This window comes from Oncorhynchus masou, chromosome 5, assembly GCF_036934945.1.
Source record: "Oncorhynchus masou masou isolate Uvic2021 chromosome 5, UVic_Omas_1.1, whole genome shotgun sequence".
In the NCBI taxonomy this organism is placed as follows: domain Eukaryota; kingdom Metazoa; phylum Chordata; class Actinopteri; order Salmoniformes; family Salmonidae; genus Oncorhynchus; species Oncorhynchus masou.
Window position 1 is genome coordinate 75,439,935 of NC_088216.1, and position 72,089 is coordinate 75,512,023.

Sequence of the window (72,089 nt, forward strand, 5' to 3'; positions counted from 1 at the left end):
AGACAGTTCAATGGAAAAAGCCAGATGCTAAGATTATGAGTCCCTCCCTCTCGCAGTAACAACGATCAGCTTGAGAATTACTCCTGTTCCTCAAACTAAACCATTCATATTCAGTCTTATACTAAATTAGGTCAACTAACATCAATGCTTAAATGGCTAGGACAATTTTAACAATTTAATAAGATATACTTTCAGTTCAAACACTAGTATCACAATTGTAATTTGGTTATAACACTAAAAAGCTATTCAGCATCTTATTTAAGAATGGACATGAAAAGCTACACTGAACTATCAGTCTATGCAAAATTTTAAAAAATTGGTAAAAAGACAAGACTGATTTATTTAATCATCAACAACCAGAATATACAAAGCAGTGGTCGAAGCAACCAAATAGCAATCATGAAATATAACTGCACAAGAAGAGACTAAGAACACCAGGGTGGGAATGATATTGATAAAGACCGTTTTAGACACAATTTCTGAGTCACCCAGACATAACATAATAACCTAAAATGAAACCAAAAAAAGAAACAGTATCTTGGGTACAAATGGTATAAACTTGTGTGAAATGCATACAGAACATGACCAAAGCCTTAAGATTTAAGAGGGGGTAATTAACATTGCAGAAGCCAGCCCCCCAAACAGGGTCAAGCGTCTTTTATCATGGAGGCGTTCTTCCATTTGTGCCATCTGTTGTGTTAACAGATCAGCCTGGCAAAGGATTAACTACTAGCAGCAGTAAACAAAAAGGATTAAAAAAGCCTGAATTAATAATGCTAACAATAGTCCATTAGCCCCTGCTTAAAACTTATCTTTGGTCTTCAGTGAGTCTGAGAAGTCACCCTGAACATGTGGAGAAGGTTACAGCTGTCTGTCTCTGAATCAGCTGGTCAGCAGTTAACTATGTAGAGAATGTGCTTAACTCATACGAATACAAAATAACAAAACTGATAAAATAGCACAGGTTGTTTTGTTAAGATTGCTTAAGAAACCAATAAATAACAGTTTATAAAAAGAGAGGAGCGGCCTCTATGTTTTAGGACTCCAGTGCAATGTAATATCTTGGAGACAAACAAAATCTGTAAAGCATACATAAAGCACAAGCTCTACAAGGTGATGTTGAACGTGCCATGTAGACAGCGTTTCAGAGGAGTACATACTCTGCGCACTATGCCTTCACTTCAGCTTCCTTTGATTCACCGTTTTCTGTTTTCTGTTTTTTTGTTTCCAATTGGTCCTGAAAGGGAAAAAATACAAGTTTTAAGTGGGAACTTAGTGACCAGATATACAACAGTCATAAAGATAGTCTCATGGTAAAAGTTAATCTATTATGTTGACTGCGTTTTAAAATCATCTGACAAAAGCATACCTCCTCATCAGCTGGGCGCTTCACAGGGTGGTCAACCTCATCAGCTGGGAGCTTCACCGGGTGGTCAACCTCATCATCAGCTGGGCGCTTCACAGGGTGGTCAACACCCTCATCAGCTGGGCACTTCACAGGGTGGTCAACCTCCTCACCAGCAACTTCTTCTGCATCCTTGGCTGCATCCAGTCCCTCTCCTGCAATCAATTTCATACATGAAGCAAAAACAAGGGCTTCAGACACTTCACAAGTATCAAACAAACATGTTTCTTTTTATCCAGCTGCAAGTCCAAAAAGAAACATGAACTTACCATCCTCTTCTTCCTTCTCACCCACAGGGGTTTCTTCAGAATCGTCTGCACCATTTGTCTTTGTCTCTGCACCATTTGTGTGCTGGAGGGAAGGACACAAAGAATTTGAGTAACTTTGTAATATGTCATATAAATGTGGGTACATTGTATGCAGAATGGCATCTAAGTAATTTAATTTAGAATAGTCTTCAGAAAAAAGTTACAATAATAGCCCAGGAGTCACAGCCAACAAGCTTCAGAGTTAAAACAGGGCACATGCTCCAGTTTATACTTAATTCCCCAGAGAGTAGGGGAAGGGAACGCAACGAGGGCCAATTGCGATCTCTTGAGAAAACATCTGTGCCATCTCACAAACTAAACAAAGAGCTGTGGGATAGCATGCATGGAACAGTAGGGCGGAGTCTGACAACACCTGCATGATGATGGCGCCGAGACAAAAGGCCATGAGGCTCGCGAGGGAATAAGCTTCAACTCACTGTTCCATTGCCGTTGGCTGGTGCGTCCCCGCTGCCATTCTCCTTCTCCTCCACCTCCTCGACAACCTCTTTCTTCTCTTTGAGCTCCTGAAAATATGTTTTCCTTGATTTGCTAGCTCACTGATAGGTACAATTTTTCCATGTCCAAAACGATTTGTCCATGTACTCGTTGGCAATGAAACCAGCCCTTCTCTAGTTCAGATTATGTTTTTAAAAATTATAGTCGGCGTTCTATTCATATCACCGATCTTTACAAGTGGAGTGTGTCCGACCACTGCCAAAGTGCCTACAATGGAAGGCATCGGGAATTTGCGTCGCGGTTCACCACAGACATGATTAGGGCGCACACTCCACTCGCGCTCTGAAAGACTCGAGCCCTTCCCGCCATTGCTCAACCGTGAAGCTCGAGCGCATTCTATTTTCTGAGGGATTGTTTAGCTTACGTTATTTAGCTAGCAAAACTATACATAAACGATACATTTAGCAGCTTAGCTTGCAAATTAAACGGCAAAACCAGCCAGCTAGCTAACATAGCTAGCAAAGTAACAAGCGAATAATGAAGCTATCGAAAAGTTAATCAACTAAATAGCTAGCTAAACGTTTGAGAACAACATACAACATTGCTACCTACTATTTTTCAGTCATTGACAATGACTAACATTAACCTAAGTGATTTGGTTATTACATGGTTATAAAAGCTGAAGTTAGCTAGTTGGTGTTCACACAGGCTAAACTGAAGAGTACGTTAACTAGTAACGTGGGCTAACGTAGTCAAATTAATTAACTCACCTTTGCTGAAATCTCGGTAGTTGTGGTAGTGTCTACTGCGGTATCAGCCATATTTAGTTGAATCTAAGGGTATTAAATGTTTCCGAAATAAATACTGTGTTTGATGCCTCGATGTTTCTGGCAGTGATTTCTGTGAGAGGCTGGGAAGAAGAGAAGAGAATGATGAAAACCAGTTACATCTGTTTGTTAGGCTCGACTGTTAACCATTAGTTAGAATGGAGCTTGTCGATTGAAAACGTGATTGGGCAATCCAAATTTAAGCAACATGTTTTAGCGGTTTTAATTGGACAGATTGTTGTCACTCTTTGGAATGTGTCCCGCCTATCAAGCTCCTCCCAGTGTTCTTTCTCCTAATGGTCAAACATTTAAAGGGTGTACTCCGCTGTGAAGTTACCAGCGTGAAGAATTTTTTTACATGATGTCGATTTATATGTCATTTGTCTTAGTGTTAGAAACATTGTTATTCTCTCTCATTAATTACATGTTGACATTTTAATGGTGTTTCGTGTAAGACATAGCCTATGCCAAGTGCTTCAAGTGGCTTTGATGAATACCGTCCCTTTGTGTGACTGCAAGCATTGCTTAAGTTCAACAACATATTTTCCTAATGAAAAGCCTACTGTTGCCCCTTGATTTTTTTGTTTTGATTTTGACTCATGTCTTTGTATTCGAAGCATGTTGTAGCTCATTTCGCCTATCTAGAAGCATAAAACCCCGTTAAAGCCCCATATCCCCTTTGTCTTCAGTGCGCTCTTTTTCTTCAGAAAGAGAAGTATCAGATTACAGCACAACGATGCTAATGTGAAACCAGTTACTAAGTAAACCACACCTCTTGGCCCCGCTAGACATTTCTATTTTAAACATAAAGGTCCAGAACAAAGTGCCGCATTTTGAATTTGAATAAAATAGCTACATGTGTAAGCCTATAACAAGCACACAGCCAGTAGGCTACCTACACTTATTCACTGTGACTGTGTAATATGTGATATCTGCGCTGTAAATAACTAATGTATATCTCATAGTGATCCATGTACCTAAATATAAACCATTGCAATTATTGGTCCAGAGTAAAGCTTGGGAAACAAGCAGGCAACACTTCTATTAGATGGGGAATTAAAATAAAATAACAAGTGCACACATACAGGTAGATGCTTACCTACTAACACTCCTCAACAATGCAGTACAATAACAATATCAATCATGACAAACAAGTAGTAGTAAAAGATAGAAGAAAAAGAGAGTAATAAAAACTAATTTGAGTAATATGGACATAATAGAATATACAGAATGGTTGGTTTATACTATGGTATGGTTTATACTAGTTAAATATATATATATATATATATATATATATATATATATATATATATATATGATTCAGCTGTGGGACGTTTTTTTGTTGAGCGGATGTTCAAGGGGACGGAACATAATTACAAATAATGCTTTGACTGCAAATTGACTCAAGTAGCCAAAACAGATGTAATGTTTGACAAAAACATAATAATTTCAAACATTGCTTACATTTGTATATGATTGCGTCTCTCTATTATGCGTGGGAATACTTGGGAACAGATTTCTTAAATTTATGTCCAACAATGAACATTTAAAAAATAATTGATTATTGTTTTTTTTTGCTCAGAAAACTTGGGGGGGCAAATAGGCCCTTGGGCTGCCAGTTGTAATACCCTGGTTTACATGTTAGTCATTTAGCAGACGCTCTTATCCAGAGAAAGTGGCGCCAGGTAAAGCTGTCTGTCAGCCTGACAGACATGTCTAATCACCATCCAGTTGTCCATGTTTCATAAGCTTCTCCACAGACTTCCTAAACTACTGCTACCATACTGTCTTTGGCTTCTCCTTCTTTGGAAGGACACACACAATAGTGTCTAATCTCTCTATCTTTTAATTATGGATGACGTGAAAGAAAAAAAGCAAGTTGGTTGGCTGGAGCGAGCGTGACCAACAGCAATCCTGATAGAAAAAGCGCAATGCTCTACAAACTGAGCCACGTGGGACTCAAATTATCAAAATTAATATCAAAATGTATGTTTTATACAAGTAGTAAAGTGAGTAAAGTAAAGTGACTTGGTATAACAGCTTAGTGAAAGCAGTGGAGTGTGCGGTGTGTGTGGTGTGGTGTGGTGTGTGTGTGGTGTGTGGTGTGGTGTGGGGTGGTGTGTGTGTGTGTGGTGTGGTGTGTGTGTGTGTTTGGTGGTGTGTGTGGTGTGTGGTGTGTGTGTGTGTGTGTGTGTGTGTGTGTGTGTGTGTGTGTGTGTGTGTGTGGTGTGTGGTGTGTGTGTGTGTGTGTGTGTGTGTGTGTGTGTGGGGGTGGTGTGTGTGTGTGTGGTGTGGTGTGTGTGTGTTTGGTGGTGTGTGGTGTGGTGTGTTGTGTGTGTGGTGTGTGTGTGTGTGTGTGGGGTGGTGTGGGGTGGTGTGTGTGTGTGTGTGTGTGGTGTGGTGTGTGTGTGTGTGTGTGTGTGTGTGGTGTGGTGTGTGTGTGGTGTGTGTGTGTGGGGGTGGTGTGTGTGGTGTGGTGTGTGAGTGGTGTGGTGTGTGTGTGGTGTGTGTGTGTGGTGTGTGTGGGTGTGTGTGTGTGGTGTGGTGTGGTGTGGTGTGGTGTGTGTGTGTGTGTGTGTTTGGAGAGTCCGTGCAATTAGGCTCTAAGGTGCAGGTGGGTAGACAGCTAGGGTCTAGCTGTTTAATAGTCCGATGGCCTGTTGGTCCGAGACCCGATGCTCCGATTTCGTTTGCCAGATCGTAACAGAGTGAACAGACCATGGTTGGAGTGACTGGAGTCCTTAACGATTCTCTGGGACCTCCTCAGACCCCACCTGTTGTAAATGTCCTGGAGGGCAGGGAGCTCGCCCCTAATGATGTATTGGGCCGTCCGCACCCCCCTCTGTAGCTTCTTTCTCAAGGCCATCAGACTATTAAATTCAGTTAAATAGCCATCACGAGCACATTAGAGGCTCCTGCCTTATATATATATAGACTTGGAATCACTGGCTACTTTAATAATGGAACACTGGTCACTTTAATAATGTGAGTGTTCCGGTTCCGGTTGGAGCGAGCGGTCGCATCTACACTTCGGTCCGCAGGTAGTATAACTTTTCATTACATTTCGTTATAGTACAACGGTTTGATTTGTCTAATCTTAGCAATTTCTTCTTAGCTAGCTACATAGCCGTCTTTGTATCAACGACAATTGCATAATTATCGTATTTCGTCGTCCTAACGTATCTGCCCAGCAGCTAGCTAAGCAGCTAGCTAACATCCACTGTCCACTAGCACTGTAGAAACTATTACACTTAACTGAACGACTCGATTAGCGTAGTGTCAGCTAGCTACATAGTTGTCTTCGCTGTCTTCGTATCCAAGATAATTGTGCAGTTTAGAGTGTGTAGACTTAGAGTGATTATCTTAATTTACCGAGGTTAGCTAGCCAGCTATTTGTCGTCCTTAACGTAGGAAATGCTGCTAGCTAGCTAGCCAACAGCTAGCCAACCTCTACCGAATTGAACTCCAACTACCCGGTCAACATTCCGCGTCGCTCCACAGGTAGTATCACATTTTCATTTCACTTCATTACAGTACAACGGTTTGATTTGTTTGATCGTAGCTAGCCAGCTACATAGCCGTCTTTGTATCTAAGACAATTGTGTAGTCTAGAGCGATTTTCTAGGTTAGCTGGCCAGCTATTGTCGTTCTTTTAACGTAGCTAGCCAGCTAGCCCCCGAATAGCAGCACTGTAGTAACTATTACAGTACAACGGTTTGTTTTGTTTGATCGTAGCTAGCTAGCTACATAGCCGTCTTTGTATCTAAGACAATTGTGTAGCCTAGAGCGATTTTCTAGGTTAGCTGGCCAGCTATTGTCGTTCTTTAACGTAGCTAGCCAGCTAGCCCCCGAATAGCAGCACTGTAGTAACTATTACAGTACAACGGTTTGTTTTGTTTGATCGTAGCTAGCTAGCTACATAGCCGTCTTTGTATCTAAGACAATTGTGTAGCCTAGAGCGATTTTCTAGGTTAGCTAGCCAGCTATTGTCGTTCTTTTTAAGGTAACGTAACGCAATCAACCTGCTAGCTAGCCAGCTAGCCCCGAATAGCAGCACTGTAGAAACTATTACACTCGACGGAACGACTTGATTAGTGTAGTGTCAACATCGCAGCCACTACCAGCTAGCCTACTCCAGCAGTACTGTATCATTTCAATCATTTTAGTCAATAAGATTCTTGCTACGTAAGCTTAACTTTCTGAACATTCGAGACGTGTAGTCCACTTGTCATTCCAATCTCCTTTGCATTAGCGTAGCCTCTTCTGTACCCTGTCAACTATGTGTCTATCTATCCCTGTTCTCTCCTCTCTGCACAGACCATACAAACGCTCCACACCGCGTGGCCGCGGCCACCCTAATCTGGTGGTCCCAGCGCGCACGACCCACGTGGAGTTCCTGGTCTCCCGTAGCCTCTGGAACTGCCGATCTGCGGCCAACAAGGCAGAGTTCATCTCAGCCTATGCCTCCCTCCAGTCCCTCGACTTCCTGGCACTGACGGAAACATGGATCACCACAGATAACACTGCTACTCCTACTGCTCTCTCTTCGTCCGCCCACGTGTTCTCGCACACCCCGAGAGCTTCTGGTCAGCGGGGTGGTGGCACCGGGATCCTCATCTCTCCCAAGTGGTCATTCTCTCTCTCTCCCCTTACCCATCTATCTATCGCCTCCTTTGAATTCCATGCTGTCACAGTTACCAGCCCTTTCAAGCTTAACATCCTTATCATTTATCGCCCTCCAGGTTCCCTCGGAGAGTTCATCAATGAGCTTGATGCCTTGATAAGCTCCTTTCCTGAGGACGGCTCACCTCTCACAGTCCTGGGCGACTTTAACCTCCCCACGTCTACCTTTGACTCATTCCTCTCTGCCTCCTTCTTTCCACTCCTCTCCTCTTTTGACCTCACCCTCTCACCTTCCCCCTACTCACAAGGCAGGCAATACGCTCGACCTCATCTTTACTAGATGCTGTTCTTCCACTAACCTCATTGCAACTCCCCTCCAAGTCTCCGACCACTACCTTGTATCCTTTTCCCTCTCGCTCTCATCCAACACTTCCCACACTGCCCCTACTCGGATGGTATCGCGCCGTCCCAACCTTCGCTCTCTCTCCCCCGCTACTCTCTCCTCTTCCATCCTATCATCTCTTCCCTCTGCTCATACCTTCTCCAACCTTTCTCCTGATTCTGCTTCCTCAACCCTCCTCTCTTCCCTTTCTGCATCCTTTGACTCTCTATGTCCCCTATCCTCCAGGCCGGCTCGGTCCTCCCCTCCCGCTCCGTGGCTCGATGACTCATTGCGAGCTCACAGAACAGAGCTCCGGGCAGCCGAGCGGAAATGGAGGAAAACTCGCCTCCCTGCGGACCTGGCATCCTTTCACTCCCTCCTCTCTACATTTTCCTCCTCTGTCTCTGCTGCTAAAGCCACTTTCTACCACTCTAAATTCCAAGCATCTGCCTCTAACCCTAGGAAGCTCTTTGCCACCTTCTCCTCCCTCCTGAATCCTCCTCCCCCTCCCCCCCCTCCTCCCTCTCTGCAGATGACTTCGTCAACCATTTTGAAAAGAAGGTCGACGACATCCGATCCTCGTTTGCTAAGTCAAACGACACCGCTGGCTCTGCTCACACTGCCCTACCCTGTGCTCTGACCTCTTTCTCCCCTCTCTCTCCAGATGAAATCTCGCTTCTTGTGACGGCCGGCCGCCCAACAACCTGCCCGCTTGACCCTATCCCCTCCTCTCTTCTCCAGACCATTTCCGGGGACCTTCTCCCTTACCTCACCTCGCTCATCAACTCATCCCTGACCGCTGGCTACGTCCCTTCCGTCTTCAAGAGAGCGAGAGTTGCACCCTTCTGAAAAAACCTACACTCGATCCCTCCGATGTCAACAACTACAGACCAGTATCCCTTCTTTCTTTTCTCTCCAAAACTCTTGAACGTGCCGTCCTTGGCCAGCTCTCCCGCTATCTCTCTCAGAATGACCTTCTTGATCCAAATCAGTCAGGTTACAAGACTAGTCATTCAACTGAGACTGCTCTTCTCTGCATCACGGAGGCGCTCCGCACTGCTAAAGCTAACTCTCTCTCCTCTGCTCTCATCCTTCTAGACCTATCGGCTGCCTTCGATACTGTGAACCATCAGATCCTCCTCTCCACCCTCTCGGAGTTGGGCATCTCCGGCGCGGCCCACGCTTGGATTGCGTCCTACCTGACAGGTCGCTCCTACCAGGTGGCGTGGCGAGAATCTGTCTCCTCGCCACGCGCTCACCACTGGTGTCCCCCAGGGCTCTGTTCTAGGCCCTCTCCTATTCTCGCTATACACCAAGTCACTTGGCTCTGTCATAACCTCACATGGTCTCTCCTATCATTGCTATGCAGACGACACACAATTAATCTTCTCCTTTCCCCCTTCTGATGACCAGGTGGTGAATCGCATCTCTGCATGTCTGGCAGACATATCAGTGTGGATGACGGATCACCACCTCAAGCTGAACCTCGGCAAGACGGAGCTGCTCTTCCTCCCGGGGAAGGACTGCCCGTTCCATGATCTCGCCATCACGGTTGACAACTCCATTGTGTCCTCCTCCCAGAGCGCTAAGAACCTTGGCGTGATCCTGGACAACACCCTGTCGTTCTCAACCAACATCATGGCGGTGGCCCGTTCCTGTAGGTTCATGCTCTACAACATCCGCAGAGTACGACCCTGCCTCACACAGGAAGCGGCGCAGGTCCTAATCCAGGCACTTGTCATCTCCGTCTGGATTACTGCAACTCGCTGTTGGCTGGGCTCCCTGCCTGTGCCATTAAACCCCTACAACTCATCCAGAACGCCGCAGCCCGTCTGGTGTTCAACCTTCCCAAGTTCTCTCACGTCACCCCGCTCCTCCGCTCTCTCCACTGGCTTCCAGTTGAAGCTCGCATCCGCTACAAGACCATGGTGCTTGCCTACGGAGATGTGAGGGGAACGGCACCGCAGTACCTCCAGGCTCTGATCAGGCCCTACACCCAAGCAAGGGCACTGCGTTCATCCACCTCTGGCCTGCTCGCCTCCCTACCATTGAGGAAGTACAGTTCCCGCTCAGCCCAGTCAAAACTGTTCGCTGCTCTGGCCCCCCAATGGTGGAACAAACTCCCTCACGACGCCAGGACAGCGGAGTCAATCACCACCTTCCGGAGACACCTGAAACCCCACCTCTTCAAGGAATACCTAGGATAGGATAAGTAATCCTTCTCACCCCCCCTTAATGATTTAGATGCACTATTGTAAAGTGGCTGTTCCACTGGATGTCAGAAGGTGAATTCACCAATTTGTAAGTCGCTCTGGATTAGAGCGTCTGCTAAATGACTTAAATGTAAATGTAAATGTTTACATATTTTGCATTACTCATCGCATATGTACACTACCGTTCAAAAAAAGTTTGGGGCCACTTAGAAATGTTCTTGAAAGAAAATCTTTTTTTGTTGTCCATTAAAATAACATCAAATTACTCAGAAATACAGTGTAGACATTGTTAATGTTGTAAAATTACTATTGTAGCTGGAAACGGCTGATTTTTAATGGATTATCTACATAGGTGTTCAGAGGCACGTTATCAGTAACCATCTGTAACGGGTGTCGTAGGAAGGATGAGACCAAGTAGTTCTTTGAGTTCCACATAATTTAATAATGAAGTGAAACTTTTAGAAAAAACAAAACAATAATGAATACAACGACTGAACAGCTTCGTTGTGCCAACTACCTGCACACAACCGAAAGAACAAGATCCCACACTGAAGGAGGGAAAAAAGCCCACAAATACACAAGGAAAAAAGGCTGCCTAAGTATGATTCCCAATCAGAGGCAACGATAGACAGCTGTTCCTGATTGAGAACCATACCTGGCCAATCACAAAGAAATAGAAAACATAGAAACATGAACATAGAATGCCCACCCTAGTCACACCCTGGCCTAACCAAACTAGAGAATAAAAACCCCTCTATGGCCCCTCCTGTGTTCCAATGGCACATTGTGTTAGCAAAACCAAGTTGATCAAGGCTAATTGATCATTAGAAAACCCTTTTGCAATTATGTTAGCACAGCTGAAAACTGGTTTTCTGAATAAAGAAGCAATATAACATGCCTTCTTTAGACAGGTTGAGTATCTGGAGCATCAGATATTTGTGGTTTCGATTACAGGCTCAAAATGGCCAGAAACAAATAACTTTATTCTGAAACTCATCCGTCTATTCTTGTTCTGAAAAATGAAGGCTATTCCATGGAAGAAAATGACAAGAAACTGAAGATCCCATTCAACGTTGTGTACTACTCCCTTCACAGAACAGCGCAAACTGGCACTGACAAGAATAGAAAGAGGAGTGGGAGGCCCCGGTGCACAACTGAGCAAGAGGACAGGTACATTAGTGTCTAGTTTGAGAAACCGATGCCTCACAAGTCCTCAACTGGCAGCTCAATTAAATAGTACCCGCAAACACCAGTCTCAATGTCAACAGTGAAGAGGCGACTCCGGATGCTGGCATTCTAGGCAGAGTTGTAAAGAAAAAGCCATATCCCAGACTGGCCAATAAAAAGAAAAGATTAAGATGGGCAAAAGAACACAGACACTGGACAGAGGAACCCTGCCTAAAGGCCAGCATCCCAGAGTCGCCTCTTCACTGTTGACGTTAAGACTGGTGTTTTGTGGGTACTATTTAATGAAGCTGCCATAATGTATTTAGTCCTGTTCAGGTTCATACCAATGGAGGTTGGTGGCACCTTAATTGGGGAGATCTGGCTAGTGGTAATGGCTGGAGCGGAGTTAGTAGAATATCAAATACATCAAACACATGCTCTCAGCAGCTTCCTGTGGTTCATACATATGTGTAATATTGATTCCTTGTAAAACATGGATGCTTTTATGAATTACAATTAGACATATTTGAGGTTGCTGTTCGCCAACCTACAGACAGTGATAATTTGGTTAAAGGTCGGGATAGGTTCAGGGCAGTGTATTTTATTAATCTGCTGTCTGTATGTGTGTGTCTGTGTATGCGACGCCTCAATGCACCCACACACACAAAAATGCATGCGCACACACGTGCACAAACTGCGCCAAGCCACTTTGGACACTTTTGTTTATGGCCACTGTTTCATTTAGCATGTTGTGTGGTGGCTATTGTGTTGCAAATGGTGCTACACTGAGCCTCTGTTCCAGTATAATGCAGACTCACTCATAGTGCAAAGTAAGTTTGTCAACCCCCTCTGCCCCGACCCAGACATGCAATCAATGCTTCTAATCTAAAATACAATAACTCCAGTTTGCCTCTGATACAGTCCCTTTCGAAAGTATTCAAACCCCTTGGATTTTCCCCAATTTTATTGTTGCAAAGTGGGATTAAAATGGATCTAATTGTCATTTTTGTGAACAATCGACACAAAATAAAAAATTCATAACTAAAATATGGTCAGTGCATAAGTATTCAGACCCTTTGTTTATGCGAGCCTAAATTCATTCAGGAGTAAAATGTGGCTTAAAAAATCACATAAGTTACATGGACTTACTCTGTGTGAAATAATAGGGGTTGATATTATTTTTGAATTTGTATTTATCTCACCTTTATTTAACCAGGTAGGCAAGTTGAGAACAAGTTCTCATTTACAATTGCGACCTGGCAATGAATTACTAACCCTTCCTCTGTCCCCCATACGTACAACAACTGTAAGTTCCCCCAGTCAAGTATTGAATTTCAAGCACAGATTGAACTACAAAGACCAGGGAGCTTTTCGAAAGCCTCATAAAGTAGGGCAGTGATTGGTAGATGGGTAACAATAACAAATCAGACATTGAATATCTCTTTAAGCATGGTCAAATTAATAATATTGCCGTAGATGATGTATTAAACCACCACAGTCATCCTTCTGAACTAAGCTGCAGGACAGGAATGAAACTGCTCAGGGATGTTACCATGAGGCCATTAGTTTTACATTTTACAGAGTTCAATGAAAACAGAGGATGGATCAACAACATTGTAGTGACTCCACAATAATGACTTAAATGACAGAGTGAAAAGAAGAATACAAATATATTTGAAAACATGCATCTTATATGCAAAAAAAAACACTGCAAAGGAATACACTTTTGGCCTAAATGCAAAACCTTATGTTTGGAGCAAATCCAACATAGCACATCACTGAGTAACTGCTTCCTTATTTTTAAGCATGGTGGTGGCTGCATCATGGTATAGGTATGCTTGGTATTGGAAAATACTGGGGAGTATTCCAGCATAAAAAGAAACCTACTTCTTCCTGTTCCTGAGTGGCCAAGTTACAGTTTTGACTTAAAATCTGCTTGAAAATCTATGGCAAGACTTGAAAGAGCTTAAAGAATTTAGAAAATAATAATGGGCAAATATTGCACAATCCAGGTGTGCAAAGCTCTTATACACTTACCCAAGAAGACATATAGCTGTAATCGATGCCCAAGGTATTCCTAACATGTATTGACTCAGGGAGCTGAATACTTATGCAACAAATATATTTTAGTTTTAATTATTATTATTTTTTTAATATAATTTTTCTTCCACTTTAACATTACATATGTTTTATAGATTGTTGACAAAAAAATTACAATTAAATCAATTTTAATCCCACTTTGTAACACAAAATAGTTTTGCAAGGCACTGTATGTTACATGTTGTTTATTAGTATCATGGTATTAAGAACAGTTGTAATTATTTTTACTATTATGAATTATTTCCATCTATTAAAAAGGTTAGGTGGGCAGCAAATACGATAGAAAGCAATACTTAATTTCTCAGATCACGCCTATTTCCTCTCTCCAGGGTCATTTAAGGTGAGCCCAGTTCTTCTGTTCTGTTTCTCACTCATCTCACTGGGAGTGGCTACACATGGCATCACAGGCCCAGAGCCATCCCACTGAACATGCTTAACAGCCCACAAAAAGTGGGGGATTATTAACATTGTGTTGCAACAGCTCGTGTCAAAGTCTGTGTATTTTCATTTGCTTCTCTTCAGGTACACACAATATATTTGAGAGATGGCCTCCTTTAATTGGAATCTAATACGATAGCAAATTCCTCAAATTTGATAAGAGTTTTGCTGCACCTGCGACCAATAAACTTTGATTTGGTGGTCCAAAATGGGGAGTATTTTTGTTCCAAAATATTAATGTGCTTGGACATCCCTATTTTGTATTAGACTGAAACAACCTTTAAAAGGATATAGTAACAGTAACAAGAGCAACAATTTATGAGATTATTTTTGATTTTTTTCTGACACTACTACATCTTTCATATCCATAGCTTGGATATTCTTATTCTCAGGGTTAAATTATAGGGATTCGTGCATGTGCACTCTTGATATTAACAATATCAAACAATTGTTAAATGAAGGTCCAGGCTTTATTTTTAGGGCACTCTCAAGAGTAAAATAGCCTGGCTGGCTGGTTCACGAGCGTACAAAAGCTTAATTTGATTTAGCCTCAGAGTGCTCATTCAGTCATAAATCCCACGTTTGACTAAAATGTAATTATGACTGGTGTCAAGCAGCTATAATTACATGGAGAGATCAATGGGCTGTGTCAGAGTGATGCTGGGTTATCTCAGTCCATTGGGGTTTGTGTCTGGGAACAAATATTAGAGAACAAATATTGTGTCCAACATAAATAAATTACATAGTAATTAACTGGTAAATACTAACACTAATATTTTAATCAAATACTTCCCAATATTCCTTGATCATCAATGCACTGATAAACATTAACATTTTTTTAAATCAATTGAAGATAGCAAAGGAAATGCATTCAAATGAAGGCTGACATAGTTCCAGTGCTCCATTCATTTCATTTTAGAAATGAAGACCATGTGGAGACCACAGAACACTGAAACAGACATCTGCAATCTAACCATCCCACTCTGTGTGTATTTAGTAGTTTATTAGAATCCCCATTAACTGTTGCCAAGGCAGCAGCTACTCTTCCTGGGGGTTCAGAGATAAAAACATTACATCAAACAAAACAGTGTGCATTATACACATTTACATTGCTCCCTCATTACATTACAATATTATAATACTACATTACATTAAAGAATAACATGTGTGTGTGTGTGTTTTAGAAAGTGTGTGTTAGTGTCTCTTCACAGTAGTAGTCCGGATTCAGAAAAGAAGCAGTCTTACTGCCTAATAAAAGCAGTCAGTCCCTGCAATCAGAGAGGGGGAGTGTTTGTGAGATCATTTCCTGTAATTTTTCTCTCTCTTTTGTATGCCGACCACCTCAACTTGTTTCCATAGATACTGGACCTCTTCCAGAAATGTCCTCCTGCTGGTCCCTGTAGGTTACTAGAGGTAGAGGTTCACTTAAAAAGACTGAGTTCAAGCAGAGACTGAAGAGAGTGTGAGAGCAACATCTGTATGCTGTTTACTGTAGTGAGAGCTGTCATCATTTTAGGTTTGCAGGAGAAGGTCTCATAATCATGGGCAGTATTCCATTTCATACTATGACACAGTGAGGGTATTTTCTTCACAGTTGCTACTCAACTTGGAAAGCTATAATGGAACATTATTTATGAACTGATGCAGTGCCACAGATAATCTTTATAACCATCTGTACCAGTGAGCATATAGTCTTTGTGCTCAAGAAGTTGATCTTTAGTTTTAGAATGAGAGGCAAAAGTGAGTGGTTGGCCAACAAGGATCCCCTCCACCACAACCTTCTTCAGATTTTCACAAAAATCTGAATAAACACAAAGAAGAGTTACTCACAATCACACCTGAAAAACAGGAAGACAAAAGACTGTAACCTGATCCATGGAATGTGGGTGCTTGAGGGGAGAGCAGGGGTGGGGGCATCAAAGAGCAGAGATCAGGATTAGGAGGGGGAATGGTCCCCATAATTGGAAGAATTGGCAAGGGCTAACTGGGCTCTATTCTTCTGAACAGCGGTGTCCCATACACTCTGAACGGCTTTCTAGGGATCCCAGGCAAATCCAATAGAGAATCAGGACAACATATAAGTTAACTTCTATATTGTGACAGAGTGTACAGAACCTCAATATTTCAGAGACAGTGGATGTGCCAGCGGGGACCCCTCAGTCTCTGCTATCAGTGGCAACAGTGGTGTTGGTCATACACAGTTCCATGAATACATGCAATAATCATCACTGATCAAGGAAAGGGAAGTGGCAGCGGAGCACTGAGCAGCAGCTATGTAGGCAGTGGAATGGGCACTGGCCAGCAGCTAAAAATCATTCACATGCGAAGAAATCTCTATCTTTAGCAACGGCAAACCAGGTTTCCAGAAAATCCGGAACCACTGCCAGTCCAATAATGAAAAGACCTATGATTGCTACCTTCACCAACGTTATTTGTCTTGCATGATACATTCTCGGATTCCTTTGAAGAAAAATGTCAAAATTGTTGAACTTAATTTCCAGCATCTCCAGCACCAGCCCAACATCAACATATGTGAAAATGGGGCTTTTCTGTGTTTTGTAGTAAAAAAGAAGAAAAATATGTGTTTCCAGTGACCTCATCAACCAATTAGTATACAATTAATAGGCAATGCCTACTCATAATTGGATAAAATCATGATGCACACCGATGATGTCATTGGAAATGCTTATCTTCCTCTATCTATTTTTACCACAAAACATAGAATCGTGCCACTTTCACATATACTGATCTTGGGGTGGTGCTGGAGATGGTGAATATGAAGTTGATTATTTATATATATATTTTTACATTTCCCTTTAAGCATGTAAACATATAAAACCTCATGGCTGGCTACCTCCTGGAATGTGTCCCTTTGGCCCTTACATGGAGGTGTCCTGGTTATTTAAAAGGTGTCAGGTACATTGAAGCATGTAATCAATTTAAATATCTCGTTTTGTCAAATTAGCATTAAAGGAGAGAGGAACAAAATGACAAGTACAGGTACTGCGTGGACCAGTTTGCAGAATGGATGCCGCCTTTTATTTAGGCTATTGCTAAAATAGTTGTAATGAGACAGAAAAGGTAAATGAGAGGCAAAAGTACTGGATGGAAGAGCAAGGAGAAAAACAAAACACACTTCAACCCAATAGGCCTACCTGCTGAGTGTTATTTTGTATTTTTTATAGTACTCTATTCTTGGTGTTTTGTCACGTTCCCCAAGTGCAAAAGTCTGTGGCAGTTAAAAGGAGTAGCCTATAGATAAAGTGAGATGTATTACAGAGATTGTGGTAGAGAAAAAGGTTAATGGCTAAAGTAAGGAGAACTGGGAATGACTCCATGTGCCCTGTGTATGTACAACACCACCTTATTCCATCTCAAGCTCCACCCACACCCCTGCCTTGCAAGGAAAGTGGAAATTTCCACTAATTCAGAGTTGCTCCTAAGCACTCCTCCCTTTAGCTTTCCCGCCTTCACTCTACCTGCACTTTACTGAGGCCTATTGGTCTGTGTAATCGCTGCCCAGAGACATCTCATTGGTTGACCACCTCACCTCCCTTTTCCTCAGAACCTCCAACTACATTCATAAATCATACCTTGAGGGTTCTTTTGTAAAGCTTAAAAAAAAAAAAAAAAATGAAACCATGGATTATGTTTGCTCTCAAATGTATGTTTTACTTTTTTTTATCAGAACAGATTTTACTATGTGCAACATGCAAATCACTCTCCCATTTGTTCTCTCAATCAGGATAACGTTGAACTATGAATGAGTGGCTACTGGCTCAATAATGGTGGCTCTTGACCAATGGTGAGGCAGATGGTTCATTCGCATCTTCTTCTCCAGAAGATCACATCCCCTATTACCATGTCTAGATTGAAATGTGTCGACTCGTCTAAATTAGACTAGCTTTTGATGTAATAGGTCAATTGTGACTGTTGGTAACTCAGACATGATCTTCCTTTTAGTCACAGCCATTACAGTTTAAATGTGGAGTGACTTACTGGCTAGAGCTTTATCTAGGGTTTATAAGGCTACTTCCTCATCACCAAGGTAGGGAGAGACTGACATTCTGTTTATTCTAAAACGTTGGTGGCGCTGTAGTTTCGGGAGACATTGTAGATAAGCAAACATAGAAGGGGAAATGATGGTGTACTACAGAGTAGTATGCATGTGTTAATGTTAGGCCACACTGACCTCAGCCCTATTATGAAGCACCAACAAAGAACCATCTGCACAGCAAGCAGAGAGCAGAGAAGAGGAGGGACAGAGGATAGGGTGGGGGAGGGACTGATGGGAGCCGAGAGGAGAGGGCACGAAGAAATTATAGAGGAAGGAGCAGGGCTGGCCGAGAGATAGGGAGGCTCAAGTGGAATAAAAGGACCCATGCAAGGAGGAATAAGAGAATACACGTTTGGATCTGTACTAACTGGGGATACAGATCCTTCATACAAAGCAGTGGTCTCCAGTGCACATGGTGAAATAAACAAGTTGGGGCTCAGGGGAATTACATGGCTCCTCAGACACACAAAATGGAGACCCCCTTAGCAGCCTGTGAAATGGAGGGCAGCTGTAATCATTCATGAGGAAACTTCCTGTACACGGCAGAATGAAGTGAACTGAAACTCAGAAGGCTGATCAAGACTAATGTTTAACCTAACCCAGGGCACCTAACCCAGGGCTTTATCTGTTTCCAGCCGACTCAATCATTTCAACCGCTCACATTTACCACAAACTGAGGGTTTTTAAGTCTACCAGAGCACACAAGTATTTAATGAATGTACGCCCTCTCATAGGCAGATGGAACACCACTATACAAGAGACCATATGAACATTGCTTGCTTTTTCATTTAGAACATGTACTACTGAAAAGTGACGACTATCATGACTTCAGTGTACTCAGAACAGTGGCATTGATAATGATATAACGTATAATCACATTACCGGACATCTGTGTCAATCACAAAGTCGGTCACAAATGAGCCACAGGTAAACGAGCTAGATTGCTTAGCAACTGCTACCCGGCAGCCTTTCTTTCTTGTGACCTGTGACCTGTGCAGCTGTAAGCTAGTGCTGCCGCTCAGTGGTAGACTGCCTGTATGTGCTTCTTAGTCTATGAAGGGTGGAACAAGGATAGATAGCAGTAATCGCAAAATCTCCACAAAAATACAGAAAGCCTGGAAAACAGACCCTTCAGTGTGAGGATAAAACTTTGAACAGAACATGAATAAAATGGTATCCGAAGACACAGTGCTTGTGGACAACGTTCAGTCAACTATTTGAAAATAAACACTGCAACCTGATTGGTCAGAGAGAGTGACTGCTCCAGACCTCTTGGTCGGCTGGTTGCCTGGCAACACATACTGGTAGGTGATTTGGAGGGGGAGAGGGGAGGGCTCTGGGCTCTTAAGGGGGAGGTAGCATTCTGGAGCAGCAGGCAGACTAGGGAAATACCTGGCACAATGCCCAAATAAACAAACCGAGAAGGAAAGAGAGAGCGATGGAAAAGGGAAAAGGCTGAGAGTCTTTTAAGGTACTGGTGGAGAGTGCAGATCACAGAGTTGTTGCAAATAAATGGTCTCTCAATCGTAGTTTTTTTTGTGAAGGGAGGTGGTTTATCTGAGCAATAAAAAGCTATTGTACTCTCTTGTTGTTAATATGCGATACAAACACTGAATACACTTAGCTAAATGTATTTGGAAAGTAAAGACAAATTGCATGCAAGTATTATGTAAAGAAATGAAGTGCCATTTTGACTAGACCTACTGTGACAAGAGAACCAAACAAGTCGAAAACAGGACATTGACTGTAACAGACGATAAGGAACATCAACAGTAACAGACGATAAGGGACATCGACTGTAACAGACGATAAGGGACATTGACTGTAACAGACGATAAGGGACATTGACTGTAACAGACGATAAGGGACATCGACTGTAACAGACGATAAGGGACATTGACTGTAACAGACGATAAGGGACATTGACTGTAACAGACGATAAGGAACATCAACAGTAACAGACGATAAGGAACATTGACTGTAACAGACGATAAGGGACATTGACTGTAACAGACGATAAGGGACATTGACTGTAACAGACGATAAGGAACATTGACTGTAACAGACGATAAGGGACATTGACTGTAACAGACGATAAGGGACATTGACTGTAACAGACGATAAGGAACATTGACTGTAACAGACGATAAGGAACATTGACTGTAACAGACGATAAGGGACATTGACTGTAACAGACGATAAGGGACATTGACTGTAACAGACGATAAGGGACATCGACTGTAACAGACGATAAGGGACATTGACTGTAACATTGACTGTAACAGACGATAAGGGACATTGACTGTAACAGACGATAAGGAACATCAACAGTAACAGACGATAAGGAACATTGACTGTAACAGACGATAAGGGACATTGACTGTAACAGACGATAAGGGACATTGACTGTAACAGACGATAAGGAACATTGACTGTAACAGACGATAAGGGACATTGACTGTAACAGACGATAAGGGACATTGACTGTAACAGACGATAAGGGACATTGACTGTAACAGACGATAAGGAACATTGACTGTAACAGACGATAAGGAACATTGACTGTAACAGACGATAAGGGACATTGACTGTAACAGACGATAAGGGACATTGACTGTAACAGACGATAAGGGACATTGACTGTAACAGACGATAAGGAACATTGACTGTAACAGACGATAAGGGACATTGACTGTAACAGACGATAAGGGACATTGACTGTAACAGACGATAAGGAACATTGACTGTAACAGACGATAAGGGACTGTAATAGACGATAAGGGACATTGACTGTAACAGACGATAAGGGACATTGACTGTAACAGACGATAAGGGACATTGACTGTAACAGACGATAAGGGACATTGACTGTAACAGACGATAAGGGACATTGACTGTAACAGACGATAAGGGACATTGACTGTAACAGACGATAAGGAACATTGACTGTAACAGACGATAAGGGACTGTAATAGACGATAAGGGACATTGACTGTAACAGACGATAAGGGACATTGACTGTAACAGACGATAAGGAACATTGACTGTAATAGACGATAAGGGACATTGACTGTAACAGACGATAAGGTACATTGACTGTAACAGACGATAAGGGACATTGACTGTAACAGGTAACAGGAGGTGAGATAGAAAAGTAACAAATGAACAGGATACAAGCCAGTTAGGAAAGCTTAGATAAGAGAGAGAGAAAGAGAGAGAGGGATAAATAAATAGTGTGTGTGTGTATAGATGTGGGTCTGGTGAGTGTATAAATGTTTCTTAGAAAGTCCCAAAAGTCCCCATATTTGATGTGAACTAAAATAACCCAAAAAAGTATGAAGGGTAAGAAGAATAGCTTAAACCAGAGGATACCACAAAAAAAGTTAGTGGGGCAGAAGGTAGAGAAGTATTTGGAAATAACATGAGAGGAATAACATAAGGAAAATAGGGAAAGGGAAAATGGTGAAAAGATAAGAGGAAGAGTAGGGAGTGTGGTGGTGGCCTGCTTGTAGGTAGGGTGTAGAGTGTGGTGGTGGCCTGCTGGTAGGTAGGGTGTAGAGAGTGCGGTGGTGGCCTGCTGGTAGGTAGGGTGTAGAGTGTGGTGGTGGCCTGCTGGTAGGTAGGGTGTAGAGAGTGCGGTGGTGGCCTGCTGGTAGGTAGGGTGTAGAGTGTGGTGGTGGCCTGCTGGTAGGTAGGGTGTAGAGAGTGCGGTGGTGGCCTGCTGGTAGGTAGGGTGTAGAGTGTGGTGGTGGCCTGCTGGTAGGTAGGGTGTAGAGTGTGGTGGTGGCCTGCTGGTAGGTAGGGTGTAGAGAGTGCGGTGGTGGCCTGCTGGTATGTAGGGCGTAGAGTGCGGTGGGGGTCTGCTGGTAGGTAGAGCGTAGAGAGTGCGGTGGGGGCCTGCTGGTAGGTAGGGCGTAGAGAGTGCGGTGGTGGCCTGCTGGTAGGTAGGGTGTAGAGAGTGCGGTGGGGGCCTGCTGGTAGGTAGGGCGTAGAGAGTGCGGTGGTGGCCTGCTGGTAGGTAGGGTGTAGAGAGTGCGGTGGTGGCCTGCTGGTATGTAGGGCGTAGAGAGTGCGGTGGTGGCCTGCTGGTAGGTAGGGCGTAGAGAGTGCGGTGGTGGCCTGCTGGTAGGTAGAGCGTAGAGAGTGCGGTGGTGGCCTGCTGGTAGGTAGGGTGTAGAGAGTGCGGTGGTGGCCTGCTGGTATGTAGGGCGTAGAGTGCGGTGGGGGTCTGCTGGTAGGTAGAGCGTAGAGAGTGCGGTGGGGGCCTGCTGGTAGGTAAGGTGTAGAGAGTGCGGTGGTGGCCTGCTGGTATGTAGGGCGTAGAGTGCGGTGGGGGCTTGCTGGTAGGTAGGGTGTAGAGAGTAGGAAGTGGGCCTTGGGACTGGCTGTTGCAGGTGGTGTCCTAGGGCGATCAGAGGGGAATACTACAAAGCAGGATCAATGAGTTAAATTGCTGAAATATTTTGAAAAAACATTCTATTTAAAAAAAAAAGATATCCTTGAAATGGTCTAATTTTTTTATTTTATTTTACTAGGCAAGTCAGTTAAGAACAAATTCTTATTTTCAATGACGGCCTAGGAACAGTGGGTTAACTGCCTGTTCGGGGGCAGAAGGACAGATTTTGTACCTTGTCAGCTCAGGGATTTGAACTTGCAACCTTGCGGTTATTAGTCCAATGCTCTAACCACTAGGCTACACTGCCGCCCCTAATTGCCCAACAACCAAAAACACGTATCCAAGTTTAGCTTTCTTGTTGAACTAGAAAATCAATAGTTATTTGTAGATGTTTATCAGAGTTAGCTGCCTAATTCATTAATCCTGCTTTGTGGGATACCACTCTGGAGCATTTGTCAGGAGGAGGAAATTAGGTTCCGTTGTTATTAAAGGGAAGGTTTCTATGGCAATGAAGCGAGCCATGCGCACAGAGAATTTAGTTGGGAGTGGAGGGGGCTCAGTAAGAGATGGATTTCAAAGCAAACAACCGCCTCCATCTCATCTCTCTTGCCCTCCCTTTTTTTCATAGCTCCTCTTTTAACTTTGATAATCTGTTTTCATAGTCACACAGTGGAGCTTCAGTGTGGATTATTTTGTGCAAACCAAGTCATAAATGCTAATTGTGTAACTGTCTCCCTTCCTTACAAAGTGCTGTCCAATCTCTCCATATGGAATCATGCACATAAAACCACACTCACTCCAGTGATAGATATACAGTAGCAGTCAAAAGTTTGGACACAGCTACTCATTCAAGGTTTTTTCTTAATGTTTACTATTTTCTACATTGTAGAACAATAGTGAATATATCAAAATTATGAAATAACACATATGGAATCATGTCGTAACCAAAAAAGTGTTTAACCAAAATATATTTTATATTTGGGATTCTTCAAAGCAGCCACCCTTTGCCTTGGCGACAGCTTTGCACACTCTTGGCATTCTCTCAACCAGCTTCATGAGGTAGTCATCTGGAATGCATTTCAATTAACAGGTGTGCCTTGTTAAAAGTTCACGTGGAATTTCTTTCCTTCTTAATGTGTTTGAGCCAATCATTTGTGTTGTAAGATGGTATACATAAGATATCCCTATGCGGTAAAAGACTAAGTGCATATTATGGCAAGAGCAGCTCAAATAAGCAAAGAGAAATGACAGTCCATCATTACTTTAAGACATGAAGGTCAGTCAATGCAGAAAATGTCAAGAACTTTGAAAGTTTCTTCAAGTGCAGTCGCAAAAACCATCAAGCTCTATGATGAAACTGGCTCACATGAGGATCGACACAGGAAAGGTAGACACAGAGTTAACTCTGCTGCAGAGGATAAGTTCATTAGAGTTACCAGACTCAATTTTCAACCCAAATAAATGTTTCACAGAGATTAGTAACAGACACATCTCAACATCAACTGTTTAGAGGAATCAGGCCTTCATGGTCGAATTGCTGCACAGAAACCACTACTAAAGGACAACAATAATAAGAAGAGACTTGCTTGGGTCAAGAAACACGAGCAATGGACATTAGACCGGTGGAAATCAGTCCTTTGGTCATAAATTTTGAGATTTATGGTTCCAACCGCCAAGTCTTTGTGAGACGCAGAGTAGGTGAACGGATGATATCCGCATGTGTGGTTCCGACCGTGAAGCATGGAGGAGGAGGTGTGATGGTGCTTTGCTGGAGACAGTGTCTGTGATTTATTTAGAATTCAAGGCATACTTAACCAGCATGGCTACAACAGCATTCTGTAGCGATACACCATTCCATCTGGTTTGCTCTTATTGGGACTATCATTTGTTTTTCAACAGGACAATGACCCAAAACACACCCCCAGACTGTGTGAGGGCTATTTGACGAAGGAGAGTGAAGGAAAAGCAGCCAACAAGTGCTCAGCATATGTGGGAACTCCTTCAAGACTGCTGGAAAAGCATTCCTTATGAAGCTGGTTGAGAGAATGCCAAGAGTGTGCAAAGCTGTCAATCAAGGCAAAGGGTGGCTACTTTGAAGAATCTATATTTTGATTTGTTTAACACTTTGTTATTTCATAGTTTTGATGTCTTCACTATTATTCTACAATGTAGAAAATAGTACAAGTAAAGAAAAACCCTGAATGAGTAGGTGTGTCTACAGTTTGACTGGTAATGTATGTCAGATCTGTCTCTATGTAAACCTTCTGTACATTGACTTAACATGTCTCCTCCCCGATCACTTATACAAGGATGTCCCTAAAAGTAGAAAGATGCATATACAGTGGGGCAAAAAAGTATTTAGTCAGCCACCAATTGTGCAAGTTCTCCCACTTAAAAAGATGAGAGGCCTGTAATTTATCATAGGTATACATCAACTATGACAGACAAAATGAGAAAAAAAATCCAGAAAATCACATTGTCGGATTTTTAATGAATTTATTTGCAAATTATGGTGGAAAATAAGTATTTGGTCAATAACAAAAGTTTCTCAATACTTTGTTATATACCCTTTGTTGGCAATGACAGAGGTCAAACATTTTCTGTAAGTCTTCACAAGGTTCACACACACTGTTGCTGGTATTTTGGCCCATTCCTCCATGCAGATCTCCTCTAGAGCAGTGATGTTTTGGGGCTGTTGCTGGGCAACATGGACTTTCAACTCCCTCCAAAGATTTTCTATGGGGTTGAGATCTGGAGACTGGCTCTGCCACTCCAGGACCTTGAAATGCTCCTTCATTGCCCGGGCGGTGTGTTTGGGATCATTGTAATGCTGAAAGACCCAGCCACGTTTCATCTTCAATGCCCTTGCTGATGGAAGGAGGTTTTCGCTCAAAATCTCATGATACATGGCCCCATTCATTCTTTCCTTTACACGGATCAGTCGTCCTGGTCCCTTTGCAGAAAAACAGCCCCAAAGCATGTTTTCACCCCCATACTTCACAGTAGGTATGGTGTTTTTTGGATGCAACTCAGCATTCTTTGTTCTCCAAACACGACGAGTTGAGTTTTTACCAAAAAGTTATATTTTGGTTTCATCTGACCTAATGACATTCTCCCAATCTTCTTCTGGATCATCCAAATGCTCTCCAGCAAACTTCAGACGGGCCTGGACATGTACTGGCTTCAGCAGGGGGACACGTCTGGCACTGCAGGATTTGAGTCCCTGGCGGCGTAGTGTTACTGATGGTAGGCTTTGTTACTTCGGTCCCAGCTCTCTTCAGGTCATTCACTAGGTCCCCCCGTGTGGTTCTGGGATTTTTGCTCACCGTTCTTGTGATCATTTTGACCCCACGGGGTGAGATCTTGCGTGGAGCCCCAGATCGAGGGAGATTATCAGTGGTCTTGTATGTCTTCCATTTCCTAATAATTGCTCCCACAGTTGATTTCTTCAAACCAAGCTGCTTACCTATTGCAGATTCAGTCTTCCCAGCCTGGTGCAGGTCTACAATTTTGTTTCTGGTGTCCTTTGACAGCTCTTTGGTCTTGGCCATAGTGGAGTTTGGAGTGTGACTGTTTGAGGTTGTGGACAGGTGTCTATTATACTGATAACAAGTTCAAACAGGTGCCATTAATACAGGTAACGAGTGGACAGAGGAGTCTCTTAAAGAAGAAGTTACAGGTCTGTGAGAGCCAGAAATCTTGCTTATTTGTAGGTGACCAAATACTTATTTTCCACCATAATTTGCAAATAAATTCATTAAAAATCCTACAATGTGATTTTCTGGATTTTTTCCCCCTCATTTTGTCTGTCATAGTTGAAGTGTACCTATGATGAAAATTACAGGCCTCTCATCTTTTTAAGTGGGAGAATTGGTGGCTGACAAAATACTTTTTTACCCCACTGTAACATGCTGACCACACCGTTCGTGTTGCAAAATAAATGTACAGTTACCTGTTATTCAATTATTGCACCCACACTGGTCTGCATAGCCAGGCACTAAAATAGAACTTGGTTCTATTTGTGAGGCTTGACGCGCTGCATGTCCCGCCTGTCTCATTTCCTCATTGGTTTTTAGGAGCATGTACCCACATGGGCAATTGAAAGACGAACTGAGGTCCACACTCCAGTCCAGTTGGTGGTGGTAATGCAACTTAAAGTTGGTTGCCAACCGCCATATAAAGTCCAAAGAAAAAGAGGAGCCTGAAAGAGGAAAGATTACTAAAAACTAACTCGGTTTCCCCTTTTACCTGTGGATTAATTGTCAAGTAGAGGACCTTGTGTAATTCAGTCAAAATAACACCCAATGTTTATATCCCAGGACAAATTAGCTAGCAACAGCAAGCTAGCTTGATAATTTGCCATAAATGTCTAATGCTTTTCAACCTGTCCCCAAATTAATATAGTTGGTTCAGAGTTCATTTTGATATTTCAACCTGCTTGTCCTGATCGCGTCTGGTGTGGGTGAAGAAAATCAGCATGATGGCGGTGGCATGCGAGCGGTCTGGTCAGCATGGTGCGGCAAGGTAGCCTCGTGGTTAGAGCATTTAACTAATAACCGAAAGGTTGCAAATTCGAATCCCCGAGCTGACAAGGTACAAATCTGTCATTCTGCGCCTGAACAAGGCAGTTAACCCACTGTTCCCAGGCCGTCATTGAAAATAAGAATTTGTTCTTAACTGACTTGCCTAGTTAAATAAAGGTAAAATAATTGTGTGTAATCCATGTGAGACCATTCCATGGAGACCTTTCAACGCTAGCCTAACTATAGTAATACTCTTTGATGACTCTTGGTTATGTTGGATAACCTCAGACAAAAAGTTTCTTAAAATCAATCAATTCCTTTCCCAATTGTCCTATTGTATGGATTAAGTGGCTGCAGCGGAGATTACATTGTTTTAATCTTTATATTTAAACACCAAGTGTTTATATAGTTCCTAATCTATTTGGAAAAAGGGAGAAAACATATCCTACAAATATTGACGACCAAACTTGAAGATATGAAAATGGTAAAACAAGTTTCAATGAACCTACAATGATTGGAAAAGCAGTGCCCCCTTGTGTTCAGTTGGAGCACTTCAGCATCTGAGAGCAGGGCAGCAGGGGCTGTATTGAGACCAGACTTGAATAATCAAAGCCAGATGGCATATGACACATCAAAAGACCAGCTGGCTGCCAGACTGAGAGAAGTCTTTATATCTCCTAACCTAATTAGTTCAAGCTAAACAAATCACACTTATATTGTAACAAACCATGATGATGCAGCATCATATTATTAAAAATGAGATATAGAAGCACAAGTAATACTATCTACCATATATTAAATCATAACTAAAATGGTGACATTTGGTCATTTGATCATGGTTGAAATTCAGGCAATAACACTAGATAACAAAATCGGCTATTCTTCCTAGGATGAGGTCCTTCCTCAGGTGGGGGTGGCTAGAAAGGTCAAATCTAGATGGGATATAGCTTTTGTCAAATTGACATCAAAAGTGTTTTTATTTTTTGGCTAATCCTAATACTAACCCTTATCCTAACCTTAACATAATTCTTCTAACCTGTTACGTTAATTCTCCTCACCTGCTACATTAATTCTCCTAACCTGCTACATTAATTCTCCTAACCTGCTACATTATTTCACCTAACCTTAACCTAATTCTCCTAACATTAATTATCCTAAACTCCTGCATTAATTCTCCTAAACTGCTACATTAATTATCCTAAACTGCTGCGTACATTTTGACCAAGCTTTATCTCTTCTTGACAAAACCGTCGGGATATATCCATCTCCTTGTGTGCCGCTCCTCTCAGGCCTCTAGGGAGCGCCGATGGCTGTTGGACGGAACACTCATCTTTCTCCTTGGTCCTGCGTGACGAACTGATCCCTCCTTTAGCAGGACCTGTGTAAAATGTACATAAACAGGCACATAGGAGAAAGCATTGATGTTGAAAGTACAGTGCATTACGTCATAAATGTTTCAACTTCACTGACAGCCTTATTAGTAACGTAGGTGATCAAGATGAAAGAAAACATTAAGAAAATATTTCGCACAAAAAACATCCTGTAGTACAAGGATATGTAAAGGAAGTCTGTGTTTTAAGGTGTAAGTGAATGTGTATATTTGTCATAGCTCACCCCTTTCATGATTCTCTGGCGTAGTTCTCCCTGGGAGAGAGGCCGCTCTTCCTCATCAGTGAAAGGAGACTCCTCTGTGTCATAGTCATCCCTGAGGAGCACAATCACACACACCAGGTAAGACACAGCCACACAGGGTAAATAAGCTCAAATCATAACACAAAAGTACCAACCCAGTGACAGGAGGCTGTATGATGATATTTTGTCTGGGAACCTCAGGGTTCTGACCGAGTAGAAATCGGGCAAGGTCTTTTGGGTCATACTCCTTATCGAGATCCTGTGAGAAACAGAGAGAGGGATGCATACATGGTACAGTCTGTGATATGCGTGCACATACAGATCGATAGTAGACTTATCCCAGATCTGTTTGTGCCGTCCTGCCAACAGATCTGGGGCCAGGCTAGACTGATATGGGCCAATAGGAGTGATTCTGGGTGTGCATGTTAGTTACCCTGGAGTTGAGGAAGGCCTGCATGGTGAGCAGCTGGTTGGTCCTCTGTTCCACCAGACCCAGGTAGGTCATGATGTTGTTCTCCCGGATGCCAGAGGACGAGCCCAGCAAGTCCTCCACCACTGAGCGATCACAGTCCATCTTATGGAACACACTGTTCACTCCTACCCCATCACAAACAGTCAGGCAAACATAGAACATTATGACTTCAGTATAAAGCCAATTTTTCCTTTCATCATATACAGCGAGTATATCAAACACTAGGAACATCTTCCTAATATTGAGAACAGACTCAATTAGTCAGGGGCATGGACTCTACAAGGTGTTAAAAGCATTCCACCGGGATGCTGGCCCATGTTGACTCCAATGCTTCCCACAGTTGTGTGAAGTTGGCTTGATGTCCTTTGGGTGGGGACCATTCTTGATACACACAGGAAACTGTTGAGCGTGAAAAACTCAGCAGCGTTGTAGTTCTTGACACAAACCGCCGTACCTGGCACTTACTACCAAACCTCGTTCAAAGGCACCGAAATATGTTACCCATTCACCCTCTGAATGGCACACATACACAAGCCATGTCTCAATTGTCTCATGACTTAAAAAAACATTTTTAACCTGTCTGCTCCCCTTCATCTACACTGATTGAAGTGGATTTAACAGGTGACATCAATAAGGAATCATTTCACCTATTCAGTCTATGTCATGGAAAGAGCAGGTGTTCTTAATGTTTTGTACACTCTGTAAATCTAACATGTAATGTATCAAAGTAAGTATGTTTAGCTCTGTACGTGTGTTTACGTGTGTGTTTGTGTGAGCATGCAAGCAATAGAGACAGAGAAAGACACAGGGAGAGAAACACAGAGAGAACGAGAGACCGAGAGAGAAAGAAAGAGAGACCGAGAGAGACAGAGAGAGAGAAAGAGGTTTAGTGTACCTGTCTTTATCTGGTCCAGGATCTTGCTCACAGCACTGGCCAGGAGTTCATTCTCGTGTGCCTGAGACTCTGTGTCTCTCTGTTGCTGATCAATGTCTCTCAACAAAGCATGGTGCTGCTGCTTCTGCTGCTGCCCCCTCACATTAAACTCCTCCATCTCCCTCTGGGTCTGACACACACACACACACACACACACACACACACACACACACACACACGATAGTAATGTGCGGATCAGCTGGTTGTTCACCCGCTCCCGCCCGTAATTGCTAATAACCCATCCGCAACCGCCCGACTATATGTGATAAAGTGAAAAGCCTTTTTCGATAGACCTATGTTTCTGCTTATAATTTCAGACATTTTGGTAGGCTATTTGATATTCAACTTGTCTATAACAAGATACTGTACATCCCACTGGGCACAGATGTCAATTCAACGTCTTTCAACGTTGGTCCAACGTAATTTCATTGAGATGACGTGGAAACAACGTTGATTCAACCAGTGTGTGCCCTGTGGGATACAGCTTCTCTTCTGTCATTATTTGTTTCCCTGGAAGACTAAATAAACCCTTGTTAGCAGGAATAATGTCACAAATCAATAGAATGAATGCTTCCATCTAGTTGACATGGATAATGTCTGTTTTTCTCTTTCCACTCTGCTACTCTCGCTCAGCAAAGACGTTTAGGGACTGGCACTGCTAACATCCTCTCCATCTTTTCACCAAATATTTCCCAAACATTATAGAACTTTTCTGTCCCTCCCTGTTATTGATTTTAAACTCTTCATTTCGCAGCTTCTCTCTTATTGAATTAAACTCTGACATTGTCCTTTTTGCCTCAGTGGATTGATATGAACTTTTCTGGACAAGTTCTGGAAAGCATTTAGTGATTGCCGTGTATTTGGCGCGCTACAGTTGGGCCCTGAAGCTTAGGCTACGCACTAACACCAGATCAAAATGAGGAACGAAAAACCTCAATGTAGCCTATAGATATGAATTAAACAACAATTATAAATTAATATTTTTTTTATGCATTGTTTTCTCTTTATTCAACCTGCCCGCCACCCATCCACACAATATTTCATGACCCTAAACACACCTGCCCTGCAGATATAACTGAGGTGACTGCAGGTTATGAGTCAACCCGCGCATCGCTAACGCATGTGCACACAATCAGAATACATGGAGGTCTGAACTGTGCATTCAAGGTAAGCAACCTCATACTGACCTGGTTAATTTGGTCCCTCAAAGCTTCAGCCTCGTTGTTTTGCTCATTCACATAGTTGAAGAGGGCAAAGTTCTGATCCTCGACTAAACAGCAATAGAACCACAAGAGGAGCATTAACACATATCAACTGCACACAGAGGTAATAACAGACAGCGTTTGGAGTTTGCATTGTATTAATATGTGTGTGTGAAGGTCAGGACTGACCTTGGATGAACCTGGTGACCAGCATGTCCAGGTCTTCCTCTCCTGTGATATTCTGGATCCTATGGAAGACTTCCTCCAGTGTGTCCACTGACTCCTCCCCAGAGTCCAACCTCCTCTGTTCCTTCAACTCTGCTGCTGAAACACACAGCCATCATCATACTCATCACCCTCCTCATCACCATTATCTTCATCTGTAGTAAAATCTTTTTCATCATTATCCTCACTTTCATTCTAGTATTTTTATATTACTCTTAAGTCACATATCACTCCCCAAGTCACATGTATGTTACAGCAAACTCCAAAATGAAACATCACAAGCATGCGTGCGTCACTGTGCGTGTGTTCTAACGCTCAGTCATACCATGCCTGCGGCCCAGTTCTTGCCCCTCATCCTGGCCACTCCTCTCACTGCACTTGGTGGTCATGAACTCTTTGAGGCGGCGCTCGTGTGCGATCACCCTCTCCAGCTCCTTCATTTCAGCGCTGTACTGAGACAGGTCCTTTACTGCCTTCTCCCTCATCATGATCATCTTAGACTGGGCCTCCACCCTGGCACAGAGAGACAGATCGAGCCATGGATATTTACCATACGAAACCTAAGTGCATGTGCAAACCCATAGATAAACGCACACTCACAAACTGGTTAGAACAAAAACAGTAGCCTCCACTTGAAATATGTAAGTAAGGATTCTTACAAGCAGGCAGACACATTCAACTCTCATATCTCACCTGACATCATATGCAGCAGTGGAGAGGCTGACCATATCTCCGATGTCTTTCCGGATCTCCTGCAGCTCCTAGAACAGGAAGCAGGGTTTAACTGGAGTCATTTGACCTCTCTCTGTCCCTAGATTTTGATTGGTCTCAGTGTGACCCCTGACCTTGTCCAGTCTGCGGTGGAGCTGCTGGAACCGGACCCGCTCCACACGCAGAGTCTCCAGGTCCTCTCTTAGGTGGCTGTTTTTAGTCAGCTGCTCGTTGAAGCGAATGAGGGCCTGCAACAGTAATAGTAGACAGGTCTAAGTGATGTGAAAATAAAAACAGAGAACGGATCATTGACAGTGTTTGACAATATTAGGCAGCAGGCTGTACTACAGTACTGTGTGGTACTGGGTTTAACAGTGCTATCCAATTCTGTGTTGGCCTGAATGTGACAAGACATGCTACTCACTCTATCCAGTTTGTTCTCCAGGGTGCGTGAGGCCTTCTGAGTTTGTCGGGACTGGGACTTTTGGCTGAGAGTAGCAGTGACCTCGCCTCTCCTCAGCTCTGTCAACTTTCTCTCCATGCTAGAGATCTGGCCCCAGCACATAGACATGGAAACTTCAGCTCACTAAGGGGGTGAAGGTTCTGTGTGTGTGTGGCTGTGCGTGTGTGTGAACCTCCTGTACCTCCTGCTCCAGCTCTGCCTGACTCTGCCTCTCCCTCTCCACCTCGTCCCCCACCTCGTCCCTCTGTTCCAGCATGGAGCGCAGGGTCTGGGCATCCTCACTGTCCCGCTGCCGCCGGGATAGGCTCTCAGACACACAGAGACTACGCTGTAGCTCCTCCTGTTCCTTCTCAAGCGTCTCTATCTCCTGCCTACATATTACACAAACAAAAACAGACACGCCGAGCATACACATTCATACATTGTATTTCACACACAGACACTGTGAAGGTGATGTGTGGTGTACCGGTGAACTCACCGCTGTCTGCGTATGTGATCTTGAGACTGGATGCTGTAGGCCAGCCGGTCTCCCCCCATGATCCGGAACTGTCTTTGCAGTTTTCCCATCTCTGTTTCCGCTGGAGCACAGTACACCAAAAGCTAATGTTGACATTTCTGAGAACAAGTTAGTTGTTGAATTAATTAGCTAACCCTTATGCTGGTCATACAAAACACATACTATACCTATTCCATCAATATCCATGTCACTACTGTCAGAGTGGACACTGGTGGCTGATCTTCCTCGAGGCATGGTTTAAATTGTACTCTGGGAACAGTAGACAATTAGCTAGACAAATCAGTGGTTGCACTTTGTTTGCGGCAGATCTATGTTATCCTAGCTACTTCAAACAATGATAGGGAGGGCATTCTTCTATCCCTCCTGATTTACCATTTCACATGTGAAAGGGAAGCACAAAGGAATATGCAAAACATTTGCAGCTAGCTAGCGAACGTTAGATGCCAAAACAGTGGCACCACCACTGAAGCTTGCTAGCTGGCTGGACACTCAGCCCTGTTTAGAAATAGATCATCTCTAACTTAATTACAGCTTCCAAAAAAGTACAAAATTATGTCAAGTGTTGTAAGCTAATTGACTAATACACTACAGAGTGAGTCACTTACCTGCAGGAACTGAAAAATTGTAGTTCGCGCAATTAACCACTGATACCACTTTCAATGCCGACACGCTTGTCCGCACTACTCTTTCTCCAGAGTTGTTAGCAACCGTTTCTAGGAGGACATGATGACACGAGAACGACCACAGAGGGCTACCTGCTGATAGTTTTCATACCACTGGAGATCGCTCTACACAAGTGGGAGGAGGGTGATGATGCTTACTATTAGAGAACCACAAGTTGTATAGAAAAGCTATTTCTTTAGCTTTAGTTTTATTTATAAAAACCTTTGGTATGACTTTAAATTATTCTGCTCTTTTTCAAGTCAGCCCTAGAGTACAGGGTTAAAATTGTGATGGGGTTGGGGTACCCTAGACAGACACACAAACAGTGGTGTTTGCTGAGTGCAGATGGACTCTTAACATGGCTGTGCTGCATTTTGCAGGACAGGCAGCCCTGTGCTACTTACTACTCAATAAGAGATTCCACGGCTGGCCGGTCAGGACATAGACAGTCAAAGCAAACATCCAACATCACTTCCACGGCCATTATACATACACAGTTAGGAATATACTTTGCTTAAGTACACTAGCTGTGTTAACTGCAGATTTTTGGTTACCAAAAAGTTCACAAAACACAATGGATATTTTGGAAAAGGTTTATTATCAATACAATAAGCATAAAAAAAGTAATGTTTCAAACAACCAATTCAGGATCAGTGGCATTTCAAAATATATTTTTTCAGCAGGGCAAATAACATCAGTATAAAGACAGCAATATGTTTGTTAATAAATAAATACAAATTGATAAATAAAACCACACTACTTAAATTAATCATATTAAAGTCAGATTTTTAAAAAAAGAAAAGGAAAAAAAAGAAAATCACTGTTTTGATAGTGGTTGAATATCTCCCAACTATGGTCTATGCCATAGGAAGCTCTCAGCTGATCACTAGCTACCTTCACTAAGGTAAAAAAAATATATATAATAAAAAAAAATATCAGCCTCCAAACATAAAACACTCAAATGCAAGAGAAATGTACAATAGAAACAGACAGAGAAACAGAAAAAAATACAGCACACTACAAAACATTGCTTTTGTAAATAAAATTAAACTATTGTAAAACAAAAGGAAAATAAGTGGTTAAAGATATTTGGTCTGTATGATTTTGATCATAATTGGCTATTAATTTTGTATATCATATCACAAGATGCAATAAACTTAGCCAGAGCTTAGAACATAACTTAATAAATAATTGCTACAAAGACAGGAATCTTAATTGGTGACTGCCATCTCAGGTATTTGGTGTGTACTTCCATCTGTCATACTGTCAGTTATGACCACAAAACAAATACTTTTCAATTGGAGCTTCAACATATCCTTGTTAATACAGGCAGAGCTTGTCTGTTTGAACTGGGAGGTATATTAAATGCTACTTTAAGATATGTCACTCATTGTGACAGTACTTGCTGGGCACCGAAGCATTACAAAAAAGCTGAAACATTTACTTCCAGTGAGAAGGTAAGCGTGAACTACAATGACAGTGAGCCCACAGTTCTTCACAAAATCAGACCCAAGGCTATTAGAATACAAGTCTAGAACGTTGTCTGAAGCAAAAGCTTCTGCGGCAATGGAAAGGTCAGCTCTATACACAAGTGAATCCTATACTCAGACTCATAGTATACTCAGATCTATATACTCATTCATTGTGCTCTTTCAAGCTCACAACAGTTCAGCGTTGAATCATACAGGGTTAGGATATCTGCTCGGAATATAAGGTACATTTTCTTTCACTGTTTTTGCTGCAATGTTTTTACTATATCAACAATGTAAGAATGAGTGGACAGTGACTTTCCTTTCATGATCATGTATTTTCTTTCCAGCTCCTTTGCCATGTGTGTAATTGGGCCTCCTCTATTTTCATTGAGTACCCTCTATCCCATCACTGAGGAGCCCTAGAACCAAACAAGTACCTATACTTTATGTACTAATACCATCTGTTGGTGACACTGGCCCTCCTCATGAAAGACCAACGCAAGATAACTGGCAAATACTTAAGGTCAACAATGTCAGTTTCTAAAACCTAAACACAACATCATTGTAATCGATTGTTCAAGCACTAACAAAGGACTGAAGAAAACCTAAAATACAACGTACAAAGTTCAATCCAGCATCCAATGGCAATAGGCTACCCAAAGGGTATAAAACAGCCATGCGAAATGTTAAGACATCCATCCGCCAGTGAAAGCTAATGAGTTTGTTTGAATGGGGATTCAGTGGTGAGTTTAAAGAGAGAAGGCAGTTCCGACAGTCCAGTTCTACCATTGATTCCCCCCCACAGAGAGAGAGAGAATTTAGAATTGTATATTTTTTAACCTTTATTTAACTAGGCAAGTCAGTTAAGAACAAATTCTTATTTTCAATGACGGCCTAGGAACAGGAGGTTAACTGCCTAGTTCAGGGGCAGAACGACAGATTTGTACCTTGTCAGCTTGAGGATTCGATCTTGCAACCTTTCGGTTACTTGTCCAACGCGTAACCGAAATGCGTGAATGCGTGGGGATTGTGTGCTTTTGGGAAGGGGGGGGATATGGTCACAGGGTAAGGCCTCTCTTCTGTTTCTCTTCCATCGGTCATCCATCTCTCTCTACCTGATGCACTCCTCCTCCGATGGGGTGTCTGATCCCTCGTTCTCGCTGTCCTCCAGCTCGGGAAGGTCTCCCCACAGCAATAGGTTCAAACCTGCAACAGAAGACACAGCGTTTGTGTGTGCAGGGACAGTTTAAGGAACAGTCTTTCCTTGCCGACAAGCTAAGTCAATAACAAATTGGCAAAAGTAGAAACAGCCTGGCATTCAGGCTTTGCACGACCTCTCCAAATAATTCAACTTCTGCATTTCTGAGTGCTAAGTCATGTGGTAGTGGAGATCAGAAGAGTCAACACATAATGCCAGACATGTTGCAATGTGTTGTGTCAGTCAGTCAGTCAGTCAGTGTTGCTTAGCCTTAGGGGGTATCGGTATCTTGTCACAAACTGTGCATTTAGGGTAATTCTTCTTTACATGTATATTACTTTGACTAACTATGGTTTTATGACAGTCTTCTCGGAATAAAGTCTATTGTTCATCAATTGGTAAGAGGGGTAAATCCATTTGAATTCTGTCACTTTTTGACAGCATCCCTTTTGATATAAAAAAAACAACAACTTTCCATATATGTTTGGTCATGGAAGAAGTGGTCATAAAGTGCCTCTTTGGACCTCAATAACAAAATCTTTCAGGACATAAAGGTGCTCAAAGTTGACCCATTTTGCATACCACACCATACCATGAGACAGCCATGTCTTCATCACTGACAAATATAAATGGCTGAGTTTGCTATCATTTAAAAGCTTACAGTGTTGTCAAACTATTATATTATTTTTTGAAAAACAAAATTATATTATTATATATCTATTTTCTAAAGGTTTAACGTCAGTTATCTAAAAATGCATTTTAATTTTTGCATATGATGTAGCTTAGAGCCTATTTCACATAATCTTTGGCTTATGTGTTGTGCCTGCCATTGGATGAAACACAACATGCTCCATTTTACAGAAATGATAAAAATAGTTGGACATCCATGTTTGTCAGCTTTTAAATTATATCCATCTCAACTGTCTATCTTTTGGGTCAACTTTCAGCACCTTTATCTCTTGAATGTTTGGCACTCAGGTCCAAAAAGTCACTTTATGAGCAATTCTACAATGGGCAACTATGTATGGAAGGTTTTGTTCAAATCAAAAGGGGTTCTGTCAAAAAGTGATTACATTCAAATGGATTTACCCAGAGGTCTGTGAGCTTGGAGTTCTAACCTGTAGGATCCAATCTGTTAAGGGTGGACACAGCATCACTGTTAAACATCCAGAAATGGCCATTGTTACAGGACAGCAGGCAGGGCTTACATGGGGCTACCACGTGATACCCCACAAAATTACCACTGGAGAGGGGGATTGAGAGAGAAAGGGGAAGTAAAGAGTGAGAGGGAAATAGATAGAGAAAAAGGGAGAGGGAGAAAGAGAGATATGGAGGGAGGGAGAGATAAAAAATGTCAGCGTTTTATAGCGAGCACCTGTGAAAGTGCTAACTATCAGTAGGTGTCTGTTATCTGACCGATGTGTTTCTGTGTACAACAACGAAGCCCTTGGGATACAAAAGGGTCCTGACAAAAGCCTCACTGTACCCGACAAACTGCTGGCTGAACAACTTTCCAACTGAAGCACAACACTAGACATGGACATTTACAGACATTAACATTTGCATTTTCTAAGGTAAATATTAATAAAGCAGCCACAACAATTGTCTGTCTAGTAATGCTATTGTATAACCACAAAGCAGATATATAATGGATGCAAACTGGTTAGTGTAATGTGAGTAGACAAATCTGTGTTTACAATAATGCTACATACATACCATTTCAGACAGGCGATGTCTCTCAGTTTGCATTTGCAGCTCTCTGTAGAGTAGCAGCTGGCCACAAAGTCAACACTTCTAGAAGGGGGGGTGGGGGGTGTTATGGGGATTGTTAAAGAACAAAGGGGCACCATCACATTCTAGCCATAGAGGGAGATAATGGATTAGAATTTATCCATTATACTTCCTATATCTCACAGTATCACAAACATATGAAGTTATGAACCCCTCCAAAACACAGACAGTGATGAGAGATCCTCATATAAACCATAACCGTAATTAGCTCATTTGTCACAACTCATTCAGTGATAATTTCATAACATAGTGGTTTTATTGCTTACCTGTTGGGCGGTATGTCAGTAGAGAACAGCTCAATTTCTGTGTCTGCGAGAAGTACTGCCTTCATTCCTCTTGTGCAGAGTAGACTCTCACAGTATATACAATTCACTTGAGTGACACATTTGTTTTTGAAGTTGGAGGTAGACATGCTCTTTAAATACTGTTCTTCTAGCTTTACAATCCCAATGTCCAGAGGAAATGTGCGTCAGAACAGATCGATCAATGTAGCAATTGTAGCTGATCTGACGCTAACGTTATTTAAAACGATATTTAGCTAACTAACTATTCAATATTATTGTTACTAAATAGCTAGCTAGTTCGTTGACTAGCTATCAACAGTTAGCTGGAAGTTAGCAGCAGGTGAATTATAAGAGAAGCCACAAATTAGACGTTTCCACGTCCAATGTTATATTGGAGGTTTAGCTAGATAGTTATCGATCCTTGTTGATAGCGAGTAATGCGGTTGATAGCAATCTACAGTAGCTATCTACTTGTCAAAACAGAGCCACAAGCTAACATCACGAGAGTGACCATAATAACACAGCACCATCAGATGTTCAAATTTGCTCTTGCCATTTTCTATTTATCTTCAACCTGCTCTTCAACGACTAACGTTAATTCGTTGCGGTCACAGATTCAGTACAATGTAATATAGCCAGCTAGCTTCGTTGTTGTGTTTATTGTTTACAACTTCCTGGTAGCTACCAATACTTCCTGAAACATTTAAAAACAGCCCTATGTCGAATTTCGATTGGCTCTCGAGGACAAAAATATATTCCATTGGGTAGCATAATCGCACAACTACAAAGCTGATTGGGCACAAATACATCAAGACCGTCGCCTAAGTAATAATGAGGGGATTCAATTCATCTGGACCGTGTGTTGCACCGTGTGAAAGTTTGCAATGGTTTCGGAAGCGGGCTGCCTCCCGGGCGTGAGCCAGGTGCACGGTTCAAAGCCCACGGCGAAATCGTCTCAAAACAAAAGCGACGTAATTAAGCACGTGGAGTAATTAGTAGGATTCTGTGTTTTCACATGCAGAAGTGATTGCTTTTGATTAAAAAAAACGCTTTATCTGCCAATGAAAATTGAATATTCAAACATATAGTGTATGGAAAATGTCACGCTTTGCCCCAAGCTCAGCATAATCGAATTCACAACTATCAGCCAATCAATGGCGAAGGGTTTGGCTTTGTCCCTTTACATTTGTATTTCTAATAAAATAAGAGAGTTACACCTAAATAATGTGCACAATATGTACCCCTCCAACACAATGGTCTCAAGGTTTACAGACATTGTGTACAGACACGTGTACGTTTTGCAATGATGGACCTGAAACGCTGACACATTTTTTTTTTATAGTTGTTTGTACACTATTAGATTTTGGAGCGATATGGAGGAGTACATACTGAGTAAAACTGGTCACTCTGTTGATATTAAATGTTATAACATTTTTAGACAGTACTCTGAACTATTTGAAATGTGCAACTAATGTCATGATTTTGGTTGGTAAATTGTATATATCAACAAAACCAAATATTTTAAATTAAGTGTTTGTTTAAATACCCTTCATGTTGTTAATTGAGTCTCTGAAATGACTAAATAATAAGATTTTCTAATATTTTCTACAGTCCAATATTATAATGATTATATTCTGAGTAAGTGTCATTGTCACATTCTATTATGCTGTCATAACACATTTTTCTGTTTTTGTTTTGTTTGTCTTTCATGTTCTTGTCAATTCTTGAACTCAATGACGTCTGATTGTCTGTTTATTTTTATTCGCCCCAAAAAGGCTCAGCATAATTTACTCCGCTCCTTGATTTTATGCCAATCCTAATCAATTCAACCAATCGAAAGATGAAAAACGCTCCTCTTGTTCCATGAAAAGAGGCGGGGTTATTTTGGAGAATTTGTGAGAAAAACACCCCAAAACTCTTCATATGGGTCGGAAATGAAATAGGAAAGCTCGTATTTGTCATCGAAATCGACATAAGAGGTAAAATGTGGTGCATGCTTTAAGCAACTCGCATTGTAAAACATGTGCAATGCTGTATGTTTATAGCACACACACACAGAAAAGTAACATTTTGCAACTCATACATACAACGTCAGTTAGCTAGCTAGGTAACGGTATCCCAAAGACTTGGCTAGCTCGTTAGCCTTACTCTAGTACCGAGATTTCCTGTGGCTAAAAATGGCGAAATGCCGCATTCTAGACTAGTGAAACCAGTCTGATCGCTAAGTTCACCATTCTTTAAACTTCACTTATCTACAGGGTGTCTGTAAAAAAGACCAATTCTTCATAGAATTTTATCAAGTTTTTTATCCTACAATTCAATGTTGCAGACCTCTAAAGGTGTTGTCTCTCATTTGTAAAGTTAGTTTAGTAAAACCGTTATAACTAATATGCCATTAAGCAGACGCTTTTATCCATAACTCATTGGTTGACATTGTAATATGCCTATGTTTTGCAAAGCGACGAAATGACTATCATTCAGTTTAAACCAATGAGATAGGCCTATTTTATAAAAGTACTGGAGTTTATGTTAAACTAATGAACACTTAGTAACTGCTTTAGTCTGCTTATATACAAACCCTTAAAGAGATTCTCCCGTACTTTTTAAAATACTTTTTAGCCAGTAGTTCTGAAAATAGCACTCGAGACAAAAGTGGTCCCTGAAAATGGCATACTATGTCACCTGTGTAGATTTGTGCACCATGCCATTGGCCTCTCTCTTGGTCTGCTTGCCTGTGGATCTTACTAGCTGTCACTCAAATGGCTAGTGGCTGAAGCTCATTGGCTGGAGCTCGAATTGCTAGGGGGCTGACTAACGTGGGGGAAAGTGTAAGGAAAATTGCGCTGCACATATTCCAGAAAACAGACGCTTTTCAAATGATTTCAAACCTAACTTGTCGGCAATATGTAGGTTAGTAATTTAGCAGATGCTCTCATCCAGAGCAACTTACTGTAGTACTAATGAGTGCATACATTTGTTGTACCTTTTCATACTGGTCCCCCATGGGAATCGAACCCACAACCCTGGCATTGTAAACACCATGCTCTACCAACTGAGCCCACAGAACATGTGTTTAATAAAGGTACCACGTGCTATCATCTGAGTTCCGGAGCATGTCTTTAATAAAAGTTGTCCAGTGTTATGATGTTTTCTGAGTGTTTGCTGTTCTCAAGGCACCAAAGTTGAAAACTGTGTTCTCAGGAAAATTATATTGTCAATGTCATGGACCACATTGGACTGACATATTTTTTACCTTTATGTTCTCTGGGCTTTTTCCAATATTACTATTATTGGGCCCAGCATGAACAATCTATTCCATTTAAATTAGGTAATTTGTCAGTAGCCATCCAACAATTAAGTATAGTCAGATAACCCCTATTTGTTATTACAGTGTAGTATGTCGGCAATGGTCCATTCACCAACTCTGAGCATCACTGTCTATTATGAGACCCACAGTCGGATTTGATCTGACTGCCCTCCCAACCCCAGACACATTGCAAAACCCAGTTTCTGACACTATCACTGCAGTACCAATAAAGGTGTCTGTTAATGTAATTTGAATTATGTATTATGAGAACCACTGCACCTTCTACAACCACTGTGATTATTATTATTTGACCCTGCTGTTCATCTATGGACGTTTGAACATCTTGGCCAGAAGAGGACTGGCCACCCCTCAGAGCCTGGTTCCTCTCTAGGTTTCTTCCTAGGTTCCTGCCTTTCTAGGGAGTTTTTCCTATACACTGTGCTTCTACATCTGCATTGCTTGCTTTTAAAAAAAAATTTAGTCTGGGTTTCTGTATAACACTTTATGACATTGGTTGATGTAAAACGGGCTTTATAAATACATTTGATTGAATGTATAAAGCCCAGAGTATTTTATCCATACATAGGCCTACACAGTATTACATGTAATAATGAATATGTATGGTCAAGCAATGCCATTTATGTATCAACCAAATGAATGTGGCACATGCACAGTGTATGTCTGTCTCCTTGCCTGCATATTGGCTTTTCAGCTCATCTATGTACCCCACTCTCACTCTAGGGGGAAGAGCATAGAGCCAAGGAGCCAGCCCAGCCTCTGACCGTCGTGGTGACAGCCACTTACTGAAGGACTAAACTTTTTGGGAGTCTCCTCATCCGACCTTGCTGACTCGTTGGTTATTGTTGGTTTGGAGGGAATGCATATATCCTCCGTTTGCTCTGTAATTGGTTTTGAGGACACATTAAGGAAAGGATCCAAACGAATGGGAATGCGGCAGCGCCAAACTCTCACAATGCGGGCAGAGTGAAGGGGCAGAACACAATACCATTCCACGGGCTGTGGGGGTTACTCGCTACAATCTTTCAGTGTGGTATTCTTCCAGACGAAATATCATAGTTACTCTTTTTTTTCCTGATTACTTCTTTAACCCAGTATTGCGAAGTCTAGTGTTTTTGAGTAGAAGAACCAGCCATGACGTCTCCGGCCAAATTCCGAAAGGACAAGGAGATCGTAGCCGAATATGAAACTCAAGTTAAAGGTAATACTTTTATAACAAGTTTATATTGTTAACCATGCTGCTCCTTGCGCTCATGTAGGCTATCCTTTCCACAAAGGCTTGTCGCATTTATTTTCCTGTTCGTGGATACGTCAACGTGGATAGGATCATTTATCCTTGTTTAGCATACTCAAATATTCAAACCATGATAGCTTATTACTTTTACCAAAGGTTAAAAAAGTGTGGGTCCTTTGATGGGTTTAGTAGGGAGATTATTGTTGTTTAATTGTCATCATAGCCTACTGCGGTGTCAAATCAAAGCGTTCTATTGATAAGAACATCTCGATAGCAACATTTTATAGAGACTAGCCTACCAAACCGTCCGCAGATAATACAAATACATCTGAGAGCTTTATGTTTGAATTATGCGTTATTGGTGCGTTCATATACCGCATTAATACGACATTATGGGATTTTGCTCTCCAGGTTGAGTATTATGTGTGTAGCCTACTCGCAGGGTTTAGATTCGACATGCCTGTGGAACAACGCAGGGCGTTTTCTCTCCCTGCATGCTGGTGTGTTTCTGTTTTAGAGAAATTCATTTCCCGGTGTCTTCCGTGTTTCGTGTGCTAGAGACAGACATCGGGTATTCAGACCAACGTTAGGAATAGGACCAAATTGTGAATTAATGGCCTGACGCCTCACGTGAGAGAGTCTGTCCGAGGTTCACGGATGTCGCCACGAACCGGTCGAAGGGAGCACCAGTGGTTCTGTCGAGTTTTCTTCACGGGGGTGGGGAGAGAGGTGGGCTGGGGTGGTGTTTAGCGGGTTAACTCTTCACTCGCTGATGGTTTATCGATGTTGTCAGGGTGATCATGGTATTGTCATGGTGAGGGAGTCAGTCATGTTATATTTACATCTGAGCTGGTGAAATGTAGCGGTAATAGAGCTTGGAGAGGAAACTGTAGAGTGAGAACAGGAGAGAGAGGACAGGATATTACCCTCCTAATGAACAGCACCGCAGCCACCGAAGATGAAGTGATAAGATCCCTTTATCCTCATCTTCTCCCTCTCCTCTCTGTAATGGGTTTGTGAAGGATGGAGGAAAAGGGACAGACAACACTTCATCATAAACTAGTCAGGGTAGCTGCATCCCAACAGTCTGAAATAGCTGACTCTCCCTCCTCTTACCTAATTTCCATGACAACCCCTGCTATATGACAACCCCTGCTATAGCTATGCCACCATCCATTCATGTAGGAGACAGGTTTTAAACAGTGAACAGAACAGACAGGAAGAACAGGAGAGGAGGAGATGAAACACTGTATTAACTTTATTCTGTGTGTTTGTGACATGACAAACCAGTAAGTACTGACCCCTGCTTCACAGAAGGGAAGAGAGGGGTAGAAAGAGAGGCTGGTTGGTCCAATGAGGAGGAGACTGGGAAGTAGAACCCATGTCCTCTCTCTTCCTTTATTTTTTGTCTCTCTCCCCCCACACAGGGAATAGAACAGGGAAGCAGGGCAGATGTTTTCACAAATAGTATGGCTCTTTATTGCTAAACAGCATCTTAATGAAGCCATGTAGGATCTGAGATGTTGACAATGACTTGTTCCCATGTGTTCTGACAGTGACAGTGACACGGGTTTCATGCCTGGCCAAGTGGCTTAGACTGCTGCACGGGGTCTGTGTTGAGTATGAATGAAAAAGGAAAGCGTTTTGAAGCAGAACATTTGTTCTTACTAAAATGTCATAAGTAAATGTACATAATCTATTTCTTAGTGTTTTCTGCCATTTCGTGTCATGCCCATTGGACATGACAGTGTTGCACTTGTGGATGAGCTTGTGGACAGATTGCCATCCTGGTGTCTGGTGTGGTAGGCTGTGGCTGGGAGATTCTCAGGCTATTGCAGGCTGCCATGTCCTCCTGTTCTCTGAGGACAGGAGGACACATCACTGTCTTTAACAGCATGCAGAGTTACATGTCTGTTTACCAGTTTGTTAAGAGTGTCTATTGTGCTTACCAATGTAAAGGGTCTTGTGAGTTTGTGCTGCAGTGTTTAGCATTGTTTAGAGTTTGTGTTTGTCCGATATTTTCCTTGCAAAAAAAAACAATACCGATGACCGATATTTTACATTTTAACGGCCTTTAAATCTTTCTAGTACAGTTAAATAGTTAACACACACACATGGACGCAGAGGTCTAAGGCACTGCATCTTAGTGCAAGAGGCGTCACTACAGTCCCTGGTGCATCACTACAGTCCCTGAGTCCCATAGGTCGGCGCACAATTGGCCCAGCGTCGTCTGGGCGGTCATTGTAAATAAGAATTTGTTCTTAATTAACTGACTTGCCTAGTTAAATAAAGGTTACACACACACACACACCACACTAACCAAAAAGTTATTTTGTTGTCATCGGGCACCTACAGTGCGGTTATAAAAAAATCTAGCTAGCTCATGGATGCAAACCATGTTCTTCCCCCAAAACATAGCAAAACGACATAATCTGTTTCAGTAGCCATAGTTAGCTAACTGTGTAGCTAGGTGTCATCATCTAAAATAACCCTAATTTTAAGACAGTTCCTATTTGATTAATGGTGGTCGGACCCATCTATGTGAAGCTAGCAACAATAAGGATTAGCTGCTGGATCCACACAGCAGACATTGTGGGCTAGGTTAGGAATGCTGTGTTGCACGTGTAGTGCGTTAAACTAGACATCGGGCTGATACCGACGTTGGCATTTTTAGCTAATATCGTCTGATTCCGATAGGTTCACCGATATATCCCTAGTCTTAATCTTACTGATGGGGGGGCCTAAAGCTGTTGCCATTGATCCTGTTAGCGTTTTTAGTGTGTGTACTGTCTGATGTGTGTATTATGGTGTGTGTGTATTATGGAATGTGTATTATAGAGTGTGTATTATAGTGTGTGTGTGTGTGTGTGTGTGTTATGGTGTGTGTGTATTATGGTGTGTGTGTATTATAGTGTGTGTGTGTGTTATGGTGTGTGTGTATTATAGTGTGTGTGTTTGTGTTATGGTGTGTGTGTTATGGTGTGTGTGTATTATGGTGTGTGTGTATTATGGTGTATGTGTGTGTTATGTTGTGTGTATTATGGTGTGTGTGTGTTATGGTGTGTATGTGTTATGTCATGTGTTATGATCACCCAATGCTGTGAGTCCTCAGATCCTGTCTGTCTATTCTGACATTACAGGCAGTCTGTTAGGCCAACATGCACATTTTGCAAACACACACACACACACACACACACACACACACACACACACACACACACACACACACACACACACACACACACACACACACACACACACACACACACACACACACACACACACACACACACACACCAACACAGGGATAGGAGATCAGTGTGAAGCTGCTGAATAAACCAGCTATGTCTTGTCCTCCTCTCTGTCTTAATTCTGCTCCTGTCTCTCTCTGTCTTAATTCTGCTCCTATCTCTCTCTGTCTTAATTCTGCTCCTGTCTCTCTCTATCTTAATTCTGCTCCTGTCTCTCTCTTTCTGAATAGCTGTGGTGTCTCTCCCTCCCAGCAGAGCCCCACTAAGACATTCACCTGCACCCTGCAAGGAAAGCACATGTTCCCTCCAAGGAAAATGAATATATTCACCCTTAATAGCATTATTGTGTCAGGCCAACTACACACATTCACACGTGCAAACGCATACACTGACCTACACACACACTCGGTTTTGCATAGACAGTTTATTGTGTTAGGCTCTTGAAAGAGGTAGGTGGTAGGATGTGGAGGGGTTGTCAGCCCCTCTTCCTCTTTCTCCCCATCCTCAGGGCTGGTCTGGCAATAGGAAAATAAACCTATGTAACTCCTCAGCCCTGTATTCCAGACCCAGCAGCTCAGCAGAGCAACAATGAATAGCACGCCCCATTTCACAGCTTTGGAATTCCACAGGCAGACTTTTCCCTGTTATTCCCAATCCAATCCCAGGTGGTGTGAGAGGAATGTCACTCCTGCACAGATGGAAATGTGAAGAGGAAATGGAATCCTGATCATCTGGTGGTCGCGAGTACAACACAATTACTCAAAACGCAGTTAGACAGTAATAAACAGACAAACACATAGAGACGACAGGAAGGCAGACACACACACACACACACACACCAGGATTTCCGTCAGCTGGTAATTGACGGCTTCTGGCCGTAAAAAAAAACGGAAAGCTGATTAATTCAGTTGTTGCGGTCAAATTAACCAGGGATGAAAAAACAACAGCAGGAAGACTATCAGCACGTCACACACCACTTTACAATGTGAGCTGGAGGCAGTATGCATTTTGAAAACATACTTAATTGTTTTACTTGATATTATGAGGCATGTCTTACCTTGCTTGAAAATCCGACCATAGAAAGGTAGATGCAATTCTTTTATAAAGACTAAATAGGCAGCTTGTGAGTTTCAAGTTTAGGGAAGCTTACAATTTATTCTACCGTTTCTACCGATGCCTGTCAGTTATGATTTTCATGCAGTTGAAGTCAGAAGTTTACATACACCTTAGCCAAATACATTTAAACTCAGTTTTTCACAATTCCTGACATTTAATCCTCATAATAATTCCCTGTTTTTGTCCAGTAAGGTTCACCAATTTATTTTAAGAATGTGAAATGTCAGAATAATATTAGAGAGAATGATTTATTTCAGCTTTTATTTCTTTCATCACATTCCCAGTGGGTCGGAAGTTTACATACACTGAATTAGTATTTGGTAGCATTGCCTTTAAATAGTTTAACTTGGGTCAAACATTTTGGGTAGCCTTCCACAAGGCTTCCCACAATAAATTGGGTGAATTTTGGCCCATTCCTCCTGACAGAGCTGGTGTAACTGCGTCAGGTTTGTAGGCCTCCTTGCTTGCACACGCTTTTTAAGTTCTGCCCAAATATTTTCTATGGGATTGAGGTTAGGGCTTTGTGATGGCCACTCCAATACCTTGACTTTGTTGTCCTTAAGCCAGTTTGCCACAACTTTGGAAGTATGCTTGTGGTCATTGTCCATTTGGAAGAACCATTTGCGACCACGTTTTAACTTCCTGACTGATGTCTTGAGATGTTGCTTCAATATATCCACATACTTTTCCTCCCTTATGAAGCCATCTATTTTGTGAAGTGCACTAGTCCCCCCTGCAGCAAAGCATCTCCACAACATGATGCTGCCACCCCGTGCTTCACAGTTGGGATGATGTTCTTTGGCTTGCAAGCCTCCCCATTTTTCCTCCAAACATGACGATGGTCATTATGGCCAAACAGTTGTATTTTTGTTTCATCAGACCAGAGGACATTTCCCCAAAAAGTACGATCTTTGTCCGCATGTGCAGTTGTAAACCGTAGTCTGGCTTTTTTATGGTGGTTTTGAAGCAGTGGCTTCTTCCTTGCTGACCGGCCTATCAGATTATGTCAATATAGGACTCGTTTTACTGTGGATATAGATACTTTTGTACCTGTTTCCTCCAGCATCTTCACAAGGTCCTTTGCTGTTGTTCTGGGATTGATTTGCACTTTTCGAACCAAAGTGCGTCCATCTCTTGGAGACAGAACACGTCTCCTTCCTGAGCGGTATGATGGCTGCGTGGTCCCATGGTGTTTATACTTGCGTACTATTGTTTGTACAGATGAACGTGGTACCTTCAGGCGTTTGGAAATTGCTCCCAAGGATGAACCAGACTTGTGGAGGTCTACAATGTTTTTTCTGAGGTCTTGGTTGATTTAATTTGATTTTCCCATGATGTCAAGCAAAGAAGAACTGAGTTTGAAGGTAGGCCTTGAAATACATCCACAGGTACACCTCCAATTGACTCAAATTATTTCAATTAGCCTATCAGAAGCTTCTAACGCCATGACATCATTGCCAAAACTATATTTTGTTGAAAATACATTTGTGGAGTGGTTGAAAAACTATTTTTAATGACTCCAACCTAAGTTTATGTAAACTTCCGACGTCAACTGTATGTGCATTATTGTGGAACAGTTTCATTTCAATAATAACGTTTTAGTTTCTCAAAATCATTGTCATGTGGTTAATCATAAAAATCTAAATTTAATTTATATAAATATCAAAGTTCAAATTCAACTAATGCGAGATCACCAGCCTCTGCCATATGGACACATTGATACACCGAGATCACCAGCCTCTGCCATATGGACACATTGATACACCGAGATCACCAGCCTCTGTAATATGGACACATTGATACACCATGGTCACCAGCCTCTGTAATATGGACACATTGATACAACGTGATCACTAGCCTCTGTAATATGGACACATTGATACATAGAATATATGAGAGCATGGAACTCAGAGATGGCCAATGCAGCTATTGGCCTATAACTTCCATTGTCAACAAATTCAAATACATGAAGCTGACTAGGGCTGATGCCTTGACCATATTACCGCCACACCGGCAGTCACAAGTCAGTCATGAAGGCAGTCAAATTCAACATGAACGTTTAGTCACGGTAATTAGGCCTCTTCCAGCTCTGATACTGCTGATGGTCATTAGTAGCCTCACAAGCTTGCTAACTGCCTGGTACTCAGCACTCTATTGTCTCTCTAATCACTGACATCAATGCAAATGGATCACGTTTCAGGTCAGACCCAGATGCAGACAATGTTGAAGTAACAAAAGTTTATTACTAGTACAAGGGCAGGAAAACGACAGGTCAAGGGCAGAGAGAGGTCAGTAATCCAGATAGGGTGCAAAAGGTCCAGAATGGCAGTTAGTCTCAGGGTCAGGACAGACAGAATGGTCGAAACCGGGAAAAACTAGAGAACAGGAACTAGAACAGACAGGAGCAAGGGGAAAAAATGCTGGTAGGTTTCATGAAACAAAATGAACTGGCAACAGACAAACAGAGAACACAGGTATGAATATACAGGGATAATGGGGAAGATGGGCGACACCTGGAGGGGGGTGGAGACAAGCACAAAGAAAAGTTAAAACAAATCAGGGTGTGACACAAAAATCTAATCAAACACTTCATGAGAGCCTATGAGCCCATGTTGTGCAACATTTCTATAGGCTTTGCAATTGCGGAAGAAAACGGAGTGATGGCCTCTGATAAAAAGACGAGGATCCCATCAGCTAGGCCTACTATATTTCTCAACTTATACTAATATTAAGTACATTGCTTATATTTACAACAGGAGTATAGCCTACCTGGTTGGCATGAAAATAAACCACGGGGAAAAACGTCCTCTGCTATTTAAGTGCATAGATTACATGTATTTTTCCCACTGCCCCTGTTTCGATACAGGTGCATGATAATGGTCCATTCTAAATCAAAACAAATGTCACACACACATTATTTAGTGTATGTAAAAACAATATTAAATCAAGAATAGTCTGATAGGTGACAATATTAGCCTATCACTTATGAATTATATATTATCACTTGTGAATGATGCCCTGCATAAGAAACAATGCCTTTTTTTGCGAATTTTTCAAATCATAGTCACATACCTCATGTAGCCTAGCCCATAGGTCTATATGTTTTAATAAGGTTTGTATCCCAACTCAGGTGCCAAATAACTTCTTTAAGTTAAGCACATTAATCTGCTTTACCTGCTTTTGGGTGTAGAGCCTAACTGGCATATAAACTCAGCAAAAAAAAGAAACGGCCCTTTTTCAGGACCCTGTCTTTCAAAGATAATTCGTAAAAATCCAAATAACTTCACAGATCTGCATTGTAAAGGGTTTAAACAATGTTTCCCATGCCTGTTCAATGAACCATAAACAATGAATGAACATGCACTTGTGGAACGGTAGGCAATTAAGGTCACAGTTATGAAAACGTAGGCCTTTCTACTGACCCTGAAAAACACCTAAAGAAAGATGCCCAGGGTCCCTGCTCATCTGCGTGAACATGCCTTAGGCATGATGCAAAGAGGCATGAGGACTGCAGATGTGGCCAGGGCAATGAATTGCAATGTCCGTACTGTGAGACGCCTACGACAGCGCTACAGGGAGACAGGGCGGATAGCTGATCATCCTCGCAGTGGCAGACCATGTGTAACAACACCTGCACAGGATCTGCACATCCGAACATCACACCTGCAGGACAGGCACAGGATGGCAACAACAACTGCCGGAGTTAGGAACGCACAATCCCTCCCTCAGTGCTCGGACTGAGCTTGTTATCATTGCAGGCAATCTCAATGCTGAGATCTTTGGAAAATCTTTGGAGGGAGTTGAAAGTCCGTGTTGCCCAGCAACAGCCCCAACACATCACTGCTCTAGAGGAGATCTGCATGGAGGAATGGGCCAAAATACCAGCAACAGTGTGTGAAAACCTTGTGACGACTTAAAGAAAACGTTTGACCTCTGTCATTGCCAACAAAGGGTATATAACAAAGTATTGAGATAAACTTTTGTTATTGACCAAATACTTATTTTCCACCATAATTTGCAAATAAATTCATTAAAAATCCTACAATGTGATTTTCTGGATTTTTTTCTCATTTTGTCTGTCATAGTTGAAGTGTACCTATGATGAAAATTACAGGCCTCTCATATTTTTAAGTGGGAGAACTTGCACAATTGGTGGCTGACTAAATACTTTTTTGCCCCACTGTATGTGCCCTCTGTTCACCATTGTGTGGTCGGTTATTGTTCCCATGTCCGTTGGTCTTGTGAGTACCTGTGCTTTGTTGTTTCGGTTCCCATGCTGCTGGTATTGTGTACTCGTTATTACGGGTTTCGTCCTGTGTATTGTATTGCGGGTCTCGTCCCGTGTATTTATTAGAGGTTTAACCTTGCTCTTTTGTTTGGGTTACATCCCTGTGTTTTTGTATACGTGTTTGCTTTGGGCTTCGTCCCCGTGTCTTTCATGGCATGTTGTATATTTTGGGTGGAGTATTAAAACCCCTATTACGTATTCCAGCAACTGTCTCCAATCATTTATACAACGTGACACCTACTACCATGTGTGCATTGCTGTGCTTCTAATGTGAAGAAATAGCCTAATAGTTTATCAACATTTTAAGCTAAACATTCTGCATCAGTCACATTGCATAAAAACATTGTTTTATGCTATTGGTTGTATTCATTTGGGATCTATCACATCCCACAACTGTCCCAGACTGTGTTTGGAATGTGGACAGTTCTTCCAATATCTTCAATATGCACCCTCGGAATTGGATAAGGACGCTCGCAGTTGTGTCCCCAATGTGTCTGGTTTCACTTGTAGCCTGTGAGAAAGACCAGCACGTGACGGAGAGCCATGTGAGTGAGAGGAACTTCGGATTGCGCAGCACACTAAGGGAGAAGGGCGCAACGCAGCACTCTGGGCTGCAAAAGGCATGGCATTTTTTAGGGTGATGCAGCTGTGAAATTCAAGGCATTATCACATGTTTGTCAAATTGTGAATGAGAGACTATTGGAGTGTGTACAGCCTGCGCCAAAAACAAAGCAGAGCTCATGCCTTTCAAGTGACTTTAAAAATCATCATTAGTCTCATCATGCAGCCTCACAAATATTTTAGATGCTTTTCACTGACAGCCACAACTCAATAATCAGCTAGGTCTTTTGCCACGCGCCTGCCTATGAAAGACTTCCTCATATGCCATGTATCTCCTGCTCTATTGGTTTTCATATCAACTTTCTTTCATTGTCCAGAAGCCAAATGCACAATCCTTGTCATATTAGCAACAATTTTCATGTTGTCCAGCATCCATTTTCCAAACAGAAACGCACACACACACACACATGCAGACGCACACACACACACACACACACACACACACACACACACACACACACACACACACACACACACACACACACACACACACACACACACACACACACACACACACACACGATGGTCTCAAGCGTGACACACTCACAAGCTCAAAGAGGCCACAAGTACACCTGGTATCATGTAAGCATGTGTAAGACATGGAAAATATTGTCAAATTGCAGGAAATTAGCTTTAAATCACCAAACAAATGATGTGCCACATTCAAAGTGTCTATAATTGCAGGAAATTAGCTTTAAAACTGCCACATTTTCTCTCCGCCAACAAGAGGGGTGTGAACAGTATGCGGTCGCATGGGGCTACAAGGTGGGGGTTTGTTAATACAACGATAAATGACAATACCCCATCCAGACCTTTACAGCCTAGGACATTTGTGTAACCGGACCTTCTCAAATAGTACTGGAGTACCCTGCTCTATCATTTCTACCGAGACATAAACCACATTTCTAAGATAGGCTTTAAATTCTCCCTGTAAACTTGTTCCACTAAAAACACAAGAATCCATTTGAGTCCTGATAGAAATAGAAGTATTGATTGGATTCTGTAGGGAATCGTTCTGGGGATGACAAATGAGAATCCATAGTTAATATCTGCTTTAGGCTGTCTGTCTGCATACTCCACCCCCTGTCTCCCCATCCCTCCCCCAACCCCAGAGAGATGAGTCTGACTGATAGATACTGGGTAATGAGCTGATATGGGCTTACACACTCTCGCGCATACACACACACACACACACACACACACACACACACACACACACACACACACACACACACACACACACACACACACACACACACACACACACACACACACACACACACACACACACACACACACACACTCAAATAATAATAATCTCCATTGAGGAATGAGGCTGCCCTGTGGGTTAACACTGATATTAAAGTGGTCTGTGTGTTTAAGCTGCTCCTAACTGTCTTGGAGATGGTATCAATGGTGTGTGTGCCTGATGTGGATGACTGCTTTGACTACCACACAATGGGGGGAAATGGAGGAGGCACAATGTGTGTTTTTTCACTCTGTGTGTTTGTGTGTGATTTTTCACAGGCTGATTTAATGTATATTTGATCAGACAAAGCACTGGTGAGAGAGTGGGTCTGCTGAATATGGAGCTTGTGATGTCTGTACGGGCTGAGCGTGTGTGTGTGATTTGTCTGTAGTTGAGAGATGCTGGGTTAGGAGCTGAATACTGAATGTGTTGATCATTTATTAACAACATTAAATGGGTCACTAAACCAACAGACAGAGAGAGACAGAGAAAGGGAAAGATGCAGACGCAGTCTACTGCTATAACTGTGTTTGTTGACAGTGATGTTTTGTTCAGTATCCACAGTAGAAATTGTGCATAAGACAAGTTCAGGTAGTTGACTGTCAATGTACTTCCTCCATTTCCTGATAAATCATCACGGCTTTGTGCTGGTTATACAGCATGTGACAATGTGCAGTGCCTCTCTCAATCAGTATCCAGAGGAACCGAAACACAAACTACCATTTCCCATTCAAACCGATAGAATTCAAACCTATTAAAACACTGGCCTTGTCTGAAATTAACGTTCTAATCAGTCAACATTATACATGATTACTTACCTGTGTGTGTGTGTGCATGCGCAGAGGCTCTGGGAAGTGGTCGTTAAAATTCCCCTAATCTCCCATTGTTCACATTAGTACAATTTTCTAACAACCCACAATCAATTACTGCTGGACTGTGAGTGTGTGTGTGTGTGTGTGTGTGTGTGTGTGTGTGTGTGTGTGTGTGTGTGTGTGTGTGTGTGTCTAATGACCCACACTAAATTAGAGGTGGACTGCATCGATTAGTAATAATACTGGACTGACCACGGTTCAGTCAGATGACCGTTTATCTGTGTGAGAGACCGAGGGTGTGTCTGAGTGTGTGAGGGAGAGAGAGGTAGTCTGTGTATGAGACAGATGGAGAAAGAGAGAGGTAGTGTGTGTGTGTACTGAATAGAAAATGCTGATAGGGGATTAAAATAATCTCTCAGGAAGGATGTTTGTCTAAAGGGGAGGAGAGGAAGGAGTCAGGATAGAACACACACATATTGTGTGTGTGTGTGTGTAGTGTAGTGTGCATGTGTGCTTGCTTCCTGTTTGGGGCCTGATTCAAGTTTTTCCTGAACTGCCGACCTATACACCGGACACACACACACACACACACACACACACACACACACACACACACACACACACACACACACACACACACACACACACACACACACACACACACACACGGATGCTGTGGAGCAAGGGTGACCACATGTCCCGGATTGTGCGGGACATTTCACAATTTAAAAAATGTGAAATTACAGTTACAGTTCATATAAGGAAATCAGTATATTGAAATCCATTTTAAAAAGGTATGGGCGTGGATCAGAAAACCAGTCGGTATCTGGTGTGACCACCATGTGCCTCATGCAGCGCGACACATCTCTTGGAAGTACAGCCAAATTCTCTAAAATGACATTGGAATCGGCCTATGTGAGAGGAATTTAACATTCAATTTTTTGACAACAGCTCTGGTGGACATTCCTGCAGTCAGCATGTCAATTATGCTCCTTCAAAACTTGATACATCTGTGGCATTGTGTTGTGTAACAAAACTGCACATTTTAGAGTGGCCTTTTGTTGTCCCTAGCACAAGGGACATGTGTAATGTGTAATGATCATGCTGTTTAATCAGCTTCTTGACATGCCACACCTGTCAGGGGGATGGATTATCTTGGCCAAAGGAGAAATGCTCACTAACAGGGATGTAAACATATTTGTGCACAAAATTTGAGTGGTATAAGCTTAGAAAATATCTGGGATCTTTTATTTCAGCTCATGAAACATGGGACCCACACTTTAGATGTTGCGTTTATATTTTTATTCAGTGTAGATATCATAAGGATGTGGTAGCCATGGTGATGTTAAACATTTCTCCAGTCGTTGTTGAGATCTGATGTTCTGCGCAGCACAAGACGAGATATATCGTAAACCAATCACTTTTTCAAATCTTTCCATGCTAAATTTACAAATATATATTGTAACAAATCTAGCTAAACTTGGAGCGGATAGTTTAGCCTCACTATTTACAAAAACCGTGCTTATGACGAAGAGCTACAAAAGTAAGTAGATATCAGACTGAACGAAATAAAGTAATTTCTTCAAACTTGTGAGGCTCTCCAGTCTCCATGCTCATTCAACATATTTGCTGCTACTTTCCTCAATCCTGTTTTAAATGTTTCCCTTCCTGACTGTTTTATATTCCCTGGGACCAATCAGAAATGTTTCCCTTCCTGACTGTTTTATATTCCCTGGGACCAATCAGAAATGTTTCCCTTCCTGACTGTTTTATATTCCCTGAGACCAACCAGAAATGTTTTTTTGGACACATATTCCCAGATTTTCCTAACACAACCACACGTGTGGTAGCTCATTTCTGCATTGTACAATTTTGTGTGCGAGAAAAAAGAATAGGCTAGGTGCACTTGAACTAGCTTGTTCATAGCAGCGGACTGCAGGGCTGTAGTGCTGCCAGAGCGCACCAGAGTGTCGCTCCGCCACTTCTCACAATGGTGCTCCTTTAGTAAAGTTACATCAAAGCAGAATCAATGTCTTGGAAGATCACATAATGATTAATTAGTATTTTCTACATAACAGAAGCAAATATAATACCATTACACCAAACACACCACCTCATTTCCTATGAGATTGTAGGATGGTTAGCTGAATAGTCCTATGAGATTGTATGATGGTTAGCTGAATAGTCCTATGAGATTGTATGATGGTTAGCTGAATAGTCCTATGAGATTGTATGATGGTTAGCTGAATAGTCCTATGAGATTGTAGGATGGTTAGCTGAATAGTCCTATGAGATTGTATGATGGTTAGCTGAATAGTCCTATGAGATTGTATGATGGTTAGCTGAATAGTCCTATGAGATTGTATGATGGTTAGCTGAATAGTCCTATGAGATTGTAGGATGGTTAGCTGAATAGTCCTATGAGATTGTAGGATGGTTAGCTGAATAGTCCTATGAGATTGTAGGATGGTTAGCTGAATAGTCCTATGAGATTGTAGGATGGTTAGCTGAATAGTCCTATGAGATTGTAGGATGGTTAGCTGAATAGTCATATGAGATTGTAGGATGGTTAGCTGAATAGTCCTATGAGATTGTAGGATGGTTAGCTGAATAGTCCTATGAGATTGTAGGATGGTTAGCTGAATAGTCCTATGAGATTGTATGATGGTTAGCTGAATAGTCCTATGAGATTGTATGATGGTTAGCTGAATAGTCCTATGAGATTGTATGATGGTTAGCTGAATAGTCATATGAGATTGTAGGATGGTTAGCTGAATAGTCCTATGAGATTGTAGGATGGTTAGCTGAATAGTCCTATGAGATTGTATGATGGTTAGCTGAATAGTCCTATGAGATTGTAGGATGGTTAGCTGAATAGTCCTATGAGATTGTAGGATGGTTAGCTGAATAGTCCTATGAGATTGTAGGGTGGTTAGCTGAATAGTCCTATGAGATTGTAGGATGGTTAGCTGAATAGTCCTATGAGATTGTAAGATGGTTAGCTGAATAGTCCTATGAGATTGTATGATGGTTAGCTGAATAGTCCTATGAGATTGTATGATGGTTAGCTGAATAGTCCTATGAGATTGTATGATGGTTAGCTGAATAGTCCTATGAGATTGTATGATGGTTAACTGAATAGTCCTATGAGATTGTATGATGGTTAGCTGAATAGTCATATGAGATTGTATGATGGTTAGCTGAATAGTCCTATGAGATTGTAGGATGGTTAGCTGAATAGTCCTATGAGATTGTAGGATGGTTAGCTGAATAGTCCTATGAGATTGTATGATGGTTAGCTGAATAGTCCTATGAGATTGTATGATGGTTAGCTGAATAGTCCTATGAGATTGTATGATGGTTAGCTGAATAGTCCTATGAGATTGTATGATGGTTAGCTGAATAGTCCTATGAGATTGTAGGATGGTTAGCTGAATAGTCCTATGAGATTGTAGGATGGTTAGCTGAATAGTCCTATGAGATTGTAGGATGGTTAGCTGAATAGTCCTATGAGATTGTATGATGGTTAGCTGAATAGTCCTATGAGATTGTAGGATGGTTAGCTGAATAGTCCTATGAGATTGTATGATGGTTAGCTGAATAGTCCTATGAGATTGTATGATGGTTAGCTGAATAGTCCTATGAGATTGTATGATGGTTAGCTGAATAGTCCTATGAGATTGTAGGATGGTTAGCTGAATAGTCCTATGAGATTGTAGGATGGTTAGCTGAATAGTCCTATGAGATTGTATGATGGTAAGCTGAATAGTCCTATGAGATTGTAGGATGGTTAGCTGAATAGTCCTATGAGATTGTATGATGGTTAGCTGAATAGTCCTATGAGATTGTATGATGGTTAGCTGAATAGTCCTACGAGATTGTATGATGGTTAGCTGAATAGTCCTATGAGATTGTAGGATGGTTAGCTGAATAGTCCTATGAGATTGTATGATGGTTAGCTGAATAGTCCTATGAGATTGTATGATGGTTAGCTGAATAGTCCAACAACAAAAAGTCTCATATGACTATTCAGCTAACCATCATACAATCTCATAGGACTATTCAGTTAACCATCATACAATCTCATAGGACTATTCAGCTAACCATCATACAATCTCATAGGACTATTCAACAGCGCAAGAATGTCGGCTACTAGGCAGAATGGGCTTTGATTGAAACAAAGTACAGGAAAGCTATATCGTTTGTTAACACCATCTACTCTAATTTGCTCAGGAGACAGTAATTCAACAAGATCTAAATGCTTATGATTAAAGTAGGCTCCACTGTCGCGTAAAATCATCTTGTCTCCGACATTTGGATATTTTATATGTGGTTACCCTATGTGAAGGAGGGCAGAAAGTTGTGTTCCTGTTCGTCTCTGCCCACCCTCCGATAGAGACCGAGGATCAGAGACAGATGAAGGTATAGAGAGAGAGACAGATGGAGAGAGATACAAATCTAGAGAGAGAGACCGAGGGTCAGAGACAGATGAAGGTATAGAGAGAGACAGATGGATGAAGAGATGGACAGCGGAAATTATTTCTCCTAACAGCTGTTGACAGATGGGAGAGGAAGGAGAGACAGATGGCATGTCCAGGTGAGGAGGAGAGAAGGGAGAGGTGAAGGGATATGCTGTACTTCCACCTGATACTTACCCACACCATTGTGTTTTATTTTAATGTAAGCTCTAGGGTAATTGTTTCCATCAGCACTCATAACAGGGGGTGTCCAATCGTATCCGCAGAGATCAGTGTGGGTCAGGCTTTTGTTCTTGCCAATCAGGACACACCAGATTCAACTAACTAATCACAGACAGGTGTGTTACTGCTTGGTTAGAACAAAACCTGCACCCGCACCTCTATGGATAAGACGCCATGCACAAAGACCATACCACAAACCACTTTAACTGAGCTGGTTGGCATTTTGCTGTACTCCTATTGTTTTTAAGTAGTTCAACTTGTCTTCCTAAAGCCTGTCTGAAGACTGTTTCTAATATTCCTCTCTACTGTTGTATTACGAAGGTACATGTGGTGAACCAAAACATTTAAACACCTGGATGAATGAGGGACAACAATAGGACAAAGCTCCGGACTTAACTGCATGAGTAGTCATCTTCTTGTCCCTCATTAGTTTCCATCGTTGTCCACTACCTCTAGGTCTTCCATCCCTGATATCCTTCAACCCTGAGCTTCTTCTTCCCTCTCTGCATCAATGATTACCTGTCCACTCCAAAAGTCTTGGAGAAAGTAGAGGCTTTTCATTTTTAATCTTGATAAAGGCCCCATAGAAAATGTATACTGGTTCTTTTAGATTATTTTAATTAATTTAAATCTGAAGAAAAAACATGTTGATAGGAGCATACTGGCCTTAATTGTGTGTTGATAGGAGCATACTGGCCTTAATTGTGTGTTGATAGGAGCATACTGGCCTTAACTGTGTGTTGATAGGAGCATACTGGCCTTAATTGTGTGTTGATAGGAGCATACTGGCATAAATTGTGTGTTGATAGGAGCATACTGGCCTTAATTGTGTGTTGATAGGAGCATACTGGCCTTAATTGTGTGTTGATAGGAGCATACTGGCCTTAATTGTGTGTTGATAGGAGCATACTGGCTTTAATTGGAACAACAATGATTTATGTAAAGAAAATACAAAATAGCTAAGTTTACCAAAAATATTTGGAAACCAATGGTCTGGGGTATTGTTAGTATTGATCATATTGAACAATATTTATTTATTTCCATTTCCATTCTGTGTCGAGGGGGTCCTTTTTGTGCTATTATGCCCTTTAAGCCCACCTAAGATAAATGTCAAATTTACAAAAAGACACATGTGTAACAATGCAAGGTAAATTTAACAGTAAAATAAAACAAAATACATACAAAATATGAGCTGTGAGTTCTTGAGATCTATTATATTGTTATAAGTTATGTTGCTACTGTACTGACTGACATGTGGTACGACTGCCAGCATGAAAAACCCAATTGGCAAAAAATGTGTAATTAATCAAATCAAATCAAAGTTTATTTCTCACGTGCGCCGAATATAACCTTACAGTGAAATGCTTACTTACAGGCCCGAACCAACAGTGCAACCTTCCTTTGTCCCACCTCCCACACATGCGGTGACCTCACCCATTACAACCAGCATGTCCAGAGATACAACCTCTCTTATCATCACCCAGTGCCTGGGCTTGCCTCCGCTTTGTTTTACTTACTGCTTTAGCACATGCTGCCAACCCTGATGTCCTTGCTGTGTCTGAATCCTGTCTTAGGAAGGCCACCAAAAATTCTGAGATTTCCATACCCAACTATAATGTTTTCCATCAAGATAGAACTAACAAAGGGGGAGGAGTTGCAGTCTACTGCAGAGATAGCCTGCAAAGTAATGTCATACTTTCCAGGTCCATACCCAAATAGTTCGAACTTCTAATTTAAAAAATTAATCTCCAGAAATAAGTCTCTCACTGTTGCCGCCTGCTACCGACCCCCCTCAGCTCCCAGCTGTGCCCTGGACACCATTTGTGAATTGATCGCCCCCCATCTAGCTTCAGAGTTTGTTCTGTTAGGTGACCTAAACTGGGATATTCTTAACACCCCGGCAGTCTTACAATCTAAGCTAGATGCCCTCAATCTCACACAAATCATCAAGGAACCCACCAGGTACAACCCTAAATCTGTAAACAAGGGCACCCTCATAGACGTTATCCTGACCAACTGGCCCTCCAAATACACCTCCGCTGTTTTCAATCAGGATCTCAGCGATCACTGCCTCATTGCCTGTATCCGCTACGGGTCCGCAGTCAAATGACCACCCCTAATCACTGTCAAACGCTCCCTAAAACACTTCTGCGAGCAGGCCTTTCTAATCTACCTGGCCCGGGTATCCTGGAAGGATATTGACCTCATCCCGTCAGTTGAGGATGCCTGGTCATTCTTTAAAAGTAACTTCCTCACCATCTTAGATAAGCATGCTCTGTTCAAAAAATGCAGAACTAAGAACAGAACATATATAGCCCCTGGTTCACTCCAGACCTGACTGCCCTCGACCAGCACAAAAACATTCTGTGGCGGACTGCAATAACATTGAATAGTCCCCAACTTTTCAGGGAACTCATGGAACCAATACACGCAGTCAGTCAGGAAAGCAAAGGCCAGCTTTTTCAAGCAGAAATTTGCACCCTGTAGCTCTAACTCCAAAAAGTTCTGGGACACTGTGAAGTCCATGGAGAACAAGAGCACCTCCTCCCAGCTTCCCACTGCACTGAGGCTAGGTAACACGGTCACCACCGATAAATCCATGATAATTGAAAACTTCAACATGCATTTCTCAACGGCTGGCCATGCCTTCCTCCTGGCTACTCCAACCTCGGCCAACAGCTCCACCTCCCCCCCCGCAGCTACTTGCCCAAGCCTCCCCAGCTTCTCTTTACCCAACTCCATATAGCAGATGTTCTGAAAGAGCTGCAAAACCTGGGCTTGACAATCTGGACCCACTATTTCTGAAACTATCCGCCGCCATTGTCGCAACCCCTATTACCAGCCTGTTCAACCTCTCTTTCATATCGTCTGAGATCCCCAAGGACTGGAAAGCTGCCCTCTTCAAAGGGGCGGCAGTATAGCCTAGTGGTTGAGCATTGGACTAGTAACCGAAAGGTTGCAAGTTCAAATCCCCGAGCTGACAAGGTACAAAATCTGTCGTTCTGCCCCTGAACAGGCAGTTACCCCACTGTTCCTAGGCCGTCATTGAAAATAAGAATTTGTTCTTAACTGACTTGCCTAGTAAAATAAAGGTTAAAAAAAAAAAGGGGGGGAGACACCCTGGACCCAAACTGTTACATACCTATATGAATCCTGCCCTGCCTATCTAAGTTCTTCGAAAGCCAAGTCAACAAACAGAGCACTGACCATCTCGAATCCCACCATACCTTCTCTGTGCAATCTGGTTCCCGAGCCGGTCACAGGTGCACCTCAGCCACGCTGAAGGTACTAAACGATATCATAACTGTTTTTTCTAATGACTGCCTTGCCTGGTTCTCCAACTACTTTGCAGACAGAGTTCAGTGTGTCAAATTGGAGGGCATGTTGTCCGGTCCTCTGGCAGGCTCTATGGGGGTGCCACAGGGTTCAATTCTCGGGGATGACTCTTTTCTCTGTATATATCAAGGATGTTGCTCTTGCTGCGGGCGATTCCCTGATCCACCTCTTCGCAGACAACACCATTCTGTATACTTCTGGCCCTTCCTTGGACACTGTGCTATCTAACCTCCAAACGAGCTTCAATGCCATACAACACTACTTCCGTGGCCTCCAACTGCTCTTAAACGCTAGTAAAACCAAATGCATGCTTTTCAACCGTTCGCTGCCTGCACCCGCACGCCCGACTAGCATCACCACCCTGAATGGTTCTGACCTAGAATATGTGGACATCTATAAGTACCCAGGTGTCTGGCTAGACTGTAAACTCTCCTTCCAGACTCATATCAAACATCTCCAATCCAAAATCAAATCTTTCTATTTCACAACAAAGCCTCCTTCACTCATGCTGCCAAACTTACCCTAGTAAAACTGACTATCCTACCGATCCTCGACTTCGGCGATGTCATCTACAAAATGGCTTCCAATACTCTACTCAGAAAACTGGATGCAGTTTATCACAGTGCCATCCACTTTGTTACTAAAGCACCTTATACCACCCACCACTGCGACCTGTATGCTCTAGTCGGCTGGCCCTCGCTACATATTCGTCGCCAGACCCACTGGCTCCAGGTCATCTACAAGTCCATGCGAGGTAAAGCTCCACCTTATCTCAGTTTACTGGTCACGATGTCAACACCCACCCATAGCACGCGCTCCAGCAGGTGTATCTCACTGATCATCCCTAAAGCCAACACCTCACTTGGCCGCCTTTCCTTCCAGTTCTCTGCTGCCTGTGACTGGAACGAATTGCAAAAATCGTTGAAGTTGGAGACTTTTATCTCCCTCACCAACTTTAAACATCAGCTATCTGAGCAGCTAACCGATCGCTACAGTTGTACATAGTCCATCGGTAAATAGCCCACCCAATTCACCTACCTCATCCCCATACTGTTTTTATTTATTTACTTTTCTGCTCTTTTGCACACCAGTATCTCTACCTGCACATGACCATCTGATCATTTATCACTCCAGTGTTAATTCGCCTACCTCCTCATGCCTTTTGCACATAATGTATATAGACTATTTATATATATATATTTAAAAAAATTCTACTGTGTTATTGACTTGTTTATTGTTTACTCCATGTGTAACTCTGTGTTGCTGTCTGTTCACACTGCTATGCTTTATCTTGGCCTGGTCGCAGTTGTAAATGAGAACTTGTTCTCAACTAGCCTACCTGGTTAAATAAAGGTGAAAAAAAATAAACAGAGTAGCAGTAGCGTAAAAGAGGGGTTGGCGGGTGGTGGGTGGTGGGTGGCGGGTGGCGTGACACAATGCAGATAGTCCGGGTAGCCAATGTGCGCGGGCACTGGTTAGATGAGCTAATTGAGGTAGTATGTACATGAATGTATAGTTAAAGTGACTATGCATATATGGTAAACAGAGAGTAAAGAGGGGTTGGAATACACACACACACACACACACACACACACACACACACACACACACACACACACACACACACACACACACACACACACACACACACACACACACACACACACACACACACACACACACACACAATGCAAATAGTCCGGTTAGCCACACACACACACAATGCAAATAGTCCGGTTAGCCATTGGATTACCTGTTCAGGAGTGTTATGGCTTGGGGGTAAAAACTGTTGAGAAGCCTTTTGGTCTTATACTTGGCGCTCTGGTACCGCTTGCCATGCGGTAGTAGAAAGAACAGTCTATGACTGGGGTGGCTGGGGTCTTTGACAATTTTTAGGGCCTTCCTCTGACACCGCCTGGTGTAGAGGTCCTGAATGGCAGGCAGCTTAGCTCTAGTGATGTACTGGGCCATATTCACTACCCTCTGTAGTGCCTTGCGGTCGGAGGCCGAGCAGTTGCCTTACCAGGCAGTGATGCAACCAGTCAGGATATTCTCGATGTTGCAGCTGTAGAACGTTTTGAGGGTCTGAGGACCCATGCCAAGTCTTTTTAGTTTCCTGAGGGGTAATAGGCTTTGCCGTGCCCTCTTCACAACTGTCTTGGTGTGTTTGGACCATTCTAGTTTGTTGTTGATGTGGACACCAAGGAACTTGAAGCTCTCAACCTGCTCCACTACAGCCCTGTCGGTGAGAATGGGGGAGTGCTCGTTCCTCCTTTTCCTGTAGTCCACAATCATCTCCTTCATCTTGGTTACGTTGAGGGATAGGTTGTTATTCTGGCACCACCTTGCAAGGTCCCGACCTTCTCCCTATAGGATGCCTCGTCGTTGTTGGTGATCAGGCCTACCACTGTTGTGTCATCGGCAAACTTAATGATGGTGTTGGATTCATACCTGACCACGCAGTCGTGAGTGAGCAGGGAGTACAGGAGGGGACTGAGCACGCTCCCCTGAGGGCCTCAGTTTTGGGGATCAGCGTGGCAGATGTGTTGCTACCTACCCTCACCACCTGGGGGCGGCCCGTCAGGAAGTCCAGGATCCAGTTGAAGAGGAAGGTGTTTAGTCCCAGGATCCTTAGCTTAGTGATGAGCTTTGAGGGTACTATGCTGTTGAACACTGAGCTGTAGTCAATAAATAGCATTCTCACGTAGGTGTTTCTTTTCTCCGGGTGGGAAAGGGCAGTGTGGAGTGCAATAGAGATTGCATCATCTGTGGAACTGGCGGTATGCAAATTGGAGTGGGTCTAGGGTTTCTGGGATGATGGTGTTGATGTGCGCCATGACCGGCCTTTCAAAGCACTTCATGGTTACGGACGTGAGTGCTACGGTTCGGTAGTCATTTAGGCAGATTGCCTTAGTGTTCTTGGGTACAGGGACTATGGTGGTCTGCTTGAAACATGTTGGTATTACAGACTCAATCAGAGACATGTTGAAAATGTCAGTGAAGACACTTGCCAGTTGGTCAGCACATGCCCGGAGCACACATCCTGGTAATCCGTCTGGCCCCGCGGCCTTGTGAATGTTGACCTGTTTAAAGGTTTTACTCACGTCGGCCACAGAAAGCGTGATCTCGCAGTCGTCCGGAACAGCTGAATGTCTTTATGCATGCCTCAGTGTTGCTTGACTCGAAGCGAGCATTTAAGTGATTTAGCTCGCCTGGTAGGTCACTGGGCAGCTCGCGGCTGTGCTTCTCTTTGTAGTCTGTAATAGTTTGCAAGCCCTACCACATAGGACGAGTGTCGGAGCCGGTGTAGTATGATTCAATCTTAGCCCTGTATTGGTGCTTTGCCTGTTTGATGGTTCGTCAGAGGGCATAGCGGGATTTCTTATAAGCTTCTGCGTTAGAGTCCCGCACCTTGAAAGCGGGAGCTCTACCCTTTAGCTCAGTACAAATGTTGCCTGTAATCCATGGCTTCTGGTTGGGGTATGTACGTACAGTCACTGTGGGGATGATGTCCTCGTTTCCATTTTTGATAAAGCCAGTGACTGATGTGGTGTACTCCCAACTGCAATCGGAAGAATCTCGGAACATGTTCCAGTCTGTGATTGCAAAACAGTCCTGTAGTTTAATATCTGCTTCATCTGACCACTTTTTTATAGACCAAGTCACTGGTGCTTCCTGCTTAATTTTTTTCTTGTAAGCAGGAATCAGGAGGATAGAATTGTAGTCAGATTTGCCAAATGGAGGGCGAGGGAGAGCTTTGTACGCGTCTCTGTGTGTGGAGTACAGGTGATCTAGAATTTTTTTCCCCTCTGGTTGCGCTTTTAACATGTTAATAGAAATTAGGTTAAACTGATTTAAGTTTCCCTGCATTAAAGTCCCCGGCCACTAGGGGCACCGCTTCTGGATAAGCAGTTTCCTGTTTGCTTATTTCCTTATACAGCTGACTGAGTGCGGTCTTAGTGCCAGCATCTGTCTGTGGTGGTAAATAAACAGCCATGAAAAGTATAGATGAAAAAGTATAGATGACAAATAGTGTGGTCTACAGTTTATCATAAGATGCTCTACTTTATGCGAGCAAAATCTGGAGACTTCCTTAGATTTCGTGCACCAGCTGTTGTTTACAAATATGGACACACCGCCCCCCCTCGTATTACGTGTGCTGTTCTATCTTGCCTGTTTAGTGTATATCCCGCTAGCTGAATATCCATGTCATCATTCAGCCACGATTCCGTGAAACATAAGATGTTACAGTTTTTGTTGTCCTGTCTGTAGGATATTTGTGATCTTACCTCGTCTAATTTATTGTCCAAAGATTGTACATTGGTGAGTAATATTGACGTAACGGTAGCTTTCTCACTCGCCTTCTGCGGATCCTTACGGGGTACCCCGCTCTATGTCCTCTGTACCTGCGTCTCTTTCTCTTGCCAATAATGGGGATGTTGGCCTTGTCGGGTGTTTGCAGTATATCCTGTGCTTCCTGCTTGTTGAATATTTTTGGGGGGTCTAATCCGAGGTGAGTGATAGCTGTCCTGATATCCAGAAGCTTTTTTTTGCAGTAAGATACAGTGGCAGAAACAACATGTGCAAAATAAGTTACAAATAACACAAACAAAAACCACATAATATCACAATTGGTTAGACTCCCGTAAAACTGCTGCCATTTTTTTCCGGCGCCATTTTATGTTCCCATGTAGTATGCTATCATATGGATATATCATCACATTCGTCACTTCATTTTACAGTTAGTATGATCACTTATCTGAGATGCATACTGAAGAAGTATACTAAAGAAGGTACTAAAACTATCTGAAAAATGTGTTTATCTCAGTTGCCTCCACGCCAAAGTTTTTTTGCAGCTTTGAAATTGGGCACTTGTAGGAACTTTCACATATAGTGCCTTCAGAAAGTATTCATACCCCTTGACTTATTCCACATTTTGTTGTTACAGCCTGAATTCATCATGGATTAAATTGATTGTTTTCTCACCCATCTAGACACAATACCTCATATTGACAAAGTGAAAATGTGTTTTTAGAAATTTTAGCAAATGTCTTGAAAAATGAATACAGAAATATCTCATTTACATAAGTATTCACCCCCCTGAGTCAATACATGTTAGAATCACCTTTGGCAGTGATTACAGCTGTGTGTCTTTCTAGGTACAGTGCCTTGCGAAAGTATTCGGCCCCCTTGAACTTTGCGACCTTTTGCCACATTTCAGGCTTCAAACATAAAGATATAAACTGTATTTTTTTGTGAAGAATCAACAACACGTGGGACACAATCATGAAGTGGAACGACATTTATTGGATATTTCAAACTTTTTTGACAAATCAAAAACTGAAAAATTGGGCGTGCAAAATTATTCAGCCCCCTTAAGTTAATACTTTGTAGCGCCACCTTTTGCTGTGATTCCAGCTGTAAGTCGCTTGGGGTATGTCTCTATCAGTTTTGCACATCGAGAGACTGAAATTTTTTCCCATTCCTCCTTGCAAAACAGCTCGAGCTCAGTGAGGTTGGATGGAGAGCATTTGTGAACAGCAGTTTTCAGTTCTTTCCACAGATTCTCGATTGGATTCAGGTCTGGACTTTGAGTTGGCCATTCTAACACCTGGATATGTTTATTTTTGAACCATTCCATTGTAGATTTTGCTTTATGTTTTGGATCATTGTCTTGTTGGAAGACAAATCTCCGTCCCAGTCTCAGGTCTTTTGCAGACTCCATCATGTTTTCTTCCAGAATGGTCCTGTATTTGGCTCCATCCATCTTCCCATCAATTTTAACCATCTTCCCTGTCCCTGCTGAAGAAAAGCAGGCCCAAACCATGATGCTGCCACCACCATGTTTGACAGTGGGGATGGTGTGTTCATTGTGATGAGCTGTGTTGCTTTTACGCCAAACATAACGTTTTGCATTGTTGCCAAAAAGTTCAATTTTGGTTTATATCTGACCAGAGCACCTTCTTCCACATGTTTGGTGTGTCTCCCAGGTGGCTTGTGGCAAACTTTAAACGACACTTTTTATGGATATCTTTAAGAAATGGCTTTCTTCTTGCCACTTCCATAAAGGCCAGATGTGTGCAATATACGACTGATTGTTGTCCTATGGACAGAGTCTCCCACCTCAGCTGTAGATCTCTGCAGTTCATCCAGAGTGATCATGGGCCTCTTGGCTGCATCTCTGATCAGTCTTCTCCTTGTATGAGCTGAAAGTTTAGAGGGACAGCCAGGTCTTGGTAGATTTGCAGTGGTCTGATACTGATACTGATACTTTCAATATTATCGCTTGCACAGTGCTCCTTGGGATGTTTAAAGCTTGGGAAATCTTTTTGTATCCAAATCCGGCTTTAAACTTCTTCACAACAGTATCTCGGACCTGCCTGGTGTGTTTCTTGTTCTTCATGATGCTCTATGCGCTTTTAACGGACCTCTGAGACTATCACCGTGCAGGTGCATTTATACGGAGACTTGATTACACACAGGTTGATTGTATTTATCATCATTAGTCATTTAGGTCAACATTGGATCATTCAGAGATCCTCACTGAACTTCTGGAGAGAGTTTGCTGCACTGAAAGTAAAGGGGCTGAATAATTTTGCACGCCCAATGTTTCAGTTTTTGATTTGTTAAAAAAGTTTGAAATATCCAATAAATGTCGTTCCACTTCATGATTGTGTCCCACTTGTTGTTGATTCTTCACAAAAAAATACAGTTTTATATCTTTATGTTTGAAGCCTGAAATGTGGCAAAAGGTCGCAAAGTTCAAGGGGGCCGAATACTTTCGCAAGGCACTGTATGTCTCTAAGAGCTTTGCACACTCGTATTGTACAATATTTGCTCATTATTCTTTTTTAAATTCTTCAAGCTCATAATATCATAAGTGTATGTTAACTTCCGACTTCAACTGTATATATACAGTGGGGCAAAAAAGTATTTAGTCAGCCACCAATTGTGCAAGTTCTCCCACTTAAAAAGATGAGAGAGGCCTGTAATTTTCATCATAGGTACACTTCAACTATGACAGACAAAATGAGGGAAAAAAATCCTGAAAATCACATTGTAGGATTTTTTATGAATTTATTTGCAAATTATGGTGGAAAATAAGTATTTGGTCAATAACAAAAGTTTATCTCAATACTTTGTTATATACCCTTTGTTGGCAATGACAGAGATCAAACGTTTTCTGTAAGTCTTCACAAGGTTTTCACACACTGTTGCTGGTATTTTGGCCCATTTCTCCATGCAGATCTCCTCTAGAGCAGTGATATTTTGGGGCTGTTGCTGGGCAACATGGACTTTCAACTCCCTCCATAGATTTTCTATGGGGTTGAGATCTGGAGACTGGCTAGGCCACTCCAGGATCTTTGAAATGCTTCTTATGAAGCCACTCCTTCGTTGCCCTGGCGGTGTGTTTGGGATCATTGTCATGCTGAAAGACTCAGCCACGTTTCATCTTCAATGCCCTTGCTGATGGAAGGAGGTTTTCACTCAAAATCTCATGATACATGGCCCCATTCATTCTTTCCTTTACACGGATCAGTCGTCCTGGTCCCTTTGTAGAAAAACAGCCCCAAAGCATGATGTTTCCACCCCCATGTTTCACAGTAGGTATGGTGTTCTTTGGATGCAACTCAGCATTCTTTGTCCTCCAAACACGACGAGTTGAGTTTTTACCAAAAAGTTATATTTTGGTTTCATCTGACCATATGACATTCACCCAAACTTCTTCTGGATCATCCAAATGCTCTCTAGCAAACTTCAGACGGGCCTGGACATGTACTGGCTTAAGCAGGGGGACACGTCTGGCACTGCAGGATTTGAGTCCCTGGCGGCGTAGTGTGTTACTGATGGTAGGCTTTGTTACTTTGGTCCCAGCTCTCTGCAGGTCATACACTAGGTCCCCCGTGTGGTTCTGAGATTTTTGCTCACCGTTCTTGTGATCATTTTGACCCCACAGGGTGAGATCTTGTGTGGAGCCCCAGATCGAGGGAGATTATCAGTGGTCTTGTATATCGTCCATTTCCTAATAATTGCTCCCACAGTTGATTTCTTCAAACCAAGCTGCTTACCTATTGCAGATATTCTTCCCAGCCTGGTGCAGGTCTACAATGTTGTTTCTGGTGTCCTTTGACAGCTCTTTGGTCTTGGCCATAGTGGAGTTTGGAGTGTGACTGTTTGAGGTTGTGGACAGGTGTCTTTTATACTGATAACAAGTTCAAACAGGTGCCATTAATACAGGTAACGAGTGGAGGATAGAGGAGCCTCTTAAAGAAGAAGTTACAGGTTTGTGAGAGCCAGAAATCTTGCTTGTTTGTAGATTACCAAATACTTATTTTCCACCATAATTTGCAAGTAAATTAAAAATTTAAAAATGTAAAATCCTACAATGTGATTTTCTGGATTTCTTTTCCTCATTTTGTCTGTCATAGTTGAAGTGTACCTATGATGAAAATTACAGGTCTCTCTCATCTCTTTAAGTGGGATAACTTGCACAATTGGTGGCTGACTAAATACTTTTTGCCCCACTGTACATATAAAACATATTGAAGCACTTACATTACATAGAAAACAAAAGATAAAATAGTACATCATGTAACATGCTTACACCACCACGTCTACAATACAAAATGTTTGATACCACCATACAACAATACCACATTGTGTGTGTGTGTGTGTGTGTTTCGAATAGTGTTTCTTCTTCAAGTGTTTAAAGGGGACACTTCCTGTATCTGTCTTTAGAGATCCTGCCCCCCCCCCCCCCACACACACACATTGTTCCTGTCATGATAGCCATGTGACTGAAACAAAATGTCTGTACTGTGGAACTGTTTTATATGGCGTCAACTGAAGCATTCGGCAACAGTAGACAGTCCTGTATGCAGGTCAGCTGTACTGTTTGTGTATGGGCTTTAGAATATGAAGAAAAACAGGTTAGTTGTTTTCGTTCCACCTTTACCATTCTCCTCTGTATGTTTTGTTCAGCAGCTCATATGTCAGTCATGCCCTGAGGTGTAGATGCCCTGAGGTGTAGTTGCCCTGAGGTGTAGTTGCCCTGAGGTGTAGTTGCCCTGAGGTGTAGTTGCCCTGAGGTGTAGTTGCCCTGAGGTGTAGTTGCCCTGAGGTGTAGATGCCCTGAGGTGTAGTTGCCCTGAGGTGTAGTTGCCCTGAGGTGTAGTTGCCCTGAGGTGTAGATGCCCTGAGGTGTAGTTGCCCTGAGGTGTAGTTGCCCTGAGGTGTAGTTGCCCTGAGGTGTAGTTGCCCTGAGGTGTAGATGCCCTGAGGTGTAGATGCCCTGAGGTGTAGTTGCCCTGAGGTGTAGTTGCCCTGAGGTGTAGTTGCCCTGAGGTGTAGATGCCCTGAGGTGTAGTTGCCCTGAGGTGTAGTTGCCCTGAGGTGTAGATGCCCTGAGGTGTAGATGCCCTGAGGTGTAGATGCCCTGAGGTGTAGTTGCCCTGAGGTGTAGTTGCCCTGAGGTGTAGATGCCCTGAGGTGTAGTTGCCCTGAGGTGTAGTTGCCCTGAGGTGTAGTTGCCCTGAGGTGTAGTTGCCCTGAGGTGTAGATGCCCTGAGGTGTAGTTGCCCTGAGGTGTAGTTGCCCTGAGGTGTAGTTGAGGGTCTGAGTGGGGAGAGCAGAGCTGTGTGTGTTTCTGTCTCATGGAAGGTTTCTGTTCCTCTCTGTGCCACACTCTGCCTAGTGAC

At 42.5% G+C, this 72,089-nt stretch overlaps 3 protein-coding genes across 5 annotated transcripts; all 3 read right to left on the reverse strand.

Annotated features, from left to right (window-relative positions):
- Window positions 1-320: 320 nt before the first annotated feature.
- Window positions 321-3,146, reverse strand: LOC135540252 (prothymosin alpha-like). Of its 2 annotated transcripts, XM_064966794.1 has the most exons (5): window positions 2,940-3,142; window positions 2,151-2,237; window positions 1,675-1,756; window positions 1,370-1,560; window positions 321-1,237 (listed from the first exon to the last, which is right to left on the reverse strand). In XM_064966794.1, exons 1-5 carry the CDS (start codon window positions 2,988-2,990, stop codon window positions 1,169-1,171), a joined length of 480 nt encoding a protein of 159 aa, XP_064822866.1. In that variant the 5' UTR covers window positions 2,991-3,142; the 3' UTR covers window positions 321-1,168. The 2 variants fall into 2 exon arrangements, with proteins under 2 accessions (XP_064822866.1, XP_064822867.1); XM_064966795.1 differs by lacking the exon at window positions 2,151-2,237 and having other exon boundaries at window positions 2,940-3,146.
- A 24,397-nt stretch (window positions 3,147-27,543) lies between these two features.
- On the reverse strand, window positions 27,544-33,797 carry odad1 (outer dynein arm docking complex subunit 1). Of its 2 annotated transcripts, none has more exons than XM_064956604.1 (15): window positions 33,657-33,797; window positions 33,219-33,300; window positions 33,013-33,112; window positions 32,716-32,905; window positions 32,496-32,621; window positions 32,206-32,319; window positions 32,054-32,121; window positions 31,686-31,873; window positions 31,325-31,456; window positions 31,121-31,203; window positions 29,895-30,063; window positions 28,961-29,124; window positions 28,683-28,786; window positions 28,510-28,600; window positions 27,544-28,273 (listed from the first exon to the last, which is right to left on the reverse strand). In XM_064956604.1, exons 2-15 carry the CDS (start codon window positions 33,283-33,285, stop codon window positions 28,181-28,183), a joined length of 1,689 nt encoding a protein of 562 aa, XP_064812676.1. In that variant the 5' UTR covers window positions 33,286-33,300; window positions 33,657-33,797; the 3' UTR covers window positions 27,544-28,180. The 2 variants fall into 2 exon arrangements, with proteins under 2 accessions (XP_064812676.1, XP_064812668.1); XM_064956596.1 differs by having other exon boundaries at window positions 31,325-31,459.
- Window positions 33,798-34,291: 494 nt separating this feature from the next.
- On the reverse strand, window positions 34,292-39,147 carry LOC135540254 (protein FAM72A-like). The gene is made up of 4 exons (XM_064966797.1): window positions 38,442-39,147; window positions 38,101-38,178; window positions 37,503-37,627; window positions 34,292-36,392 (listed from the first exon to the last, which is right to left on the reverse strand). The coding sequence occupies exons 1-4, from the start codon at window positions 38,585-38,587 to the stop codon at window positions 36,298-36,300; spliced, it is 444 nt and encodes a 147-aa protein (XP_064822869.1). The 5' UTR covers window positions 38,588-39,147; the 3' UTR covers window positions 34,292-36,297.
- Window positions 39,148-72,089: the final 32,942 nt, after the last annotated feature.

What these genes read in the sequence shown, in the direction of transcription:
- odad1 (XM_064956596.1), bottom strand. Translation starts at nt 33,285, where the DNA reads ATGCCTCGAGGAAGATCAGCCACCAGTGTCCACTCTGACAGTAGTGAC. An exon ending in AGGCAGAGCTGGAGCAGGAG is followed by an intron (nt 32,622 to 32,715) that starts GTACAGGAGGTT and finishes TGCTGGGGCCAG; the next exon opens with ATCTCTAGCATGGAGAGAAA. An exon ending in TGGAGAACAAACTGGATAGA is followed by an intron (nt 32,320 to 32,495) that starts GTGAGTAGCATG and finishes TTACTGTTGCAG; the next exon opens with GCCCTCATTCGCTTCAACGA.
- LOC135540254 (XM_064966797.1), bottom strand. Translation starts at nt 38,587, where the DNA reads ATGTCTACCTCCAACTTCAAAAACAAATGTGTCACTCAAGTGAATTGT. An exon ending in ACTGACATACCGCCCAACAG is followed by an intron (nt 38,179 to 38,441) that starts GTAAGCAATAAA and finishes CCCCCCTTCTAG; the next exon opens with AAGTGTTGACTTTGTGGCCA. An exon ending in TAACAGATTGGATCCTACAG is followed by an intron (nt 36,393 to 37,502) that starts GTTAGAACTCCA and finishes CTTCTGTTGCAG; the next exon opens with GTTTGAACCTATTGCTGTGG.
- LOC135540252 (XM_064966794.1), bottom strand. Translation starts at nt 2,990, where the DNA reads ATGGCTGATACCGCAGTAGACACTACCACAACTACCGAGATTTCAGCA. An exon ending in TGAGAAGGAAGAAGAGGATG is followed by an intron (nt 1,561 to 1,674) that starts GTAAGTTCATGT and finishes AATTGATTGCAG; the next exon opens with GAGAGGGACTGGATGCAGCC. An exon ending in AGCGCCCAGCTGATGAGGAG is followed by an intron (nt 1,238 to 1,369) that starts GTATGCTTTTGT and finishes TTTCCCTTTCAG; the next exon opens with GACCAATTGGAAACAAAAAA.